The sequence below is a fragment of the Gossypium arboreum genome, chromosome 2, assembly GCF_025698485.1.
Source record: "Gossypium arboreum isolate Shixiya-1 chromosome 2, ASM2569848v2, whole genome shotgun sequence".
Classification (NCBI taxonomy): Eukaryota; Viridiplantae; Streptophyta; class Magnoliopsida; order Malvales; family Malvaceae; genus Gossypium; species Gossypium arboreum.
The window spans coordinates 11661136-11733224 of NC_069071.1; the positions used below are offsets into that span (position 1 = coordinate 11661136).

Sequence of the window (72089 nt, forward strand, 5' to 3'; positions counted from 1 at the left end):
ATTCAAAAATGAGCAAGTCAAAATTTAGGCAAGTTAAAGTGGAGACTTCTTACCAATGAGATGTACCAATGAGTGTATCGGTTCAAGTTAAGAGGTAACAAAAGCTAAAGCAAAGGATCCGAAGGAAGGGACAACCTGATCGCAAGACAAGTTAGAAAGAATCCAAGGCAACGAGAGAGTTCCAAAGTGAATCAAGCTAATGTCATTCGAAAGTCACAACGAGGGTGTAATGAGAATGAGTGGGGGAGGATATCACTGGCCAAAATGCAAAGTCCGTGACCATGGCACAAGATGCGCCCCATAGAGTTCTATCGATAAGATGGGGAACATTTAGCCCATGAAAACTGGCCTGATTCAAAGAATTATTGGAGAATCCTATTAGATTGAAGCCTTGTTGGCCCGATAATGAAGATATGGCAACTTAGGCAATATTGATAAGTACGAGAACTAATCTTTAAAGATTGATAGGGAATCATATCTTGTAAAGATTAGATTCGATTCAATTTGATTTAATATAGTCTTGTAAATCCCTAAAATAAAGGGATAGGCTAATCTCATCTGTCGATGTAACTTAATCTTGTCCGTCAATTTTGGAGGAGCTCAACTATAAATAGAGAGCTTCCCCCTCACTTGTAAACTATCTATTATAACTTGAATTCTTAAAAGTAATAGAATTCTAAGAGTGTTTACTCAAAGACCTCTCTTGTGTTCTTTTCTATGGCTTTCTATTGTTCTTTGTAGCTTCTTTTGGCTTAGTTTGCTTTTGCTATACAAATTGGTGCCTTGGAGGAGTTCTAATGGAATCCTAATGGTTGATTTAGGCAGGTTTGGAATGAACATATCGCCTAAGGTCACACGGATCACGAGACAAAAGATCTAGCCCTGTGACACAAGTACGTTGAAGTGCATTATCCTCCTATTTATGGGTTGGGGAGGGGCTATGGGTAGTTCTAAGCATTGTGTCAAAAAAAAAACAAATATGATCAAAACCTATAATGAATTTATTGGATAAAATACAAAAATAAAAAACTTGTTAATGAGTTTTAGATGAGCTTCTCCCACTATCTAAACAATATTAGAATGTTAAAATAATTAAATTTATAAAGTATCAACAATGATTTATATCTTTATATAAAATTTATGCATGAAATGTTTGCAGTCGGATTTTTTTAGGCGAAAATTTTCAAATCCTAAGATTATTTCATTGCAATGGGACAAGAATATTTTTTTAAAGAAAAAAGACCACAAGGGTCAATTCCATTAAATTGCATCACTGTTAATAAGTTCATGGATTTCCAAGGGATAATTCATGTCAAAAAACCAATTACAAGAATCAAAATTCACTTTTTTACAAATGAAATCTGCCACATCGTTAGCCCAACATAATGCTGCTGATTTCAAATTTTCCAAGGCTTCAATACTTTATTTAACCTGTTCACCAACAATAGTGACATCCGTACTGTGATGCTTCACTATATTAACAAAGCTTGCATTGCCAATCTCAAACACCACAACTGTCTTGATATTAAGAGTACACACCATCTTTATGTTTCCTTCAAAAGCATAAATTTCAGCCCATTCCACTGACATCATCTCGTTTTTAAACCCCCTACCACAACCTATAACGAAACTGTAATAGCTCAATTTTAGGGCTCAATTAGAACGGTGGTTTTGAGACCACCAATTCAAAGTCAGAGAAATTATTTTATTATTATTTTAGAGTTATAGCATGTTTATATTAGTGCATGAAAAATTTGGTGAAGTAATTTTAGCGTTTGTGGGCTTAATTGTAAAAAAGGACTAAATCACATAAAGTGAAAAAGTCTTAATTTGAAAGCTAAGGGGGTTAAATTTCCATGTATCATAAGTTAGAGCTCTTTAAAGGGAAAATAGACCCTTAGATTATAGCTTGGCTGGCCATGAGACAAAGAATTAAGGTAGTCAAATCTAAGGTAAAAATTTGGTGGCTTATTTGACCAAAAAGAAATAAAATAAAAGAAAGATGATATCATCCCTTTTCACCATTTCTTCTCCACTAAAAATTCAGCCATTGTAGGGGTTTGAAAGCTTGAAATTTTAGCAACTTGTAACCCTCTCAAGTAAGTGATTTTGATGGTATTTCTTGATTATTTTTGTATTTTTAGAACCCTTATAGCATGAGCTTTCAAATGAGGGGACTATTTTGCAAAATGGTTGAAAGTATAGGGTTTTACCATGAGTGTGTTCATGTTGTTTTCTGAAATTTTAAGGATGAAAATGAGTTATGGTAGTGTAATAAACAACTTTTGTGAAGTAGTTTCCATGAAAACCCTAACTAAAGACCATTTTGCATAAGTTATAAAATAGGTGATAAATGTTTGAAATAATGAGAATTGTGGGTTTCGTTTAGTATAAAAAGTCATCGGCTAGGCTTGGTTAGTCAGAAAATGTGATAAAAATCAATTTTCTAACCTAGGGGTAAAATGGTCATTTTGTGAAAGTCTAGGGGCAAAACGGTCATTTTGCCCAATTATGAATTTTTGAGTATCTAGAGTAGTTTTGCTAATGAGATAAATGAATTTCTATCATTTTAGATAAAGAATTACAAAATCCGGGCCTAGACTAGGGAAAAGCGAAGCAAATGGACTAAGCTGAGCTAGTCGTCTACATTTGTAATTTGAGGTAAGTTGTATGTTAATAATACAACTATATCTTTAGGATGTGTAATTGAGTTGATATGGCCTAAATTGTCTTGATTTTGAACATGAGAAAACATGTTGAGAAATTTACGTAATAAAGACTTTCGTTGAACATTTGGAATAGACTTGGATATTTGTACCGTGATAATGGGTGTTATGTGTGCTAGTGTAAGACATGTTTGGGACATGCATCAACCATAGCATGAGAGCCAGTGTAAGACATTTTTGGGACGTGCATCAGCCTCGAGATAGTTAAGCTAGTGTAAGACATGCTCGGGACATGCATCAGCCTCGCGCTATACAAGCTAGTGTAAGACCTGTCTGGGACATGGCGTCAGCTTGTGGTGTGTCAGTGTAAGACCTGTCTGGGACATGGCACTGGCCTCGCTATATGAAAGTCAGTGTAAGACCATGTCTGGGACATGGCGTCGGCATCTTAACCCATGTTAGGGCTATTGAGTATCCAGTAGTATTCCAAATGGTTCAACAAAAGGTTTATGATTTATATCGAAATGAGAAAACTTATGATCATGTGATGAGTGATACAGGTACCTAATTGAAATGTATGAGATACAGGCTCAATGTATGCAATATGATTTGTATTGGATGGTGATGAGTAAGTTGTACTTACATTTATTTATGGTACTTATGAATAAACTATGAAAGGTTATGAGCATATTGCTTTATGATAAGTAGTTTTTGTTTATTATCATGCAACTTATTAAGCTTTATGCTTACCCTATTTGCTTTACATTTTCTTGTAGTGTCGCCAAAGTAACTTGAGGATCCTTGCCTACGTCGGAGAAGCCAGTCACATTATCATCCGAAGCACTTAGTACAGTTAGATCTTTCATGAATGAGAAATTGTTGGTACGGTCAAATACATGAATTGTATATAGACTTTAGCTATGGTTGTTGTTCTATTGTGTTTTAGGGTAGAAAAGGGCTTGGTAGATAGCCCTATATTGTCCACACGGGTAGACATATAGGCCAGCCCTACGGGCGTGTTGTCTGGCCGTGTGTCCCCTACATGTAAAAATTTCAAGTCAATATGCATGGTAGTAAACACACAGGCAAAGACACAGCCATGTGTCTCAACTGTGTGGAGGGCATAGCCTTTGGCCATGGGCGTGTGCCTTGGCCATGTGCCCCTTATTGGATGCTGGCATCAGAAACATAATATCAAGGTCTTTAAACATGGGCTAGGACACAAGCGTGTCATGGCTGTGTAAGGGACACAGGCCATAGACACGGGTGTTTGTTAGGCCGTGTGAAAACCCCTGTAGGTTTGAATTTTGAATTAAATTCACACAGGTATGGGACACGAGCGTGTCCCTAAATGCTTGGGTCGTGTGTGTCACACGGGCCATCAGCACGACCATGTCATAAAGACCACACGAGCATGTTACCCTTCCATACGGGCGTGTGACCTGTTTTCAAAGGTTAATTTTCTAAAGTTGGTTAAGGACCTGAACTGGTCCCAAATGGTTTCAAATGGACGTTTGAGGCCTCGTAGGCCATGTTAAGGAATTTAAACAAAGATTGAAAAAGTTTTAAGTTGTATCAAGTCTTAATGATTCGAAAACGTTAGAATGCATGTGTTTAAGTGAGGTAATGCCTCGTATCCCGTCCCAGTGTAGGACTCAGGTGTGGGGTGTTACAGAAACCTTCATCATCCCTAGTAATAACCCCAAAGCCTGTTCTATTGTTACTTATAAAAGCATCAAAGTTTATTTTCATGTGACCCCTCAGAGGTTTCTATCACCTTTTTACAGAAGGGTTAGTAGGTAATAACGGGTCATTAATCAAGTTAAAAATGCGAAAGTCTTGACTGAATGTTCTAGCTCTTTCCCACACAACATGCACCTCTTCTTCCTTCCCACAGGAGATAAAGTTGTTGTTGTTGTTCCTATTGTTCCAGCTATTTGATAAGGTGGTCGTGAGATCGACAGTAGCTCTCTTGTCCAACACCCATATCACTTCTTCCAACCAGTCTATGCAGCAGTGATAGTCTTTCATAATGAGGCTATTTTCAAAGCCACCGATAAAGAGGATTGCCATTGCTATTGGATAGTCTTTCAAGACATGAATAAGGGTTTCTTTCTCAGCATCGCACCTAGGATACTCTTGCCCAAAGCCTTGTCGAATAGAGGAATCTTGAAAATAGTGGAAAGGATCTCATGCCCCACTCACCAAGTGAAGACTTAGATTTTAGGAAGAGTGTCGAGCTTCCAAATAGCTTTCCAAAAGAAATGATGAGTAGGGATGAGCAATATTCGGTGAAAAATTTAAATTTTGAATTAAATAGTTTGAGTTATTTGAGTTGATCGAGTTATTCGAATCAACTCAAATAAAAAATCAATTTTTTTGGTTTAACTCGAATATGAATTACACAATTTGAGTTATCCAAAAATTTGAATAAGAAAATGCAAAACTACATTGTTTTTATAAATGTTTACCTTTTCTAAAGTTTAAAGTCGAAACAATTAAGTTCAAAGGAAAAGCTACGTCGTTTTGATAAATATTTACCCATTAAGTTAAAAGGCAAAATCATTATATTGTTTATGTAGTTAAATAATTTTGTACTTCATCTACTAGTTAAATAATGGTCCATGTAAACGCAACATTGATTATAAATAATAGGATTTGTTAACTTGACTTGACTCGATTTGACTTGTTTCGATTCAAAAAAAAATTAAATTGAGTTCAGCTGCTAAAATAGGATTCGTCAACTCAACTAACTCAAAAATTTTTTACTCGACTAGATCGAATGCTCACTCTAAGTTATAAGTTGGTAATGGACATATCTTTTAGTGTCATCAAACGTAAACAATTTCTTTCATATTTCTTTTTCTCGATCCCAATGGTTTGAGGGGAAGTCCATTTTTCGCGCTTTAGAAAGCAAGTTGGTGGGGTTCGGAGACATGCATTCCTTTTTCTGTTATAAACCTGGCATGAAAGGTTTAATTTTCCAATATAAGGAAGAATTGAAGAGAGTTGTGTAATTATAGTTTATTAAGTGACACCAAAAGAATGAAGTGATGGAAAAAAATAATAAAAAAATATATGATCGCATCTTGAAAATGGATGCAATTGGAGACTTCATGCTTATCAACATAAAAGTCACATGTTGTTTTTTAGATTACTTAATATGATGGTCTATGTTTACTTAAGGTTGAGTCATGATTTCCCACCATTTTTTTTTCTTTTCTGCTATTTTACTTTTCTTCCTCTATTGATCTTGCTACTAATTTGTCAAGGAAATTGTGTTGTTTTTGTGCGATTGAAGAGTTAATAGCATAAGTTTTGTTACAATTTTTTGATAATGTTCTTTTTTATCGTTATTTGTCAAAACTGGGTTTTTTTGCCGTTTAGTTCAATTTCTTTGTTTAAGAGCTCAATTTGTTCTCTTTCTTAGGCGAAGGGATTGTGAATCAAGACCCTCTAGTGTTTTAAGTCTTGTGTTGTTGTTTTTGTGTGAGGGTAAGCATTAGTTTCATTTTGTGTTTTTGAGTCGAAATGTTTCGACGTAATTTCGGTTTCAATTGTTAGTTTAGCAAATTGCTTCGATTAATTCGTCTGATTGGTCAGTGTAACGATATTTTTAGGTTTTAGGATCATCTCTATTGTAACAGTCCGGTTTAGACCCTAGTCAGAATAGTGGTTTTGGGACCACATATCTGAGTTAAAAAATATATAAAACATGTGGACTTGTATATGAAAACTATGAATATTCGGCCAAGCATGAGTATATGAAAATTATGTGTATTTTGTGATTTTGTGAATTAGGGACTAAAATGTTAAAATGTGAAAATGTGAGGGCTAGTTTACAAATTGCGCTAAATATGTGTCTAAGGATTGTTTTGAATGAATGTCTGATTAAAAAAAGTTAAATTTTAATTAATATATATCAAGAATTAAAGAAAATGGAGTTAGATTGGGGAAAGTCGAAAGTCATCGAGTAACCGATTTCATTTATCCGAATCTGTATGAGGTAAGTCAATATACAATAAACGTGTTTGAATTGAATTCTTATTATTCATATGATATTCAATTGTGATAAATGAATGTTCAAGCTAAATATGTGCCATTTGAGAACATATTGACAAAGTTTTGACGTCCGAAAAGTCCTGTACGAACCTTAGGAATAGTTAGGATACATATGTCATGACATAGGATTTTCGATATCTGTTTTGCATGTAAGACCACATCTGAGACATTGGCATTGACTTCTGTTTTGTGTGTAAGACCATGTTTGGGACATTGGCATCGTATCTAATTACGTGTAAGATCCTGTCTGGGACAGTGGCATCGATGTTTGATTACATATGAGACTACGTCTGGGATGTTGGCATTGTATATGCTTTCCGATCTATCTGCGCATCCTTACGATTTTGAATGGTTCAAAGGGGCATTCCGAGAAAATGAATGACTTTGTGAAATTATATCTGATTCAGGTATGTTTGCTTTGTAAAGCCTATTTGAGAATGAAAGGTAAGTATATGAATATGAGATTTGTGTTGGCATCTGTCTACGAAGTATAAATGATTTGATGATGCTTATTTGCTGTGAATGATATGTTTATTTGTATATGGCTTACTAAGCTTTTGAAAGCTTACTTTGTGTGTGTTTGTATTGTTTTATAGATATCGAAGCTACTGTGAGCTCGGGGATCGTCGAGGATCGTCACCACACTATTGAACCTTATTTTGGTACTTTTGAAAATGTATATATTAAAGTATGGCATGTATACGCTAGAAGTGGTTGGATTATGATTTGTGTAACACCCTAAACCTGGCTCAGACGTTATGGCCAGATCCGACATGCCACATCGAAGCGTTCAAAACATTTCATATTGTTGATCAAAAAAACTTACTTAGTGGTTTAAAAGATAATTTCATTGTAGGTTAAAGTGAATAGAAGCTGTGCACCAGGTAGGAAACCGGGAAAGAGGAGGTGAGTCCATCGGACTACTTAAGTACCAAGCTCCCTTTGGATCCAATCCTAGACATGCACACTGCCATTGCCACACCTTAACGTCATGTATATTTCTAGGAAACCAATTTGATTGAGTCCTTTTTAGGAAGAGTGATTAATTTTGGAAAATATTTTCATTACGGAAGCTTTGCTTGTTGTCGTGTTATTTTGAAATCAATTACTATTTTTGAAAACGCGCCTTAAAGCTATCCAATTTCAACAGTTAAATATAAGTAATACCTATCTTAAAAAAACATATTAAACCCATCAAAAAATAATTAAGCGGCCTTATTACATAAAAAAAACCCAAAACCTTAAACGTAAATAAAAAGGATGTCCAGTTCACCAGAAGAAAATCAAACTTGTAGAACGTGTGGCCACTCCGAATCCCTCACAGCTCCAAGCCCACTATGGTTGGGGATTACCTGCGTGGATGAAAATAAAAGGGTGAGTTTGGGGAAACTCAGTGTCTAAATTAACCTAACCATAGCCTATATCGATTCAAACCACAGAAAACAGAATAAGTTGGCCTTAGCCTAGAATAGAATTTAGAAAAAAGCCCATAGGCCCATAACAGAACGGAATAGATATTACATGTTTATGCAAAACCCAGCCTATATCCAACCACATGCACCCCCATACCAACCTTTCACCATGTGGGGAGACTACTCGACCCACCCAACCACTACACGCCACAGAAATATGCAGCATGACTACCAAAACAGATAATGTGACAGAGTCACCAGATACAGATAATCGTGGCAGAGCCACCAGAACAGATATATGTGGCAGAGCCACCAGATCAGATGATTGTGGCGTAGCCACCAGGATGCTTCCTCCATAATATAACTCATGTCCCCATGCAACAGATATGCAATCATGGCATACATCATACAGAATCAGATCATCATGCTTTTTGGTCAAAAGTAACCCTAGGGGTATAATGGTAATTTTACACTTAGGGGTATATCAGTAATTTTCATACATAGGGGTATTCAAGTAATTTCACTATTCTTAAGGTTTTCATGCATAGCATAGCCATTTACATACGACCAGAAACACTTACCGCGTTTTCTTACCGAATTGGGCCCGTTGGCCCACTATCTCGATTTTGGCCCATTAAGCCCAAAAACATCAAAATGCACGGAATCGTGTGCTTTGCAATCTTATCACTTTAATTTACCACATACATCAAACTATTAATCTCACGAGCATTCGTACACTCGCAAGTTCTCAAAATACCAGCTTTTCGGCATTTCGGCTTTCCGGCTTTTGCCGATCTAGTCTATAAGAGGGTGTCAGTTACACACCTATTTGCGACGATATGCTGACGAGATCCACACACAAACTACCTACAATTGGATTACTAACACGGTAATCTAACTATCGAAAACGAACTACCTATTAACCCCTTACCATATTCGTCCAAAAGCACCTTAGGCACTAGCGATCCTACCTTTGCCGAAATTAGCGATTATGTCTAGATCCAGTCGTCCACTTGTCCAAGCCTTCGATCAAAAACCTCTAGATCCCACTATTATCAAAATAAAATAGTTATAACAACCCTTAGAGCTACAAGCCTAAATCGACAGCCTCCCTAACCTTTAGGGTTTCGGCTTTTTCTAAAACTGAAATAAAGATTAAGTTCAAAAACTTACCACCGGTTCCATCAGTCAATGATTCCACTTAATTCCTACTCGATTTTGATGCAGATCTAACCCCTCAAATGATAACAAAAGTCGAGCCTTTAGTGATCTTAAAATTTGGCTATGTCCCTATGGCTATGCGTTTTCGGCTTTTTGTAACAGTGAAGAAAAGATGAGGATTTTGTAGTGGCTTTGTCGACAGAAAGTTAGGGTTTAGAGGACTAGAGAATCGGTCAAGAAGATGAGGGAAAATAATATGGTTTTGACTAGAAGAAAACGACACAAAAGAAATCAGGCTTTTGGGATTTCGACTTTTTGAGGTAATTGACTATAGGCTTAAAAACAACTGATAAAAAAATAAAGATGAGCAGAATGGTAGAGAGATTCGGCAGACAAGAAGAAGAAAAGAAGTTGATAAAGAGAGAAAGAAGAAGAAAAAAGAAAAAGGAAGAATGGTCAGGAAACGGCACAACTTACCCCTAATGCCGAACTTATACTTGGCATTTGACCTAGCCGAAACTTGCCCCCTAAAGAAAACCCTTGGCCGGCCAACTCTTGCTCCTCAATAGTCCACCGTTTGGCCAACACTGCTCTCCCTAATCAGCTTCTAAATCCTCTCCCTTATCCCCTCCTTACTCAATCTCCTGAGCAACTCATACTCCTCCAGACAGTCTTTTACTTGAGTTCCAAAACTTCCCCTTTCTAATCATAAAAATAATTCCCTTAATATGCTGTCATTGTGACTCGAACCTTAGTTCTCCCTAGCATTCACACGCCACTTTTATAGCCTTCCTAGTGGCATCACATGCCACTCTGCCACCTGTTTCCTTGTGTTTTATTTTACCCGATTAATACTTAAAAGCCCAATTAACCAAAACCCCTTTTTTCTTATGGAATTAGAATTAACTAAAATTACCGAGTTTAAACCTAAGCTTGGGCCTTCTAGAGGCCTACTAACATAATTAAACCTACACCAAATAGACAGAACACAGAAATTTTAAATTTTTGCCAACATACACAGAATTCCCAAAAACTGGGGCGTTACAATTTGTGATGTATATATTTAGCCATGTGATATGGCTAGTCTGTGTTTGAAGTTATAGCTGGATAATGGTATATGATATGTGATGCTAATGTGCAATTGTGGTATGTCTTTGGTTAGTCAAAAGAAATGGTAAATGTTGAATAATGGTATGTCTGAACATGAGATTGAATGATGTATTGAACATATGTTTAGGTATGATTTTAGTTTAAGTTTTGGTATGAATTGATTGATGAATTGAGATTGGAATTTGTTGATAATGTTAAGTCATGAATAATGTATGTTTTGGTATTGAAATTGGCTGAAATTGGTATGCAAATGTGGATGTTTCATTAATTGTAGGTTTGACCCAATTGGGGTGGCCAGTTGGCTATTCAAATGGCCTATTTTTGTCCACATGGGCAGAGACACGAGCGTGTGTCTCAGCCTTGTGTGACACACGGTCACGTTACATGGCCGTGTGTCCCTTGGGGTACCCTACGAATTAAAGCTAGTATACCCTCTAGTTTTGACACGTCCTAGACATACGGGTGTATTTATTGGTCGTGTGTAACACACGGGCTGGCTCACGGGTGTGTGGTCGGCCGTGTGGCCAAGTCAGTAACCTCCCAAAATTTCACACAGCCTGGCATACAGGTGATGGTCGTAAAACTAACTAAAAATTCAACTAAGGCAAGCGCACCTATCGAACAGTAGTATAGTTATGGTGAGATTGAAAATATCGTATCCATGAGGACTAAAAATACTAGCAATTACTATCTTTTTATTATCTAGCCTAACAATTATGTGAATTTTTAATCTAAAACTAATTAGCTAATTAACTAAGATTGCGACAGAGATTAAAGTTGGAAAATACTTTTGGAAAACCGATGGAGAAGACAATACCCAAGGAAGAATTCACCTAGACTGCACTTATTAGCTCTGAATTAGACGATTTATTCACTTGACTTAATCTGAAGGAATCCCTGATTTATGTTAATATCTCTTTTGAGACTAAAAACAAATGACTCTAGGTTGATTAATCGAAATCTCTTTCTAATTAAAACCCCTATTGTCGCATTAACTCGATCTATGGATTCCCTTATTAGATTTGACTCTAATCTGGCAGATTTATGTTGTCCTATCTCTAGGATTGCATGCAACTCTGCTTAATTATGAATGATCTACTCTTAAACAGGGAATTTTTATCCACTGAATAAGTACATCAAAAACCTAAATTAATATCCTGGAATATTAAAGCAAGAATTAGAACTCACAATTAAGAATAAGAACAAGTATTTATCATATAATTTAAATAGTAAAAAGATTCATCTTAGGTTTCATCTCCCTTAGGTATTTAGGGAATTTAGTTCATAACAATAGAGGGAAACATCTCAAAATTGGGAAAACAACAAAACATAAAGAAACCCAAAAACTTTGGTAGAAATTGAATGGAGATCTTTAGTCTTGAAGGAGATCCTGCTTCCAGGATGATTTCGATGGCTGACATTGAGTGTTTTCTGTGTTCTACTCTGCGTGTCCCATTCAATCCTCTTCTAGGGTGTTTATATAGACTTTAGAATGCCTCAAAACCCTCAAAATTAGCCTTTTCTAAGTAGAATTAGACTTGGGCTCGACAGGGACACGGCTGTGTGCCACACCCGTGTAAAGGTGCTCAGGCCGTGTGTAATTCTGACTTGGTTTAATGTCGACATGGCCATGACACACGGGCATGTAGTCTACCCTGTGGATCACCCTGTGGATGTGCCTAGGCCATGTGAAACACTAATTTAGGCCCATTTTGTCCGTTTTTGGCACGTTTTGTACTTTTTGCTATCCTAAGCTCTCCTGAGTATAAAACATGAAATTAAAGGATTATGAGCATCAAATTCACTTAAACCAAGGAAAAATCATTCATAAATATGCCAAGCATGGGGTAAAAATATATATATATATTATGGTTTATCAAATATCCCCACACTTAAGCATTTGTTTGTCCTCAAGCAAAATCCTCAACTCACAATTAAAATAAATTCTTTTCAACTTATAATTCTCATCAATAGTGTTCGAAATAATCCACAAGTAATCATACATTAATAGCTTTAACTATAAGAACATTAAAGTTTTAAATAATCTAAATTGAGCATTTCAATCGTAAAATCATAGGTATCCCCCTTTATCTAAGTAATTACCTTTAATTCCAAATCGACAAGGGTTGACATCCTCACTAAAGATTCACTTAAATCACTCGAAGTGTTTAAGTTTCAATAATTAAGCACTCAATAGTCAAACATGAAAAGTTATTACCATAGGCTTGCATGAAAATCAAATCTCCACCACTATAATGATATGATACACAAATCAAAAGGTCTTTAACCGGGTTGTAATGGGGCTTGGGTTAAAGGTGTAAATAAAGGCTGAAAAAGAGGGTTAGAATCGTGATTAATTTAATAAATTACCAAACTTAGAAAAATGAAGCTAATTGCTGAATTACAAAAAAGTGCCAGAATTTGAACTATCCAAAACCAATGATGTGAGCTTTTTCTTAATATAATAACTTTAACTTATCCAAGCTTTTTAGACAAATATGTGATTGAATGAATATAAATATACGTTTAAGAATAAGAACAATAATGGAAAGTACATAATAAGAGATAATTCAACAACTAGAATGAACGATCATAATTAGGTAACTAATCAAATCAAATCTCAATAAATAGGAGTCAATGAAAAGGGAGAAATTGTTAACGAATCAAAAAGGGTTAAATTGTGGGTTAATATTAAGGGGAAAAATCAAGAAATAATAGTTAAGGCTCAAAGGGGTTCACTAGGGGTCAGTTATGTGGGTAGGCTTTTTATGGGGTAAATGGGTTAAAACCTAAGTGCCTTTGTCATTTCAGTATATCAAATCAAAGGTATGGTCTTAACATGTATTATCGATGCAAGCTCTAGATAGCAAATCAATGTTGACATACTTATAAAAAAATCAGTAAGCAAGAAAGATATATGCTCTAAAAGGCTCAAAATCTCACGAATGTTCTGGGTGTTTGATGTCAATCCTGTAAACTCAAAACTTCAAGATAATACCTCAATTTAGGGAAACAACCTAGAAATTTTAAGTCCCAAAAGTCAACTTATAATGCTTAATCCTCTAATGTCTTAAAGTTTTAACAATTAATACACAGTTACCTATGATTTAATTCAACACATACCAATAAAAATCATAAATTAATTAGAATTCACTCTAATAATGATATGAGAAAATTATTTGAGAATAAGAAAAATTCAGGGATTTTCTGATAATCACATAAATAACCTCCCCACACTTAAGATGTACATTGTCCTCAATGTACAAAGATAGATAATAGTAATATAAGCATAATATCATAAGAGAGGGAGAGAAGCGAAGCTGCCCTGAATTTTTGGAAGAAATCCTTGGAATAACGAAAGCTAGAATTGTAGATAGTGCTAATGAAATGCATGATTCTGAGTTACTAGTAAAAAAATTAAACACAACTGTGGAAGAGAATCAAGGGGTTACTCGAGAAAAACCATAAAGATAAATATAGTTCAAAATATAAAACATAAGTCTTCAAAAATAGATAAAAATCAAAATCAAATTTAAATGAAAATAATAATAATTAAATAAAAGAACTCAAAGGTCCTCATCATTGGATGCTCCATGGGTCGACGGTGCCGAAGGAGAGATGTGGAGGTGGTGGCAAATCTGTCGAAGAGTTGCATCTATGCTGTCGAACCACTCAAAACACTGCTACTCAATGTGAGTGAGTCGCTCGGATATATCTGTTAAAGTGGTAGCAGTGAGGCGGTGACCCTGTGATGGTGGTGGAGGTGGGACCTCATGAAAGGGAGGGGCATCATCAGCAATGTCTTTTGGCTTATCCTGGTCATCAGAGTGAACGAGTCTGTACTAAGGGAGGTCGAATCCACACTGTCGCTCAACCATCTTCATGTGGGTCATATTAGAAATTCCTTGAGGAGACATCTGGCCTACTAGTGTAAGTGTCACTGACATCTCTAGAGTGTCGAAGAGGTCGAAGTGTTGAGCGAGGTGAGTCACGTAAGGGCCAAGGCAAATGGGGACCCCCTATGGCAGTCTGTCTGGTGACGAAAAGCGAGGGCTATAAAATATGACAAGTCAAAGACATGACTAGTCGCCATACTCCGTAAGAAGTAAGCATCAGTGGTGCTAATGACGCTGATGCTCTCTCTCCTCCCAGTCAAGGTATGAGCCAAGATAGCATGGATGTAGCGCACTGCTGAAGGAAGAGAAGTCGACTTTAAGCGACTTGCATCATAACAGATCTGACTAGCTATGAGATCTGTCCAACAGCACGAAGGTGAGTGATGTATATGACGGTGGAGGTGAAGAAAGTTATCGAAACCTTTAAACTCGTCAGTGTAGATGCCTAAAGCTGTGCCAAACTCAGGGACACTCATATCTTACACTAAGCTACCAAGTCAGAATGTGATGGTATGTGATGACATCACTCACTGAAGGTGGAACGTCAAGCAAAACTCTAAAGTAAGCTCCATATATGTGGGCTAGACGATATCAAAGAATGGTCCCATGGTGCCGTAGCAATGAAAACACGGACCTCATCAACTAGTCTGACCTGCTCCAATGTAGCCCAGTCAATACATCGGCCCAAACCTAGCGGTCGTACACGCAAGAGCTGGAACAGGTCTTCAGGTGGGCTTGATGAGAATCGAAGCAGAGGATGACAAGTTTTGGTCGAGGCAATCGAGAAGGTTGCGCCGGGACCCTTTTGCTTTTTTGAAGCGAGAACGGCAGTTTTCTTGCCTCATGTATTTGTCTATTCCGATTGTTATGGTGGAGGGGATGGTGGGAGTTGGCCAACGGTCAAGGAGGAGTGGGAGAGGGTTGGTCGGATGGGGGAAGGTGATATGTGTGCGTGAGGCGTGAGGCGTGAGTGTGGGGGAAAATATCTTTAAGGCGAGGGAGGTGAAGAGGGGACGACCGACTGTGGTCGATGGTGGCCGGAGTAGGGTAGAAAAAGGACAATGGTAGAGGTGTAAGAAAGAAGAAGACAAAGAAAAGAAAGGGGAAAAAATTAGGGGTTGGGGGGTTAAAATAGAGGCACGGTCTTGTTAAGGCCCCGTATTAGGCCACACGGTCGTGTCACATGCCTGTGTGGCTCGAGTTTAGCCCGTGTTTATTATGAAAATTTAAGTGCCATTCATCACACGCCCTGGGGACACGCCTGTGTGTCTAGGCCGTGTGGTTCACATGGTTGTGTTCCATGATTTTGTTCTTTGTTGTTCGCTTCTCCCACGCCCGTGTGGTATCCCACACGCCCGTGTGTCCGAACACACGGTCGTGTGCCTTCCCCTGGTAACTCTCTAACTTGTCTGAAAATTGAAAATTTTGGCTCCAATTTTCACATGGTCTAGGACACGCCCGTGTGTCCAAGCTGTGTGGTTCACAAGGCCGTGTTGCACGCCCGTGTGTCTAGGCCGTGTGAGTCACTGTTCCTACATAAAAAACATGAAAAATAGCTAAAATAAACTTGTTAGTGGTGTTAGTGCTCGAGCTGCCTCCCGAGAAGCACTTATTTAGAGTCTAAGCTCGACTTACCTCTCATTCGTATGGTCATGGCGGATCACAGAGTCGAGACTCATTTTTCTTACTATCGATTTTATTATCCACATAAAGTCTAAGTCGAGTATTATTTACCTTAAAAGTGCCGAATTGAGAATGATTTACCTCGACTGTACCGTATGGGAAAAGATTCAGTTCCGTGAAAGGAGTCACTCCGTTTGCATTAAGCTCTGAAGTAGCAATTCAGGGGTATTTTTCATCTAACAATACTTTATCCCCAACCTTAAATTGCTTTGTTTCATCCCTAAGCTCATCATGGTGTCGCTTTAATTCATCGTGTGCTTTTGGTTTCTCCTTGACATGTATTCGCCATTCGTCTAGTTCATTTATCTGAAGGCTTTATTCTTCATGAGTGGCTCCATTTTTGTGGTATGGATTAGGATGGGACTCCGTCACGTTCTTCCTAAGGGACTCCTGCAAAGAAGTTTGAGTTGCAACATTACTTAAATTAACAAAACTTAAACAATCATCTCGATTACTAGATATTTTAACAGAATCACGAGCTTGAAGTTTAATCGTGTCATCACCCACACGAAGTATCAATTCACCTGTGCCAACATCTATGATAGTTCTAGCAGTTGCTAAATAGGGCCTTCCTAAAATTAAAGGAACGTCACTATCCTCATTCATGTCTAGAACAACAAAGTCAACTAGGAATATAAATTTATCAATTTTGACAAGCACGTCTTCAATAATACCCCTAGAAAATCTAATTGTTTTATCTGCCAATTGAATGCTCATCCTAGATTGTTTGGGTTTCCCAAGACCTAATTGTTTAAACATTTTATAGGGCATGACATTAATGCTCGCCCCTAAATTAGCCAAATCATTGTTAACATTTAAGCTACCAATTAAACAGGGAATCGTAAAACTTCCTGGATCTTTCAACTTGTTTGGTAGCTTATTCTGCAAAATGGCTAAGCAAACTGCATTGAGCTCCACGTGCGACAAGTAATCTAGCTTCCGCTTGTTTGCAAAAGCTCTTTTAAAAACTTTATGGAATTGGGCATATGCAAAAGAGCTTTAATAAACGGTAAGTTAATATGTAATTTTTTCAAAAGTTTAAGGAATTTATCGAATTTTTCATTTGTGTGATCTTTCCTTGTTGCATTAGGGTATGAAACACAAAGTTTATATTCCTTATTGACCGAATTAAGCTTATTTTGGCTTACCTCAACTTCACCATTGCTTACCATAGTTTCTCGTCTCGATTCCGCTACAGATTCAGCTAACCCTTCTTCATCTCGAACCGTGATCGCGTGAAGTTAATCTTTTGGGTTAGTTTCTGTGTTACTGGGCATGCTACCTTGTCGTCGCTCAAAAATTAACTTAGCGAGCTGTCTTATTTGAGTTTCGAGCCCTTGAATTGATGCTTGCTGATTCTTAAGCGTTGTTTCAGTATTCTGAAAACGAGTTTCTAACACCAAGATGAATTTTGTGAGCATCTCTTCAAGGTTTGATTTCTTCTCTTATTGGTAAGGTAGTTGTTGAAAACCTGGAGGATGTTGTGGCCTTTGATTTCCTTGACCACCCCACGAGAAATTGGGATGGTTCCTCCAACCTACATTATGAGTGTTACTACATGGGTTATTTTGAGATCTAGAATTATTACCCATATAGTGGACTTGTTTTTCCTCGGTGCTAGAGTTGAAAATGGATACTCTGTGCAATACACTCCTCCTCCATTTGAATCACACCTCATCACTGGATGTACCTTAGTAGAACCACAAAAACCATCAATTTTTTTATTTAAAAGTTCTACCTGGTTAGATAGCATAGTGACCACTTCAAGGTTGAAAACACCAGCTACTTTTGATGACTTCATTCTCATGACTTGCCACTGATAGTTATTCAGTAACATCTCTTCAATAAATTCGTAAGCCTCTTCAGGTGATTTTTTGTTTAAAGTTCCACTGGCAGCTGCATCGATTAGTTGCCTTGTTGAGGGTTTCACACTGTTGTAAAAATCTGAACCTGTAGCCATAGAGGTAATCCATGGTGAGGTCGCCTTCTTAATAAGTCCTTGTATCTCTGCCATGCATCATAAAGAGTTTCTAGATCCATCTGAACAAAAGAAGAGATGTCATTCCTCAATTTAGCCATTTTATCTGGCAAAAAATATTTAACCAAAAATTTTTCGGTCACTTGTTCCCAAGTAGTGATTGACCCTCGTGGTAACGAATTCGACCACTGTTTAGCCCTATTTCTCAATGAAAAGGGAAAGAACCGAAGGCGAATGGGATCGTCAGAAATGCCATTGATCTTAAAGGTGTCACAGAATTCCAAAAAATTTGCTAAATGCGTGTTTGGATCCTCGTCTTGCAAACCATCAAACTGAATAAACTGTTGTATCATTTGAATCGTGCTAGGTTTCAGTTCAAAATTATTTGCAACAACAGTAGGCCTAATGATACTCGATTCAATTCCTGTTAAATTAGGTTTAGCATAATCATACATAGTACGAGGATCGAAATTCTGATCTACTAGATTTGCAGCAACCACAGAAGGTAGCGGATTATTCTGATTTTCAGCCATCTCATTGGTATTAGTGTGAATATTTCCCTCTTGCTCTTCCTCTATGTATTGTAGGCTTCGCCTTATTTCTCATTGGTTTTTGTGAGTTGTGCTCTCGATCTCACTATCAAAAAGCAAAGGTCCTGACAGAATTCTCAATATATGATTCCCTATGTATTAATTTGAGATATTACCAGTAGAAATTATAAGTTGAGAAGAATTTATTTTGATTATGAGTTGAGAATTTTGCTTGAGGACAAGCAAATGCTTAAGTGTGGGGGTATTTCATAAACCGTAACTTATACATATTTTTACCCCATGTTTAACGCATTTTATGGATGATTTCCCATTAGAATTGGTGAATTCGATGCTCCTAATGCTTTAATTTCATGTTTTATACCTAAGAGAGCATAGGAGAGCGAAAGGAATGAGAAACGGGCCAAAAACAGAGAAAATGGGCCAAAGTACGAAATCAACACGGCCTGGACCTCCTCACACGGGCAGACCACACAGTTGTGTCAATTTGGCAGGCTCGAGTACGGCCTGAAGTAATCGCACACGGGCGTGTGCCTGCCGAAGCCAGGTTGAGTCCAATTTGGAAAAGGCTAATTTTGAGGGCTTTTAGGCATTCCAATGCCTATAAATACACCCTATAGGAGGAAGAAACCGACACAAAGAATAGGGGGCAAGGAATTACCCCAAGAAAGCTGATTGATCCATCTCAGAAGTCGGATTCATCATCAAGACTAAAGATCTCTCCTCAATTTCCCTTCAGGAGTTTTGGGTTTTCATTATGTTTTGTATTCTTTATTATTCTGAGATGTTTTCATATTTAGTTATGAACTAAATCCCCTAAATACCTAAGAGGAATGAAACTTAAGACGAATCTTGTTATTATTTTCTGAATCGTATGATAAATATTTAACTTGTTCTTAATTATATGTTCTTAATTCTTGTTTTTATATCCCAGGATACTGATTCAAGATAAGCTCTTATTTAGAGGAGGAATAGACCCTGTTTAAGAGTACATTTATCATAATTAAGCGGAGTTGATTGCGCACCTGACATAGGGTGACAAGATTTTGCCAGATTAGGGTGAAACCTAATAAGGGAATCCATAGATCGAGTTAATGCAACCCTAGTGTAATACCCCTTACCCGTACCCGAGGCCGGGATAAGGTACGAGGCGTTACCGGACAAACATACAAACATTATTTCATTATATTTTTCAAAATGTTCATTCACTTACACATAGTCCCTTTTTTGAGTCTACGAAGCCCAAAACATACTTTAGAAATGGTTCGGGACTAAACCGAGAACTTACAAAAATCTTAGAAATTTCATGCTTTAAGGCTCTACACGCCCGTGTCCCAAAGTCGTGTTCCATACACGGCTGAGACACATGGTCGTGTCTCTGCCTGTGTGGAATATACCTAGACTATTTTCCAAGCTTTGGTCAACCTTAATCTCTTACACACTTATACAAAATCAAAAGCATATAACATGGTATTCATTTAATGATTAAATATTCTCAATTAAACCACAAACATAACATTTGTATGTCATTATACATGTGTATCTCATACTCATTTTACCTTATTTATTATAGTACCACTTATACATTTATATCAAGATTATCATCTTACCAAATATCTTCACTTAATCATCAAGTATTCATATTTAAAACTAAATCATATCTTTATAAAATACCACAATTCAGATCATAAAATAACATGTTTGCTCGAAACATTTCAATTCAACTCCATACCCAACAAGCATTACATTGAGACTAGTCATATATATATATACATGTCATGATACATATCATTCTCTTTCTGCTTTCTTATAAACACATATCATTTATTTCATTATATCAATATTTCATATACCATAGTTTCCATGTATTCCACATATCTTTATTTTCCTCCTCCACCTCTCCATTCCACATCCTTACTGTATATAGCATTCTTGTAAGTATGATTTCACAATTTACTAATAAATGCTCACATCAAACTGTCCACACGAGTCATAGTCACTTACTTATTTATAATTCAAGCTACAGAGCTCCATATTAAGATCCGTAAATTTCTCCTGAAACTAGACTCACATATATTTCCATCATAAAATCTTCATAATTTTTGGTTTAGCCAATTAGTAGAGTTTATTCATTAAAATTTCCCCTGTTTCACATTCTGACAGTTCTAACCTCTCTTCACTAAAAATTAATTATCTCACAGTACAGAACTCGGATAATGTTCTTGTTGATTTATCTTGAAAATATACTCATTATGGATTTTAAAAATATAAGTTTAAGCTTCTAATTATTTTTATCCAAAGTTTTGTGATTTTCCAAAGTCAGAACAGGGGATCACATAATCATTCTGAACCAGTCTCACAAAAACATAAATATCTCAAAATATAGAACTCATTTTCTTGTTATTTTTCTTTTATATAAAAATAGACTCATTAAGCTTTAATTTTATATCTCATTAAGTCTCTGATTCAATTTCTACTATTTTTGGTGATTTTTCAAAATCATGTCACTGCTACTGTCCAAAACAGTTTTATTGCTAATTCACTCTTTCACACTTTCTTTGTATTAACCTCATTTTAACATACATATCACAAATCATTTTCACCACATTTCATACATCACAAGTATAGGCCCATCATCACAAGGTCACCATAAAATCATCCTCATGTATAACTTACTTGTTTATAACCTTACCACATCTTGGTCACTTAATGAACACATCATTCACATAACAAAGTTCCTGCACTTATTCATCACAAAACTCACAAAGCAATACATAGAGAGTCTCCCGTTGAACACTTTGGATCAATCCTCGATACTTGGTGGTTTCAGCACATAGCTCCACCCATCATATAGTTCGGCTCTCTTGTACACATGGTGAACACTCAGTACCACCCATGTGACCTAGCCAATTTATCTCATAGCTCTCTTGTCTACATGGTGTCCTTTACCTGGAACCACGCATGCGACCTAGCTACATATATCCCGTAGCTCTCTTGTCTACATGGTGTACACATAGTATCACCCATGCGACGTAGCTACATCATAATTTCTTGTAGCTCTCTTGTACACATGATGTGCACTCAGCACCATACATGTGACCTAGCTACATACCATCTGTATCATCCAATCTTTTCGAAGGTTTAACCGGGATTTCTTTCTCTTTTCCAACAATTTCACCAATCAAGTAATTATCCACAAACATATTTCCAATATTATTATAAAATATCATAATACAAGTAATATTGATGTATTACTTACATATAAACTTACATCTCATTTAATATCAAGGCAATAACATTAAATTACACATTGCCTTATTAAAAATCATATGAACTTACAATTTACCATAATATCCATAATCATAGAAATCACATTTATGTATAATAATTCAATGCACTTCATGTACCATAGACATATTTTTAAATCAATTCATAAACTTGGCACCATAATCATTTAATTTAACATAATTCAATTAATTCACTAAATTTAACTTTCAAATATAAATTACAAAGATTATTGATGTATTATTATCATACCAACTTACATACTTTCAACACCTCGAAAATTATAATAAATATATCAATTTTACATTGAAACATGCATAAATTAATGCTTATTATACATATGAACTTACCTTGATACTAAAACGGCTATTTTACCAACTTTCCCAACTTTCGATTTTTCTCTCATTCTAGGTTCAAATCTCATTTTCCGGGATCTAAAATATCATATTTTACTTATTTAATTAATGTACTATTCAAAAAAATCCTTAACTCAAACTTTGGAAATATTACAATTTTGCCACTAAAGTTTTGCATATTTACGCTTTTGCCCCTAGGCTCGGGAATTAAACTTCATCCCTTATTCTTATGTTTTATGACATGATGATCACTTTTCCCTCCTATGGAAACATCAAATTCTCACTCTAACATATACTTATGACTATTAGGTATTTTACTGATTAAGCCCTTTTACTCGTTTTCACTCAAAACCGAGTAGCACAAGTTGTCTAACATAATTTAAAACCTCATATTATATCATAAAACAGTAAAATAAACACATTTCACCTATGGGTATTTTTCCAAATATGAACCCTAGCTTAAATTATTGCTAGAATAAGCTTAAACAAATTAAAGGATTCCAAAACGTAAAGAACTTGAAAACGGGTTAGAACAGACTTACTATTGAGCTTGGAAAGCTTGAAAACCCTAGCCATGGCTTCCCCCATGCTAATTTCAGCCTCCATGAGAAAGATGAGTCAATTTTGGCTTTATTTTCCCTTTCTATTTCTTTTAATTACCAAATGACCAAAATACCCTTCCTTACTAAACTTTCAAAAATTCCATCCATGTCCAATTTTTGTCCATCACTTAGAAATTGGTCAAATTTATATTTAAGACCTCCTAATTAATATTTCAAAGAAATTTCATACTAGAAACTTCTAGAATGCAAGTTTTGCAACTTATTCAATTTAGTCCCTGACTTCAAATTGAGCACTTTATGCATAGAATTTCTTCACAAAATTTTCACACAATCATGCAATCATATCATAGACCTCAAAATAATCATAAAATAATTATTTCTATCTTAGATTTTTTGGTCCCGAAACCTCTGTTCCAACTAGACCCAATTTTGGGCTATTACACCTAGAGTGTTAATTAGAGAAAAGTCTCGGCTATTTAATCTAGGGATTAGACATTATTAGTCTTGAATAGGGATAATAACATAACTTAGGGATCTCTAGGGAACAAGTTAAATGAATAAATCATCCGATTCAGAGCCAGAATAACAAGTACAGTCTAGGTGGATTTTTCTTTAGGTATTGCCTTCATTCAATCGAATTTCCCAAAAGCAATTTCCCAATTCTATTCTCTGTGAGTTCTTAGTTTAGATAATTAGTTAGTTAAAACAAAAACCTCTTTATTCTTAGGCTAGGTAATAAAAAGACAGTCATTAGTAGTACTTTTAGTTCCTTTGGGTTCGACAATCCGGTCTTGCTAAAACTATACTACTGTTCGATAGGTACACTTGCCTACATCGCGATAATAGTCAGTTTCAAGAACGAGTAATTATAAACATTAAAAACCTATCACGAAATCGCGCGACCAAGTTTGGCGCCATTTCCGGGGAAGTAAGATATTAGGAACACTCAATTTTTATTACTTTAGCCATTTATTTTTCTTGCAATTTAATTTATTATTATTATTTATTAATTTACTCTTTATTTCACTTGGCAGGCTTTTATAGTTTATGACTAGAAGAAACCCGTCAGGACCACTACTTTTTGACGAAGAAATCGATTGCACAGTACGCAAAAACCAAAGAGAAATAAGGTGAAGCTTAAGATACACAAAGAACGAGCAAGAAGGCGGTACTCAAACCCCAACTGAAGAGATGGCTGAAAACCAAGACAATCAGCTACCTCCTGCAATTGCGGCTAATCAAAATCCTACTCCATGCACTATGTATGATTATGCTAAACCTTCTTTAACAGGAACTGAATCTAGCATTGTTAGACCTGCTGTAGCTGCAAATACTTTTGAACTGAAACCCAACACAATTCAAATGATACAATAGTTTGTTCAGTTTGACGGTTTGCAGGATGAAGATCTCAACGCTCACTTAGCAAACTTTCTAGAATTTTGCGATACATTTAAAATCAATGGTGTTTCTGATGATGCCATACATCTTCGGTTGCTTCCATTTTCATTGAGGAATAAAGCTAAAAAGTGGTTGAACTCATTACCACGAAGGTCAATTACTACTTGGTAACAAATAACCCAAAAATTTTTACTCAAATACTCTCCGCCAGCTAAAATGGCTAAATTACGTAACAATATCTCTTCATTTGTGCAGATGGACTTAGAAACACTTTACGATGCATGGGAGAGATACAAAGACTTACTGAGAAGGTGCCCTCACCATGGGTTACCACTTTGGCTTCAGGTTCAAACATTCTATAATGGCCTGAATCCTTCGACTCGACAAATGGTTGATGCAGCTGCTGGCAGAACCATCAACAATAAAACACCTGAAGATGCCTATGAGTTTATAGAGGAGATGTCACTGAAAAACTATCAGTGGCAAGTCATGAGGACTAAGCCAACTAAAACAGCAGGCGTTTGTAACGTCGATTCGGTTACTATGCTGTTAAACCAGGTAGAACTTCTAAATAAAAAGATTGATGGTTTTCTTAGTTTTTCATAGGTTTACCCAGTAATGCAGTGCGACGCAAGTGGAGGTGGACCAAACCATTTGGAATACCAACCTTTTGGCCACAACATGGATAACGAGCAATTAAATTACATGGGTAATAATCCTTAACCTCAAAACAATCCATATAGTAACAATTACATTGCAGGTTGGAGGAACCACTCCAATTTCTCGTGGGGCGGTCAAGGAAATCAAAGACCACAACATCCTCCGGGTTTTCAACAACCACCCTACCAACAGGAAAAGAAGCTGAACCTTGAAGAGATACTCTCAAAGTTTATATCAATGTCAGAAACCTGTTTTTAGAACATCGAGACAGCACTTAAAAATCAACAAGCATCGATCCAAGGGCTCGAAGCTCAAATAGGCCAGCTTTCCAAACTAATCTCCGAACGACCACAAGGTAGCTTGCCAACTAATACTGAACCCAACCCAAGGGAAAAACTCAACGCAATTAATATTCAAGATGCAGAAGGATTTGTTGAGCCTGAGCCAGAACTGAGGCAAGAAACTATGGTAAGCAAAGGTCAAGGTGAGGTAGATCACAATACAAACAAATCGGTGAACGTCAAATATAAACCTCATGTGCCATACCCCAACGCGGCAAGGAAAGACCGCTCAGATGAACAATTTGGTAAATTCCTTAAACTCTTAAAAAAATTACACATTAACTTACCATTTATTGAAGCCCTGTCGCAGATGCCAAACGTAATGAAATTTTTAATGGAGCTTTCAGTAAATAAGCGAAAGTTGGATGAGTCGTCGCATGTGGAGCTAAACGCAGTATGCTCGGCTATTCTGCAAAATAAGCTACCAAACAAACTAAAACATCCAAGGAGTTTTACGATTCCTTGCTTAATTGGTAGTTTAGATGTTAATAATGCATTAGCTGATTTAGGGGCTAGTATCAACATCATGCCCTACAAAATGTTTAAACAATTAGGTCTCGGGAAACCTAAACAGACTAGGATGAGCATTCAATTAACAGATAAAACTATAATATTTCCTAGGGGTATTATTGAAGATGTGCTAGTTAAAATTGATAAATTTATATTTCCCGTTGACTTCATTGTTTTAGACATAGAGGAGGATAGCAACACTCCTTTAATTCTAGGAAGGCCCTTTTTAGCAACTGCTAAAACAATTATTGATGTTGGAATAGGTGAGCTTACGCTTCGCGTAGGAGACGAAACAATCACCATTCAAGCTCGCAATTCTGGCAACATGTCAGAAATTGAAGGTGATCATCTAAACCATTCTATTAAAACTAACTATATGATACAACCCACTTTGCAGGAGATAAGTCTGAAAGAAGTACATAAGCCATTCTCGAGCAATAGTAGTGGACCTGTTCATGAAGATCAAAGACTACAAATCAAGGAGTTAGATGAATGGCGGATGCATAAATCGAGAACACCCGAAAAATCAAATCTACGACAGAACGAACTCAATATCTCTCCAAATCAACTTAAGGTTAGAGATAGCGTCTTCTTAGATGCCATAGATCCCCACATTGTCACTACCACATCGAATGAAGAAATTCCTCTTACGGTACTCAGTATTTTCCCATTCGGTACGGTCGAGGTGAGTCATCCCAAGTTTGGCACCTTTAAGGTAAACAACACACGTTTAAAACCTTATTTTGATGAGATTGATAACAGGAATAAGGAGTATAAACTCCTCAAACCACCATGATCATTCAACGGAGAGGTAAGTAGAGCTTAGACTATAAATAAGCGCTTCTCGGGAGGCAACCCAAGTACTAACGGTTTGTAATTATTTAAATTTTAAGTTTTAAACATTTAGGTCACTAACAGAGTATTTGAAGCACAGGTTCCCAACTCCACATGGCAGCTCTCACGACTGTGCTTAAGGCCCTGTGACCAACACGAATGGAAACACGACTGTGCGATACAACCGTGTGAAAAAGGGGTAAAATGATTTCCCCAAACACGGGCTGCGATAAAACACCACGGCCGTGCGACATGGCCATGGTCAAATATGCCAAATGAACACGAGCGTTCGACACGCCCGTGTCTAGCACCCGTGGACAACACTATCAAAATAACACGGGCATGTGCAGAGCTATACGACTGTGGGAGAAGCGAATCACATCACACACGGTCGTGTAACATGATCAGATAACCACACGGCCTATACACATGGGTGTGTGCACCGGCTGTGCCATTTGAGAAATTAGAATAATTCTTTTATTTTATTTTTCTTTCATTAAGTTTTTAAGATTTATTTATTTTCCTTTTAAACACGGCTTATCTTTGTGACTACTATCAAGATTATTCCCTTCACTCTCTTTTTATCATTCAGAATCATGCTTGACATCCAGATTTATTTCCAATACTCAATCTCGCCAATACAAGAATATCATCCATTCTTAATACAGGATATTTATTTCATTATCAGAAAAATCACTGAATGACTACCTTATTCTCTTGAAAAGCTCTCATATAATATTTAGGATAAATTTTGATTGATTTATGATTTTTGTTGATATATCTTGAATTAAAACATAGGCATTTATGCATTGATTGTTTAAACTTCAAGACATTAGAGAATCAAGCATGATAAGTTGATTTTTAAGAATTTAAAATCTTTGGTTGTTTCCCCAAATTTTAGGTATTACTTTGAGTTGGAATTCACAAGTTTTAAACATAAAAAGCCATAATTTTTGTGAGATTTTTTAGCCTTTTGAGTATCTATTGATTCTTTCATGCTCAATTTTTTTTATTGCTTGGAGTACGTTAGTATTGAACTGTTATTCTAGAACTTGCTTGATTATCCATGTCGAGACCACACCATTTGATTTGATATGTCAAAATAATTAAGGCACTTAGGATTAACCCACTCATGCCATGAAAAGCCTACCTCCACGATTAACCCTTAGTGAACCCCCTTGAACCTAACAAGCCATTTCTTGTATTTCCCTTGATATTAACCCTTAACCCATTATTGTTGAAATCCCCTAAATTAATCCCTATTTTTGTCGAGATTTGAGTTGAACAAATTGCTTAGCTATGTCTTATTCTTAATAGTTAGTCTATGTTATTTAACTTGTTCTTAAAAAAAAAATTATGTATACACATTAGTAATTCCATATTCTGAAAAGAAGCTCTATTGTACGCAAGTGATGATTAACTTTTTTTCTAGTTGGGCAATTTTTCAATTCAATCTCGATTCTAACCCTTTCTTTTAGCTTATGACCACACCCCCTAACCAAGCCTTATTACAACACTCTAAAGACCTTTTGATTGATGTATCATCTTAAATTATAGTGGTGGAGATTTGATTCTCATGCAAGCCTATGGTAATGACCTTTCATTATTGACTATTGAGTGCTTCATTTATTATCCTTAACCACCTCGAGTGATTTGAGTGATTCTTTAGTAAGGATGTGAAACTCTGTGATATTCTGAATCGAAGATAATTACTTAGATGAGGGGAGACACCTATGTTTTCGGGATAAAATGCTCAACTACGAATGTTTGAAACTTTTATGTTCTTTTAGTTGAATTCTCAATATATGATTCCCTATGGATTAATTTGAGATATTATCGATAGGAATTACAAGTTGAGAAGAATTTATTTTGATTATGAGTTGAGAATTTTGCTTGAGGACAAGCAAATGCTTAAGTGTGGGGGTATTTGATAAACTGTATTTTATACATATTTTTACCCCATGTTTAACGCATTTTATGGATGATTTCCCATTAGAATTGGTAAATTCGATGCTCCTAATGCTTTAATTTCATGTTTTATACCTAGGAGAGCATAGGAGAGCAAAAAGAATGAGAAATGGGCCAAAAACGGAGAAAATGGGCCAAAGTATGAAATCAACATGGCCTAGACCTCTTCATACGGCTGTGTTAATTTGGCAGGCTCAACCACGACCTGAAGTAATCGTACACGGCATGTCACACGGATGTGTCACTGCCGATCCCAAGTTGAGTCCAATTTGAAAATGGCTAATTTTGAGGGCTTTTAGGCATTCCAAAGCCTATAAATACACCCTAGAGGAGGAAGAAATAGACACAAAGAATAAGGGGCATTACCCCAAGAAAGCCGATTAATCCATCTCAGAAGCCGGATTCATCATCAAGACTAAAGATCTCTCCTCAATTTCCCTTCAGGAGTTTTGGGTTTTCTTTATGTTTTGTATTCTTTATTATTCTAAGACGTTTTCTTATTTAGTTATGAACTAAATCCCTAAATACCTAAGGGGAATGAAACCTAAGATGAATCTTGTTATTATTTTTTGAATCGTATGATAAATATTTAACTTGTTCTTAATTATGTGTTCTTAATCCTTATTTTGATATCCCAGGATACTGATTCAAGATAAGCTTTTATTCAGAGGAGGAATAGACCCTGTTTAAGTGTACATTTGTCATAATTAAGCGGAGTTGATTGCGCGCCTAGACATAGGGTGATAAGATTTTGCCAGATTAGGGTGAAACCTAATAAGGGGATCCATAGATCGAGTTAATGTAACCCTAAAGTGTTAATTAGAGAAAAGTCTCAGTTATTCAATCTAGGGATTAGACGTTATTAGTCTTGAATATGGATAATAACATAACTTAGGGATCTCCACGGAACAAGTTAAATGAATAAATCATCCTATTCGGAGCCAAAATAACAAGTATAGTCTAGGTGGATTTTTCCTTAGGTGTTGTCTTCATTCAATCGATTTTCCCAAAAGCAATTTCCTAATTCCATTCTCTGTGAGTTCTTAGTTTAGATAATTAGTTAGTTAAAACAAAAACTCTTTATTCTAAGGCTAGATAATAAAAAGATAGTCATTACTAGTACTTTTAGTTCCTTTGGGTTTGACAATCCGATCTTGCTAAAACTATACTACTGTTCGATAGGTACACTTGCCTACATCGCGATAATAGTTAGTTTCAAGAACGAGTAATTATAAATATTTAAAACCTATCACGAAATCACGCGATCAGCCTTCTATCAAATGATGAATGATTGGTTTAGCCAATATATTAGAACCAATTCGGCTGTTCAACAACCTCCACCCCTGGTAAATCCTTCACAAACTCCTACTATGCCATCAGTGAATCTAATTCAGTTAAGTAAGCTTCTAGTAGATAAGATTAGAAAGTATGGGGTCGAAGAGTTTTGAGCTACAACAAATGATGACACTGAAAGGGTCGAGTTCTGGTTAGAGAACACAATACGAGTATTTGATGAATTGTCATTAAATCTCGAGGAATGCATAAAATATGTTGTTTCACTTATGAGGGACACGACGTACCACTGGTGGAATACTCTAATATATGTGGTTCCGAGTGAGCGAGTCACTTGGGATTTCTTCCTAGCTGAATTTCGAAAGAAATGCATCAGTCAGAGATTTATTGACCAAAAACGTAAAGAGTTTCTCGAGCTTAAACAAGGTCGTATGTCTGTCACAGAATACAAGAAGGAATTTGTAAGATTGAGTTAGTATGCTCGTGAATGTGTATCTACTGAGGCAATAATGTGTAAGAGATTTGAAGATGGTTTGAACGAGGATATCCGTTTGTTAGTTGGGATTCTTGAAATTAAAGAATTTGCTATACTTGTTAAACGAGCATGTAAAGCTGAAGATCTTGGGAAAGAGAAAAGAAAAGCTGGTTCTGAAGCTAGGGAAGTGTGAAAAAGATCATCGGGCAAATCATTTCAGTTTGCATCAAAGAAGTTCAGAGATGATAATAGCCGTACAAAGGCTAATGTGGGACATTCAAATAGAGATCGTGCTAGATCGCAATCGAACTTCAAAGCTCTAGCTACATCTGTTGCCAGTGTTAGAAATCCTAAATCTGATCGCCCTGAGTGCAAGTATTGTGGTAAAAGACATCCCGGTAATTGTAGACTATATGATCGGGCTTATTTTAGATGTGGATCATTGACCATTTTATCCGTGATTGCCATGAATCTGTTGTGCAAGAAATTGTACAAAATTTGAGAACAAGTGGCAATGCATCTCGTGATAGACCTCTCAAAAATACGAGAAATGTGAGTGGTAGTCAGAGGAGAACAAAACAAATAGCTGTTAGATCCGAGGCTCGTGCACCTGCTAGAGCCTATGCTATCCGAGCTCGTAAGGAAGCTTTATCGTCAGACGTGATTACGGGTACATTTACTCTTTATGATACTATTGTTTTGGTAGATCCTGGATCAACACATTCATATTTATGCATGAACTTAGTGAACAGTAAGACTTTGCCTGTAGAGTCTACTGAATTTGTAATTAGAGTTTCGAACCCCCTAGGAAGATGTGTTTTGGTTGATAAAGTCTGCAAGAATTGTTTATTAATGTTTCAAGACACTTGTTTTCCGGCTGATCTGATGCTGTTACCTTTTGATGAATTTGACATAATTCTAGGTTTGGATTGATTAACTTTGCATGATGCTGTTGTGAATTACAAGCAGAAAACTATTGATTCGAGATGCAAGAATGATGAAATAGTCCGAATTGAATCTAGTGATTTGAATGGATTGCCTGCTGTGATATCTTCGATGAAAGCTTTGAGTATTTTGAGAAAGGATTGTCGAGCCTACTTTGCTTATGTAATTGATTCGAAAATGTCAAAAAAGAAAGTTGAATCAATGCATGTTGTATGTGAGTTTCCTAATATGTTTCTTAAAGAACTTTCGGGTCTACCTCCGATTAGAGAAGTTGAATTTGGCATTGAATTGGTACCTGGTACTACTCTAATTTTGATAGCTCCGTATAAAATGGCTCCAACCAAATTAAAAGAATTAAAGTCTCAGTTGCAAGAATTGACCGATAGAGGGTTTGCTAGACCAAGTTTCTCACCTTGGGGTGCTCCAATTTTATTTGTGAAAAAGAAAGATGGTAGATGAGAATGTGTATCGATTATCGTCAATTGAACAAAGTGAAAATAAAGAATAAGTATCATCTGCCCCGAATTGATGACTTGTTTAATCAGTTGAAAGGAGCTATTGTGTTTTTGAAAATAGATTTGAGATCGGGCTATTATCAGTTGTGAGTAAAAGACTTAGAGATTCTGAAAACTACTTTCCAAATGAGGTACAGACACTATGAATTCTTAGTTATACCTTTCGGATTGACTAACGCAGTTGCTGTCTTTATGGATTTGATGAATAGAATTTTCAAACCGTATCTAGATCAATTTGTAGTTGTATTCATTGATGACATATTGATTTATTCACGTGATGAATCCGAACATGCTGAGCATTTGAGATTAGTGCTACATCTTCTGCGAGATAAATAGTTGTATGCGAAGTTTAATAAATGAGAATTCTGGTTATAAGATGTTGGTTTTCTAGGTTATATTATGTCAGCATCTGGTATCCGAGTTGATCCGAGCAAAATTTCAGCTATTTTGGAGTGAAAGCCTCTGAGGAATGTCTTTGAAGTCTACAATTTTCTGGGACTTGCCAGTTATTATAGACGATTTGTAAAAGGCTTTTCGATATTGCGACTCCGTTGACAAAACTACTTCAGAAAGATGTTAAGTTTGAATGGTCTGAAAAGTGTCAGAAAAGCTTTGATCAGTTAAAAACTTTGTTGACTGAAGCTCTGGTATTGGTGCAACCCAAATTGGGTAAAGAATTTGTGATCTATAGTGATTCTTCATTGATCGGTATGGGATGTGTTTTAATGTAAGAAGGCAATGTCATTGCTTATGCTTCAAGACAATTGAAGCCACATGAAAAGAACTACCCGACACACGATCTTGAGTTAGTCGCAATTGTGTTTGCTCTAAAGATATGGCTCCACTCTCTGTTCGGTGAGAAATGTCATGTATATTCTAATCATAAGAGTTTAATATATCTGATGACTCAGAAAGATTTGAATCTGTGGTAGAGAAGATGGTTAGAACTACTAAAAGACTAAGAACTTGTGATAGATTATCATCCGGGTAAGGCAAATGTTGTTGCTGATGCTTTGAGTCAAAAATCATTATTTGCTATGCGTGCAATGAATACTTATGTGACAGCCCAAAATTGACCCTATTCGGGAAGTGGTTTCGAGACTGCTAAACCGAGTCACCGAAATGTTGGAACGTAATATTTATTGTCTAGAATATGTGAATATGAATGTGTGAAAATTTCATGTTTGGATTTTGCTTAATTGTAGATGAATTTTTGTGATTAGGACTTATGTGAGAAAACTTAGAAATGTGCTAGGCAAATGTAAGTGGCCTATTAGTGCATGTAATCAAAGGGGTGGACTTGCATGTCAAATTCCCCTTTGATATTAGCTAATGGCCGGCCATGACAAGAGTGATGGGCAAGGGAAACATGTTTCCAACATGTTAGGCTAGTGATGTATGTAGGAAACAATAAAATAGAAAGCTAGTAGTAAAGAAATAAAAAAAAAAGAAGAGAATGGTGAATGTCCCCCCATTGCCGTGAGTTGAGGAAGAAAAAGAAAAATCCTTGTTGTTCATCCATTCTCATTTTTGTTACAATTACCATGACTTGAGAAGAAGAAGGAGTGTTCATGTTTTCTTTCTTTTGCAATTGTTATAACTAGAAGAAGAAGAGGAAGCAATAATAGAGAAATACAATGGAGCAAATCAAATAGGTGATTTCCATCTTGGAGGAATTTTCGGTCAGTTCTTTGCAAATATTTTATATTTCTTCCTAAGCTGTTCGGTTTTAAGTGTTGCGATGCTTGAGATTGTTGTTGCATGCGACATGCATGTAAGATTTTGATAGTTTTGTTTGGTGAGTGTGGATTAATTTGCTCCTGGAAACCGTGGCTAAATGGTGAAGTAAATGGTGTGGTATGGCTGCTCAAATATGTGTTGACGTGTGCAATTGTGACTATCTTATTATGTCTGCTTTAATTTGCTTTTACATGCTGTCCAATATTGTAAATTTTATGACAAATTCGGTTAAGTTTAATGCATGTCTCATTTGAAAATTCAATGCTGTCCAAAGCTAGACATTTCCATGTTGTTCGGGTGAGTCTTTCAAAGGTAACTTTGCTAAATTCTCACATTTAATTTATGGGTACATATACAAGTAATGTTCGCTATATGGAATGTAAGTATAGGTGTGATCGGTCATGGAAATTTGATATGAAGTTTTGTTAGGTGAGTGGTGAATGGCCGAATGAATTATATACATTGTGAGGATGAAATTTGTATATAAATTGTGTATGTGTGCATTCGGACTTTAAGGGTAATGAGATGAAGTTAAGGTGTGAATTTTAGTTCTGGTGATAGAGATAATTCGGTTGAGTTGATTCATGATGTTGTACATTAGAATAAAAAATTACTACTAAATGTATTTATTCTAGATCAAGACATCAAAGGGGAAAATCAAACAAAGGCAAAGCAAAGATAATCGAGTAGCCGATCGAAATCGTTTCATCCAATATAAGGTAAGTCATTAAGCATATATTTGGTATTGATTTAAATGATCATAATATATATGCAATTGTGTTTAATGAGTTGATGTGTAAATGGAAATGTATGTGTATGGAATGATGCCATTGTTGAATGTATAAAGGTAGTAAAATGCTTAAAGTATTGGTCTCGGCACTAAGTGTGCGAGTATACATGGATACGGTGACGAGATTAGCACTAAGTGTGCAAGCTGGAAATATATGGCACCAAGTGTGCAAGCTCGAAGGGTATGGCACTATGTGTGCGGGCTTAAATCGCATGGCACTAAGTGTGCGAAATCGAGTATTAAGCACTGTGTGCGCATCTATATATATATATATATATCTCCGATCGGACAATTATATGGAGGGTGTGTCTCCATCGAGTTGAGTATGGGCAGCGGATCGGTAAGTACCTTGAGCTCATGACGAATAGGCAATATGTTCATGCTCGGGGTTGAGCTTGGTAAGCTTTAAATCTATGTGATGATTGAAATTGTATGGTTGTGGTGGAAATGAGTTAGTGTGTGAAAATGCCTTAAATATCTTGTTGTGTGGAATATGAAATGTGGATGTATGACTTGGTATGAGATTGAACCGAAAGGTCCGAGGAATTATGGTATAGTTTTGATATGGATGAGTACCTAGCCTCGCTTATTGTTTCATGTTGTGGTAACTTTATTAATGGATGGTTGTTGAATGCTTATGACTTACTGAGTTATAAACTCACTCGGTGTTTTCTTGTCACCCATTTTAGGTCTCTTGGACTCGTATTGTTTATGTGCTTGGAACCGTCGTTGAAGTCATCACACCGGCTGGAAATCTTTTGGTATTGTCTTCGTAGTTGAACTAGGAGAACATTTGGCATGTATAGGCTATTATGTTTTGTTGAATTGTGGGTTGTAAACTTTAAGCCATGTGAAAATGACCTATGTGGTCGTTGAGTGGGATGCTAGAACCTATAGCCACGAGTCTTAGAAAATTTAATTTTGATAAGGTGGCCATAATTTGTGTCATGTATGATGGATGATTAGTAAGGTCAAGGAAAGATTCATGAAATTGGCATAGTTCATCGCAGTAACTGTTGCAGACAGCAGCAGTGATATGAGATTGAAAAATCACTAAAAATAGTATAAGTAGAATTAAATAGTGAATAAATTATGAAATTGAACCTTGATGAATCTATTTTCATATGGATGAAACGAAAAGACCATATGAGCAGTATACTGAGAGATATTAAAGTTCTCGTGAGACAGGGCCAGAACGGTTTCTGGATCCCCTGTCTCGACTTTGAAAATTTACCATAAATTATCCAGAAGGAATTGGAAGTCGTGCCTTATATTTTCAGATTCCCCTTTTAGTCTAGTTTCATTAGAAACAAATGGCATGAGCATTGAAGCTCTGTACGAGAAGATATCCAGGTCGTAATGCGCGAAGGTCAGTGTAGTCGACCCCTGTAACATGGGCGACTTTAACTAATAAACTGTACTAATTGGCCCGACCAAAAATTCTAGAAATAAATCCATGGATAGATATATGAGTCTAAATTCAGGGAAAATTTACAGAATCAGTTTCTGAGTTTTGAAACTCGAGATATGATTTTTAAGGGGACAGTGACGCAGTTAGCTAGCCTGCCTGGAACAGCAATCAAATATTGCAAAGAGAGTAATAAGGGAAGTAAGACCGGTAACACCACGTGGTCAAATCCGGTGACGGTCACGGGTTTGGGGTGTTACATTTTATTGGTATCAGTGCTATGGTTTAGTCGGTTCTAGGACTACCATAGCGCGTGTGAGTCTAGCTATACATGTCAAATTGTTAGTGCTTAATAATGTGATGACTTTTGACGGTTGAAATTTTTGTCTTGGGTAGCAAATGGAACCCGGGGTAGAGAGACCCTTGGCGGATGACTTTGAAAGTGTAGCGGCTGCTCCTGTACAAGGGACACCGCCTGTTGAGCCTCAGTCATCCGCGAATAATCAAAATGAAGGCGAAACAAGCCTTCTTCACCATGATGAATGAGTGGGTCGCGCATATGCCCGAACCAACCCTACTGTCCAACCATTCCCGAATTTAAATACTCCGCCTAAGAGTCCGCAATGCCTCCAGCCATCGATCCCGTGAGGCTAAGCAAACCACCTGTAGACTTGATTAGGAAGCGCGGGCGAGGAGTTCAAGGCCATAGTCATCGATGATGCCGAAAGAGCCGAATTCGCTCGATAACACCATTCGAGTGTTAGATGAACTGCCATGCACACCGATGAATGTCCAAGTGTGCTATATCCTTGTTATGAGACTCACTTACTATTGGTGGAGGACTTTAATTTCCATAGTCCCAAATGAACGCTACATTTGGGATTTCTTTCAATCCAATTTCAAAGAAATACATTAGTCAACGGTTCATTGATCGAAGCGTAAGGAATTCTTGGAACTCAAGTAAGGCCGGATGATCGTATCTGAATACGAACATGAGTTCGTAAGACTTAGTCGGTATGCCCGGGAGTGTGTGGCTGATGAGGTTGCTATGTGCAAAAGATTTGAAGAAGGATTGAATGAAGACTTAAAGCTGCTAGTGGGTATTTTGGAGATAAAGGAGTTCGTAACACTAGTCGAACGAGCCTCGCAAGGCGGAAGAACTTGGAAAGGAAAAGAAAAGGCTGAATTTGAAGCAAGAGATTATCGTAAAAGATCGTGAGTAAAGCTCGTTCTCGGCGGTAAAGAAGTTCGTGGAGGACACTAATAAGACGAGGGCGATCAAGGAATTTCCATCGAGCCCGACCATTGACGGACTCGAGCTACTTGTAGCTAGTGTGGGCAATAATCGTCAAGAGAGACTCAATGCCCCAATGTGGAAGACGACACCTAGGTGAATGTTGGGGTAAGTCTGCTAATAGGGCTGTTATGGATGCGGTTCAAGGACCACTTCATTAGAGATTGCACGAGCTAGATGAGAGGAATAAGACGCAAGGTGCAAGACCTAGTGGAACGACGGCCGGAGGTAGGCCCCGAGAATTTCTCAAGGTAGGGGTGGTAATCGAGAGGAGCCTCTAATACGGCTGTCCGATCCGAGACCCGTGCTCTGCTAGAGCATATGCCATCCGCAAGACGAGAGGAGTGCAAATAATGAGGTAGTCCGAGTCGAGCTCATCGATTTAAAAGGAGTGCCAGTGATAATATCTTCTATGACCGCCGGAGACATATGAAAAAGGGTGTGAAACATACCTTGCGTATGTGCTTGAAAGTAAAGAGACGGAAAGGAAACTCGAATCGGTACTAGTGGTTTGTGAGTATTCAGATGTTTTTCCGAGGAGTTACCGGATTGCCACCGGTTCGAGAAGTGGAATTCGCATCGGTTGTACCGTACTACGCCGATTTCAATAGCCCCGTATCGTATGGCATTAACGGAATTAAAGGAATTGAAGGTTCAATTACAAGAATTGACGGATAGAGGTTTCGCCGACCGAAGTTTTTCTCCATGGGGCACACAAGATTGTTTGTGAAAAAGAGGTACGGTCACTACGAATTCTTGGTGATGCCGCTTTGGGCTCACTAATGCCCTCGGTATTTATGGATTTAATGAATAGAATTTTCAGGCCATACTTGGATCGGTTCGTAGTTGTATTTATTGATGACATTTTGGTCTATTCGAGATGAAACCGAACATGCCGAGCACTGTGGCTAGTGTTGCAAATTTTACGAGATAGGCGCTATACGCAAAGTTCAAGAATGTGAATTTTGGTTGAAAGAGGTTAGCTTTTGGGGCACGTGGTGTCTCGCACGGTGTCGTGGTAGACCAACAAAATTTCGCCATAGTCGATTGGAAACCTCCAAGAATGTTACCGGGTTAGGAGCTTTTTGGGCTTGCTTGGATACTATCGACGATTTGTGAAAGGTTTTTCGTGATAGCTGCACCGATGACAAAACTACTTCAAAAGATGTTAAGTTCGAGTGGTCTAACGCTGTCAAGAAAGTTTCGATCGACAAAAAAAAACTGCTTAACCGAGGCCCCAGACTAGTATAGCCGAGTCCCAGAAAGAGTTTGTCATATACAATGGACGCATCCTTGCTTGGGTTAGGTTGTGTGTTGATGCAAGAAGGTCGAGTTGTGGCTTACGCGTCGAGACAACTACACCGCATGAGAGAAGCTATCCGACCCATGACCTTGAACTAGCACCATAGTGTTCGCCTTGAAGATGTGGCGGCATTACTTGTTTGGAGAAAGGTGTCACATTTATTCGGACCACAAGAGTCTAAAATATTTGATGACTCGTAGAGATTTAAACCTGCGACAAAGACGTTGGCTTGAGTTGTTGAAAGACTATGAACTCATCATTGATTATCACCGGAAAGGCCAACGTGGTGGCCGATGCTTTAAGTCGCAAGGCACCGCTTGCTTTGAGAGCGATGGATGCTCATCTATCCGTTTCACCGATGAGGTGCTAGTAGTCGAATTAGAGACCAAACCGTTATTGATTCATCAAGTACTTGAATCTCAGAAGGTCGACGCCGAATTGGTCGCTAAGCGAGCCGAATGTGTTTCGAATGAGGAATCAGAATTTCAGATTGATGACAATGATTGCTTGACGTTCAAGGGTCGATTATGTATTCCAAGGAATTCGGAACTTGTTTCAATGATTTTGAGCGAGACTTATAGTAGTCGAATGTCAGTCCACCCGGGTAGTACTAAAATGTACAATGACCGAAAACGCCAATTTTGGTAGCCCGGTATGAAACGGGACATTTCAGAATTTGTTTCAAAGTGTTTGATATGTCAACAAGTGAAAGCGGAACATCAAGTGCCATCGGGATTACTTCAGCCAATCATGATACCCGAATGGAAATGGGATCGAGTAACAATGGACTTTGTGTCTGGGTTACCATTGACTCAGAATAAGAAAGACTCGGTTTGGGTCATTGTTGATAGACTGACTAAGACTGCTCATTTTATCCCTGTCCGCACGGATTTTTCGCTGATAAATTGGCGTAATTATACGCCTCCCAAATTGTTCGATTGCATGGGGTACCTATTTCTATCGTGTCGGATAGAGACCCAAGATTTACATCGCGATTTTGGAAGAAATTGCAAGAGGCTTTGGGTACCAAACCGCATTTTAGCACTTTCATCCCCAAACCGATGGTCAATCCGAACGGATAATTCAAATACTCGAGGATATGTTGAGATGTTGCATCCTTGAGTTTAGTGGGTCATGGAACGGTATTTACCTTTGATTGAATTCGCCTACAACAATAGTTTTCAATCAAGTATTAAGATGGCGCCTTACGAGGCTTTATACGGTCGTAAATGCCGTACCCCATTATTCTGGACTGAACTTAGTGAAAGTAAAATCTTCGGGGTTGATTTGATTAAGGATGCCGAGCAGAAAGTTTGAGTAATTCGTGAAAGTTTGAAAGTCGCTTGGATCGCCAAAAGTCGATGCGATTTGAAAAGAAAAGACATTGAATATCAGGTTGGAGACAAAGTATTTCTCAAAGTTTCACCCTGGAAGAAGGTGTTTAGATTTGGCCGTAAGGGCAAATTGAGTCCGAGGTTCATCGGGCCGTATGAAGTATCCGAACGAGTTGGGCCAGTCGCTTACCGATTAATTTTGCCCCCTGAGCTTGAAAAGATTCACAACGTTTTTCATGTCTCGATGCTTCGACGATATAGGTCTGACCCGACACACGTAATTACTCCATCTGAGGTCGAGGTTCAGCCTAATTTGAGCTATGAAGAAGAACCGATTCGTATCCTAGCACGTGAAGTGAAAGAGTTGCGAAACAAAAAGGTTCCACTAGTGAAAGTGTTATGGCTCAAACACGGGATAGAAGAAGCTACTTGGGAGCCCGAGAACTCTATGAAAGAGCGATACCCAAACCTGTTTACCGGTAAGATTTTCGGGGACGAAAATTTCTTAAGTGGGGGAGAGTTGTGACAGCCCAAAATTGACCCTAGTCGGGAAGTGGTTTCGGGAACGCTAAACCGAGTCACCGAAATGTTGGAACGTAATATTTATTGTCTAGAATATGTGAATATGAATGTGTGAAAATTTCATGTTTGGATTTTGCTTAATTGTAGATGAATTTTTGTGATTAGGACTTATGTGAGAAAACTTAGAAATGTGCTAGGCAAATGTAAGTGGCCTATTAGTGCATGTAATCAAAGGGGTGGACTTGCATGTCAAATTCCCCTTTGATATTAGCTAATGGCTGGCCATGACAAGAGTGATGGGCAGGGGAAACATGTTTCCAACATGTTAGGCTAGTGATGTATGTAGGAAACAATAAAATAGAAATCTAGTAGTAAAGAAATAAAAAAAATGAAGAGAATGGTGAATGTCCCCCATTGCCGTGAGTTGAGGAAGAAAAAGAAAAATCCTTGTTGTTCATCCATTCTCATTTTTGTTACAATTACCATGACTTGAGAAGAAGAAGGAGTGTTCATGTTTTCTTTCTTTTGCAATTGTTATAACTAGAAGAAGAAGAGGAAGCAATAATAGAGAAATACAATGGAGCAAATCAAATAGGTGATTTCCATCTTGGAGGAATTTTCGGTCAGTTCTTTGCAAATATTTTATATTTCTTCCTAAGCTGTTCGGTTTTAAGTGTTGCGATGCTTGAGATTGTTGTTGCATGCGACATGCATGTAAGATTTTGATAGTTTTGTTTGGTGAGTGTGGATTAATTTGCTCTCGGAAACCGTGGCAAAATGGTGAAGTAAATGGTGTGGTATGGCTGCTCAAATATGTGTTGACGTGTGCAATTGTGACTATCTTATTATGTCTGCCTTAATTTGCTTTTACATGCTGTCCAATATTGTAAATTTTATGACAAATTCGTTAAGTTTAATGCATGTCTCATTTGAAAATTCAATGCTGTCCAAAGCTGGACATTTCCATATTGTTCGGGTGAGTCTTTCAAAGGTAACTTTGCTAAATTCTCACATTTAATTTATGGGTACATATACAAGTAATGTTCGCTATATGGAATGTAAGTATAGGTGTGATCGGTCATGGAAATTTGAGATGAAGTTTTGTTAGGTGAGTGGTGAATGGCGAATGAATTATATACATTGTGAGGATGAAATTTGTATATAAATTGTGTATGTGTGCATTCGGACTTTAAGGGTAATGAGATGAAGTTAAGGTGCGAATTTTAGTTCGGTGATAGAGATAATTCGGTTGAGTTGATTCATGATGTTGTACATTAGAATAAAAAATTTACTACTAAATGTATTTATTCTAGATCAAGACATCAAAGGGGAAAATCAAACAAAGGCAAAGCAAAGATAATCGAGTAGCCGATCGGAAATCGTTTCATCCAATATAAGGTAAGTCATTAAGCATATATTTGGTATTGATTTAAATGATCATAATATATATGCAATTGTGTTTAATGAGTTGATGTGTAAATGGAAATGTATGTGTATGGAATGATGCCATTGTTGAATGTATAAAGGTAGTAAAATGCTTAAAGTATTGGTCTCGGCACTAAGTGTGCGGGTATAAATGGATACGGTGACGAGATTAGCACTAAGTGTGCATGATGGAAATATATGGCACTAAGTGTGCGAGCTCAAAGGGTATGGCACTATGTGTGCGGGCTTAAATCGCATGGCACTAAGTGTGCGAAATCGAGTATTAAGCACTGTGTGTGCGTACTCTATATATATATATATATATCTCCGATCGGACAATTATATGGAGGGTGTGTCTCCATCGAGTTGAGTATGGGCAGCGGATCGGGTAAGTACCTTGAGCTCATGACGAATAGGCAATACGCTCATGCTCGGGTTGAGCTTGGTAAGCTTTAAATCTATGTGATGATTGAAATTGTATGGTTGTGGTGGAAATGAGTTAGTGTGTGAAAATGCCTTAAATATCTTGTTGTGTGGAATATGAAATGTGGATGTATGACTTGGTATGAGATTGAACCAAAGGTCCGAGGAATTATGGTATAGTTTTGATATGGATGAGTACCTAGGCTCGCTTATTGTTTCATGTTGTGGTAACTTTATTAATGGATGGTTGTTGAATGCTTATGACTTACTGAGTTATAAACTCACTCGGTGTTTTCTTGTCACCCATTTTAGGTCTCTTGGACTCGTATTGTTTGCGTGCTTGGAACCGTCATTGAAGTCATCACACCGGCTGGAAATCTTTTGGTATTGTCTTCGTAGTTGAACTAGGAGAACATTTGGCATGTACAGGCTTATTATGTTTTGTTGAATTGTGGGTTGTAAACTTTAAGCCATGTGAAAATGGCCTATGTGGTCGTTGAGTGGGATGCTAGAACCTATAGCCACGAGTCTTAGAAACTTTAATTTTGATAAGGTGGCCATAATTTGTGTCATGTATGATGGATGATTAAGGCCAAGGAAAGATTCATGAAATTGGCATAGTCTACTGCAGTAACTGTTGCGGGCAGCAGCAGTGAGGTGAGATTGAAAAATCACTAAAAATAGTATAAGTAGAATTAAATAGTTAATAAATTATGAAATTGAACCTTGATGAATCTATTTTCATATGGATGAAACTAAACGACCATATGAGCAGTATACTGAGAGATATTAAAGTTCTCGTGAGACAGGGCCAGAACGGTTTCTGGATCCCCTGTCTCGACTTTGAAAATTTACCATAAATTATCCAGTAGGAATTGGAATTCGTGGCTTATATTTTCAGATTCCCCTTTGAGTCTAGTTTCATTAGAAACAAACGGCATGAGCATTGAAGCTCTGTACGAGAAGATATCCAGGTCGTAATGCGCAAAGGTCAGTGTAGTCGACCCCTGTAACATGGGCGACTTTAACTAATAAACTGTACCAATTGGCCCGACCAAAAATTCTAGAAATAAATCCATGGATATATATATGAGTCTAAATTCAGGAAAAATTTACGGAATCAGTTTCCGAGATTTGAAACTCGAGATATGATTTTTAAGGCAAGAGTGATGCAGTTAGCTAGCCTGCCTGAAACAGCAATCAAATATTGCAAAGAGAGTAATAAGGGAAGTAAGACCGGTAACACCACGTGGTCAAATCCGGTGACGGTCACGGGTTTGGGGTGTTACAACTTATTTGGTTCAATCCGATGATGGTTCAGTTTTAGCTAAATTGAAAGCAAGACCTTTGTTCTTACAACAGATTATCGAATCTTAGAAGATTAATAATGAGATTTTAGCCAAACGAGCTCAATGTGGTTTAGAGTCTGATTCAAAATTTAGAGTTGATAGAGATGATTTTCTGAGATTCCAAGATAAAATTTGTGTCCCGAGAAATCCAGAGTTAATTTAGATGATTTTGAGTGAAGCTCACAATAGTCGGTTATCTGTGCATCCGGGTAGTACGAAAATGTGTAATGATATGAAATAGCATTACTGGTGGTCCATAATGAAAAGAGACATCTGGTTATCTGACTTTGTTTCTAAATTTTTGATCTGTCAGCAAGTTAAAGCTGACCATCAGGTGCCATCTGGTTTGTTACAACTGATTATGGTTCCGGAGTGGAAATGGGATTGAGTGACAATGGACTTTATTTCAAGTTTGCCCCTGTCTCCGAGAAAGAAAGATGCTATCTGGATTGTAGTTGATCAATTGAAAAAATCAACTCATTTTATTCTGATTCGATTCGATTACTCGCTTGATGAATTAGCTGAGTTATACATTTTCGATATTATAAGATTGCACGGTGTGCCATTATCTATAATATCAGACAGAGATCTGAGATTCACATCACGATTCTGGAAGAAATTGCAAGATGTTCTGGGTACTAAATTGCACTTTAGTACTGCTTTTCACAAGCAAATAGATGGTCAATCTGAGCGGATTATTCAGATACTATAGGATATGTTAAGATGTTGCATTCTTGAGTTTGAAGGTACGTTGGAACAGTATTTGCTTTGATTGAATTTGCTTCTTGTAATAGTTTTCAATTGAGCATTAAAATGGCACCATACGAAGCTTTATATGGCCGCAAATACTGTACACCTTTGTATTGGACTGAGCTCAGCAAAAATAAGATTCACGGAGTTGATTTGATAAAAGAAACTGAACAGAAAGTAAAAGTGATCCGAGATAGTTTGAAAATAGCTTCTGATCGTCAGAAATCTTATGCGGATTTGAAAAGAAAAGTCATTGAGTTTGAAATCGGCGGAAAAGGTTTTTTGAAAGTATCTCCGTGGAAGAAATTTCTTCGGTTTGGTAGAAAATGCAAATTGAGTCTGAGGTTCATCGGGCCGTATGAGATTACCGAGCGTATTGGGCTGGTAGCATATAGATTGTTGTTGCCACCAAAGTTAGAAAAAATTCATGATGTGTTTCACATATCGATGCTTCGATGATACAGATTTGATCCTTCGCATGTGACTCCTCCTTCTAAGATTGAAATTCAGTCGATATGACTTACGAAGAAAAGTCGATTCGTATCTTAGCTTAAGAGGTTAAAATGCTGCTATCAAAACCATTTTTAATTTTGGAAAAAAACGGGGATCGACTTTAAAAAGAAAATGGAACCGCTACCAATCCTTTTTGTTTAGGTGTGATCGGATCACCATATAAAACATTTTGTTTTATTTAAAAAAAATAATTTTGGCCTACGATATTCAATAAAACAGGTTCGGGAGTCGGTTATGTATGAGGAAGGATTAGCACCCTCGTAACGCCCAAAATTGGTACTAGATTGATTAACTAATGTCCTAATGTCGAAAATTTGAAAAGTTTTAAAATACACTCCCTTTTAAAGAGTGTTTGAATAACTCGAGTTGAAATTTAAGATTCACTCGCTCCGAAGGAATAAAATACCATATCTAGTACGTTAGGCTATGACATTTTAAGTCCTTCAAAAATAGAGATCCTCTCATGATTTCCAAAACATGCAATTAGAGGATATTTAGTTATTTGGTCAAACGAAAAATCGAAACTCAACACGTTGGGGCACGATTTCTTGAATTTCCAAAAATGAAATATTGCCTTGTTTTTGAAAAGCTTTCAAATAGGAGCGATTATAAAAACGGACTTGAGATACGCTTATTTAGTTTGCTTGAAATAAATCACTAGAATTTGAATCACGATGCAATAATAAGAATCATTAGCACGGTATCGAGTATGAAATAATATGTGAGTTCAACATTATACAAATGAATGTCAATGATAACAATACGAACATACAATTCGAAATACACAATAGCAATAATCTCACAATCCTATTTTAAAACTAACATTAATAATCAAAGACTGATGAATAAAATTAAAATAATAATGTGACAGAAGAAAATTTTGAAATCAACATGATATAAAAACGATTTAAAAAAATGAAATGTATAAAAATTTAAAATAAGCCATACATGAGAGAGTTTGAAATAGGTTATATAAAGAAATAAACATAAACATAATAATACATAAATGATTTTTAAAATAGATATTATGTAAGAAGAAATTTGAACTAAATAATATACAAAATAATTTAAAACAAAACATATCGATTTAAAATCGATACCATACATGAAATGAAAACCTAATATAAATAATGTACATATAAAAATACTAATATATGAAAGTGTTTAAAATAAATGAAATATATAATTTAAAATAAGGTCCTTAAAAGAAACAAATTATATACATAAATAGATTTAAAAGAAAATATATGTATATATATACGTAAATAGATTTAAAAGAAAATATTTACATAAAATAATGTGAAATCAATAAAATATACTTAGAATAAAAATAATTTAATATAAATTATGCATATGTATGTATAATAGTATTAAATTAAATATCATATAAATCTTTAAAACGTAGAAATATATAAAAGAGGATTTTAAAATAAATAAATTGTAAAATAAAACAATTAAAAAATATATAAATGAAAGTATAAAATAAAAAGCTAGAACAATGCAAAGCTCAATTGAAATAAAAATAAAATCAAAAGGACAATTTATAAATAAATAAAGTAATAAAACAGAATTAAAGATTAAAACACAACGCGTACAAACAAAAGGGGATTAAAAGCGGAATTAACCCAAATTCCTGAACGCAGCATTTAAGAATGGACTAAACTGAAATAACGCACAAAGTACAGGGAAATTAAAGTTACAAAAGAAGCATAAATAGGACTCAAGCAAATGGCGGCGAAACAGGGAGGGGCCAAATGCGTAATTCACCCATTCATGATAAAAATGCGCGGACCCTCCCTGCGGGTCAGTTCGACGCGCGGGCCTAGCTCCAACAAAATGGCGTCATTCCTTTGATTTATAAAACCTACTTTTTTAACCCTAAAATCACTTATACCATAACCTAAAAAAACTAAAGAAAGGGGAGTCATCTTCTCTGCAGGTTTCGGCCATGCCCGATTAACCACCATCGCACCACCATTAAATCTGGTGGTCAGCCATACGCAAAGAGAGTCCTTGACTCCACTTAGACCATACTCAGAGGCTTAGCCACTTTTCAGCATCAGAAAATCAAAAGGAGAAAACCCGATCCCCTTTAGATTCGATTTCGGAGGAGTCGAGGCTCTAACGATGAACCCAGGTGAGTCCCCTTCCCCTTTTTGTTATTTTACATGCAAATAGAAAAAAAAATGAAAGATCAAAGAACAGAAACAATCGAAATGGAAAACTGAAAACACCTTCAAAATTTGATTTGTATTTGTATTTTTGCATTTGATTTCGTGTGTATCCGTCCAAAATTCTCAGTGTTTACAATGGCCTTTTTATAGCCAAAATAAGTCAAGAAAAATATACAGGAAAAATACAAAAAATCTTATTTTCTTGCTGTATTGTTGTTATGTGCAGTTATTTGCATGCTAGCATTCTGTTTTGCAAGATGTATAGCGTGGAGAAGTCGTTCGTGGGCAGCGGGGCAAGATCCCCTGCTAGGGTTTTCCGTAGCTAAAGCTGCTCAAGTCGCCTGGGCTCACTTTGGGGCGTTGGGCCATTGGGCCTGTAAAATTTGGGCCAATTTTACGGATTTGGGCCATAATTGTTTGGGCCTCTTTTAGACTAGTCGAAATTTAGGTTAAGATAGGTTTTTGTTGGGTTTAGGCTTAGTGCAATTGGGTCTCGGGTTTGGGCCTATTATTTGTAAATGGACTAGGACAATTTTAATTAATTTGGTTTATAATTTACTTCGATTTTATTTCTTAGATTTATTTTTTTTGTATGGACCCGGGCAAAATAGGCCTTCTATAGCTGCAAAATAAGAAAATTTCATTAGTAAAAGTGATGTCGCATTGAAACGGTATTGAAGAGGCCATGTGGGAGTCTGAAGATGCTATGAAACAGCAATATCCAAATCTGTTCAACGGTAAGATTTTTGGGGACGAAAATCCCTAAGGGAGAGAATTGTAATAATCAGATTTAGACCCTAGTCGAATTAGTGGTTTCGGGACCACATATCTAAGTGAAAAAATATTTAAATATTATTTTTTGTGTCTATGATATGTGAATGAGCATGTGTGAAAGTCTCGTTGAAAATTTAAATGTTTGTGTGCTTAATTTTGAAAAATGACCTAATCGTGTAAAATATAAAAGTTGCATGCTATTTGTTAAAAGTGCTTATTTGATTTGGCTTTATGATTGTGAGGTCCTTATGAGGTTATTTGCTGATTGAATGAATTAAATGACATAAAAGTGCATTAATTGGTGGAATTTTAATGAATTATAATAAGGTTAAATTGGTAAAAAAACATATTAATGTTATATTAGTTAAAACCAAAGTTAAAAATCATCTTATTTCTATCATCCTAGGCCAAAAATACAAGAAAAAGAAAAGAGAAAAGAATATCTAGGGTTCGTCACTTACAATCTTTGATTTAGGTATGTTTTTGCTTCGGCTTTTGATAATTTCTACGTTTTTGTAATCGTTGCTTCGTATACTATCAAGCCCATGTCTCAATTTTTTTATTTTGATGATGATTTTTAAATGTTCCATGGATGAATTCATGAGCTTATTGTTGTTATATGATGAAATATGAAAGTTTGATATTGGGTTTATATGTTTTGTCTTTGGATTTTAATGATTTTGAGTAAAATAGGCTAAATTGTGAAATTTGTAATTTGAGGGACTAAAATGTGAAATAAATGAAATGTGTGGACTTGTATGAGAACTATGAATATTTGACCAAGCCTGAGTATATGCAAATTATGTGTATTTTGTGATTTTGTGAATTAGGACTAAAGTGTCAAAATGTGAAAATATGAGGGCTAGTTTGCAAATTACCCTATGTGTCTAAGGATTGTTTTGAATGAATGTCTGATTGAATAAGTTAAATTTGAATTTATATAGATCAAGAATTAAAGAAAACGGAGTTAAATCCAGGAAAGTCAAAAGTTGTCGAGTAACTGATTTCATTCATCCGAATCCGTACAAGGTAAGTCAATATACAATAAACATGTTTGAATTGAATTCTTATTATTCATATGATATTGAATTGTGATAAATGAATTGTCAAGCTAAATATGTGCCATTTAAGAACATATCGACAAAGTTTTGACATCCAAAAAGTCCCGTACGAACCCTAGAAATTGTTAGGATACATATGTCATGACATAGGATTTTTAATATCTGTTCTGCATGAATGACCACGTCTGAGATGTTGGCATTGACTTCTATTTTGCATGAAAGACTATGTCTGGGACATTGGCATCGTATCTGATTCCGTGTAAGACCCTATCTGGGACAGTGGCATAGATGTTTGATTACATATAAGACCACGTCTGGGACGTTGGCATTGTATATGCTTTCTGATCTATCTGCATATCCTTACATTTTTGAATGGTTCAAATGGGCTTTCCGAGAAAATGAATGACTTTGTGAAATTATATCTGATTCATGTATGTTTACTTTGTAAAGCCTATTTGAGAATGAAAGGTAAGTATACGAATATGAGATTTGTGTTGGCATTTGTCTACAAAGTACAAATGATTTAATGATGCTTATTTGCTTTGAATGATATTTTTTTTGTATATGGCTTACTAAGCTTTTGAAATCTTACTTTGTGTGTGTTTGTATTGTTTTATAGATATCGAAGCTACTGTGAGCTCAGGGATCGTCACCACATTATCGAACCTTATTTTGGTACTTTTGAAAATATATATATATATTAAAGTATGGCATGTATAGGCTAGAAGTGGTTGGATTATATTTTGTGATGTATATATTTAACCATGTGATATGGCTAGTTTGTGTTTGAACTTCTAGTTTGATAATGGTATATGATATGTGATGCTAATGTGCAATTGTGGTATGTCTTTGGTTGGCCAAAAGAAATGGTAAATGATGAGAAGTTTTGGTAAGTCTAAACATGAGATTGAATGATGTATTGAACATATGTATAGGTATAATTTTAGTTTAAGTTTTGGTTTGAATTGATTGATGAATTGAGATTGGAATTTGTTGATAATGTTAAGTCATGAATAATGTATGTTTTGGTATTGAGATTGGCTGAAATTGGTATGCAAATGTGCTTGTTTCATTGATTGTAAGTTTAAGCCAATTGGGGTGATAAGTTGGCTATTAAAATGGCCTATTTTTGTCCACACGAGCAAAGACACGGGCGTGTGTCTCAGCAGTGTGGGACACACGGTCACGTTACACGGCCATGTGTCCCTTGGGGTACCCTACTAATTAAAGTCAATATACCCTCCAATTTTGACACGGCTTAGACATACGATCATGTCTATTGGTCGTGTGTAACACACGGGCTAGCTCACGGGCATATGGTCGGCTGTGTGGCCAAGTCAGTAGCCTCCCAAATTTTCACATGGCCTGGCACACGGGCGTGTTTTGTGGCCATGTGGACAAGTCAGTATGTATGCCCTATTTCATCACGGCCTAGACACACGGCTGTGTCTAATGCCGTGTGAGGCACACGGCCTGTTCACAAGGGCCTGTGACCTTTGAAAAGTTGAAAAATTTTCTAGGTTCTGAAACTTTCATATGTTATCGATTTGATCTGAATGCATGGTTTAGACTTTGTATGCTCGATTTAAATTCATGTTGAATATGAATGATATGTATTTATTGAAATGAGATGATATTTGATATTTGATTGTTCTGATCTGTGATACAAGTCCAGTAATGCCTCTTAACCTATATCTGGCGACGGTTACGGGTTAAAGGTGTTACATCTATTGCTTCTATGTCAAACCTAAATCAAGTGTGTAACAAAAACCTGAGAATTTTGTGAATGGTAAAAGTCAGATTCCATGGCTATCGATACCACACGGCCGTGTGGTAGGCGTGTGGTAGGCCATGTACCAAGCCGTGTGGTAGATCGTGTAAGACACTAACTTTGGTCAATAGACGTGTGTCTAGGCCATGTGAGGGGCTGTTTTGATTTTGAGTAATTATTGCGAATAACAAGGGTGTGTGTCTAGATCATGTAACTCTCTAACTTGAGTCACACGGGCGTGTGTCAGGCCGTATGCCAGATCGTGTAAATCTCTTACTTGGATCACACAACTGTGTGCCAGGTCGTGTGAGGCACTAATATGAGCCACATAGTCATGTGACAGGCTGTATCGGCCACACGGGCTAGCTATATAAGTCATGTGTATCCACACGGGTGTGTGGGCCAAAATTTTGAAATTTTCCACAAGGTCATAAATATCATCCAATTAGAATGTTGGCCTTCCGCAGGGTCCATATGATCTGAAATAAGCTATAAAACCTGATACCTGGTTATATGATGGTGTATAATCTATTATCTTGACATATATTTGATATGATATTTGTTAAGTAGATATGATATGAATCTGTATCACTGCATATATGACTCTGATATCTGTTAACTATGCATTTCCATTGGGATGTGTTGTGTTAAAGGAGGAAGTGTGGGAAGTTTAATTATCTACTGATTTTGGTGGCTAAGCCACACATATATATCTGATTCTGGCAATTATCACACTCTGATTTGGCAACTAGCCTGCAATTATTCTGAAACGTGACATACAATCACCATGCGGTTTGTAAGGATTGAAAGGTACTTTGTAACACCCCTAACTCGTGACCGACGCCGGTGTCGGACACGAGGGGTTAACGAGACAAATCCTCTTAAAGTACCGACCAATTTGGCATTTCTGGACAGGCTGGAAAACTGCGTCACCGTCGCCTTAAAAATCATATCTCGAGTTCCAAAACTCGGAAACTGGTTTCGTAAATTTTCCCTGAATTTAGACTCATATACCCATCCATGGATTTACTTTTAGAATTTTTGGTTGGGCCAATTGGTACAGTTTATTAGTTAAAGTCACCCATGTTACAGGGATCGACTGCTCTGACCTCCGCGCGTTACAACTTGAATATCTTTCTGTACAGGGCTTTAATACTGGTCCCGTTTATTTCTAATGAAACTAGACTCAAAATGGAATCTGTACATATAAGGCATGACTCCTAATTCTTTCTGGATAATTTATGGTAAATTTTCAAAGTCGCGACAGGGGACCCAGAAATCGTTCTGGCCCTGTCTCACGAGAACTTTAATATCTCCCAGTATACTGCTCATATGGTCGTTTCGTTTCGTCCATATAAAATAGATTCATCAAGGATCAGTTCCATAATTTACTCACTATTTAATTCTACTTATACTATTTTTAGTGATTTTTCAATCTCATCTCACTGCTGCTGTCCGCAACAGTTACTGCAGTAGACTATGCCAATTTCATGAATTTTTCCTTGGCCTTAATCATCCATCATACATGACACAAATTATGGCCACCTTAACAAAATTTGAGTTTCTAAGACTCGTGGCTATAGGTTCTAGCATCCCACTCGACGACCACATAGGCCATTTTCACATGGCTTAAAGTTTACAACCCACAATTCGACAAAATATAATAGCCTATACATGCCAAAGGTTCTTCAACAACAAAAAACAATACCACAAGATTTCAGCCGGTGTGATGACTTCAACGACGGTTCCGAGCACGCAACAATACGAGTCCAAGAGACCTAAAATGGGTGACAAGAAAACACCGAGTGAGTTTACAACTCAGTAAGTCATAAGCATTCGTCAATCTCTGATAAAGTTACTACTACATGTACAACAAATGAGGCTAGGTACTCGTCCATATCGAATCTATACCATAATACCTCGGACCTTTTGGTCCAATCTCGCACTAATTCATACATCCACATTTCATATTCTACACAACAAGATAATCAAGCATTTTTACACATTAACTCATTTTCCAGCACAACCATACAATTTCAATCATCACATAGATTTAAGGCTTACCAAATTCAACCCCAAGCATGAACGTATTACCTATTCGTCATGAGCTCAAGGTACTTACCGATCCGCTGTCCATACTCACTCGATGGAGACACACCCTCCATATAATTGTTCGATTGGAGATATTTATATATATATAGAGCACGCACACACGTTGCTTAATACTCGATTTCGCACACTTAGTGCCATGCGATTTAGGCCCTTTTACACAAGTGCCATGCCCTTCGAGCTCGCACACTTAGTGCCATATATTTCCAGCATGCACACTTAGTGCCAATCTCACACCGTACACACGTATTGCCAGACACTTAGTGCCGAAAGCAAACTTTCTACACATTTCACTATTTCTTTTGCATTCAACAATTGTCATCACTCCATACACATACATTTTCATTTATATATATATATCATCCCATTAAACACAATTGCATAAATTTTACAATCATTTAAGCAATATCAAATACGTGCTTAATGACTTACCTCGTGTTGGGTAAAATAGTTCCAAGTCGGCTACTCGATGACCTTCGTCTTTCCCTTGCTTGATTCTCCTTCTTTAACTCCTTGAGCTTAATCAATAAATCACTAGTTTAACCATCTTGCTAAACATTCATAATTCAACTACACATGCATATGTATGCTTGTATATTCGGCAACCATTCTTACTAATCGTCCATTTGGTCGATTATACACCTAACCGAATATGCACCAAAACTTGATTCAACATTACCTACATACTCACTTTAATGGCGAATATATATATATATGTACAATGTCAACTAACATCTTTTAATCACCTAATTTCATCTCATGAACATTTAATCAAATTTTCCCAATCTAGCATATTTTCACATCCATTTGTAACATCATGTACAAACACATATACACATATATCAAAACACAAATTTTACCTATCATGCAACAAGCATAAATCGCACTTATGAGCATGCCATGGCCGAATACATCCCACACCATCCCCTTTCAATTTTTGGTCATGGTTAAACAAAGAAAACTCCATGTCTTACTCAAGAATGCTAAAAGAAATTTCAAGAGTAGTCAATCCATCATTACATGTATCATCAACAAGCTTCACATTTAGCATGCAATGGCTTTAACACAATATCAACCTTGGCCAAATACCATTTCCATGGCATAACAAGGATTTGAACCATGGGTTAACATGAACATCAAGTTAGCAACTAAAACATGCATGAATCTCATGACACAACCTCAAACATACCTTAATCTTGACACAAGTATGACCAAATCTCCTTCTAGTTCTCTTCTAAACCAAGCATGAAGCAAAAATCCTTCCTTTTCCCTTAGTATTTTCAGCCAAGATTTTGAGAATGGATGAACAATTTTTTTCCTTTCTTTTTCCTCTACTCACGGCAACAAAGGGGGGCATCCATGCTCATTTTTTTCATTTCTTTATTTTTCTACATAATCCACTAACTAAACATGTTGGAAACATGTTCCCTTGCCCATATTCTTGTCATGGCCGCCACTCACCTTAGGAAGTGGGTTATTTGACATGCAAGGACAACTATTTTCCCACATGTATTAATAGGCCACCTTACAATTGCCTAGCACATTTCTAAATTTTCTCACATAAGTCCTATTTGATAAAAATTCACTTACTATTAACAAAATCCAAACACGAAATTTTCACACATGCATATATACATATAATGAGCATCAATTATGATGGTTAATTATTATTATGACTCGGTTTGGTGGTCCCGAAACCACTTTCCGACTAGGGTCGATTTAGGGATGTCACAACTCTCCCCACTTAGAAATTTTCGTCCCGAAAATCTTACCGTAAATAGGCTCGGGTATCGCTCTTTCATAGAGTCCTCAAGTTCCCAAGTGGCTTCTTCCATTCCGTGTTTATGCCACAACACCTTCACTAACGGATTTTCCTATTGCGCAACTCTTTTACTTCACGCCTCATAATGCGAACCGGTTCCTCTTCATAGCTCAAATTAGGTGAATCTCAATCTCGATGGAGCAATTACGTGCGATGGATCAGACCTATATCGTCAAGCATCGAGACATGAAAAACGCTTGTGAATCCTTTCGAGCTCAAGGGCAAAATTAATCGATATGCGACTGGCCCAACTCGTTCGGATACTTCATATGGCCCGATAAACCTCGGACTCAATTTGCCCTTACGACCAAATCTAAGCACCTTCTTCCAAGGTGAAACTTTGAGAAAGACCTTGTCTCCAACCTGATATTCAATATCTTTTCTTTTCAAATCCGCATCGACTTTTGGCGATCCGGCGACTTTCAAACTTTCACGAATTACTCGAACTTTTGCTCGGCATCCTTAACCAAATCAACCCCGAAGAATTTACCTTCACTAAGTTCAGTCCAGAATAATGGGGTACGGCATTTACGACCGTATAAAGCCTCGTAAGGCGCCATCTTAATACTTGATTGAAAGCTATTGTTGTAGGCGAATTCAATCAAAGGTAAATACCGTTCCCATGAACCACTAAACTCAAGGATGCAACATCTCAACATATCCTCGAGTATTTGAATTATCCGTTCGGATTGACCATCGGTTTGGGGATGAAAAGCGGTGCTAAAATGCAGCTTGGTACCCAAAGCATCTTGCAATTTCTTCCAAAATCGCGACGTAAATCTTGGGTCTCTATCCGACACGATAGAAATAGGCACCCGTGTAATCTCACAATCGAGAAACGTACAATTCCGCTAATTTGTCCATTGAAAAATCCGTGCGTCACGGGGATAAAGTGAGCCGACTTAGTTAGTCTATCGACAACGACCCAAATCGCATCCTTCTTACTCACGACAATGGCGGTCCGGATACAAAGTCCATTGTGACTCGATCCCATTTCCATTCGGGTATCATGATCGGTCAAGTAATCCCGATGGCACTTGATGTTCCGCTTTCACTTGTTGACATATCGACACCTTGAAACAAATTCGAAATGTCTCGTTTCATACCGGCCACCAAAATTGGCGTTTGTGTCATTGTACATTTTAGTACTACCCGGGTGGATTGACATTCGACTACAATGGGCTTCATTTAGAATTATCGAAATAAGTTCAATTCTTTGGAACACACAGACGACTTCTAAACCTTAAACAATCGTCATCATCAATTTGAAACTCGATTCCTTGCTCGAAACACACTCACCCCGCTTTGCAAGCAACTCCTCATCAACTTTCGAGCTTCCGAATTTGATGAGCCAACAATGGTTTGGCCTTCAATTCGCTACTAACACATTGTCGGGTAGAATAGACAAGTGTACATTCATCGTCAGAAAGCAAACGGTGATTTCGACTTAAGGCATCCGCAACCACATTGGCCTTTCCCGGTGATAATCAATAACGAGTTCATAATCTTTTAACAACTCGAGCCATCGTCTTTGTCGCAGATTTAAGTCTCTTTGAGTCATCAAATATTTGAGACTTTTGTGATCCGAATACACATGGCACTTCTCACCAAATAAGTAATGTCGCCATATCTTTAAGGCGAATACGATGGCGACCAATTCGAGATCATGGGTCGGATAATTTTTCTCATGTGGCTTTAATTGTCTCGACGCATAGGCCACAACTCGCCTTTCTTGCATCAATACGCAACCCAACCCAAGTAGGGATGCGTCACTATAAATGACAAACTCTTTGCCCAATTCGGGTTGCACTAGAATTGGGGCTTCATCAAATAAGCTTTCGATTGATCGAAACTTTTCGACATTTCTCCGTCCATTCAACTTAACATCCTTTTGGAGTAAGCCGTCATTGGCGTGGCTATCGTCGAGAAACCTTTACAAATCGTCGGTAATAACCGCAAGCCCCAAAAAGCTCCTAACTTCGGTAACATTCCTTGGTGGTTTCCAATCGACTATGGTCAAATTTTGTTCGGTCCACCGACACCCGATGCGACATCACGTGCCCCAAAAGCTAACCTCTTTCAACCAAAATTCACATTTATTGAACTTTGCGTATAATCGCTTATCTCGTAAGATTTGCAACACTAGCCTCGGTGTTCAAAGATGTTCGAGTTTCATCTCTCGAATAGACCAAAATGTCATCGATAAATACAACTACGAACCGATCCAAGTATGGCCTGAAAATTCTATTCATTAAATCCATAAACACCGAGGGCATTAGTGAGCCCAAACGGCATCACCAAGAATTCGTAGTGACCGTACCTCGTTCTAAAAGCGGTTTTGGTATGTCCGATTCTCGGACCCTCAACCGATAGTACCCGACCTCAAATCTATCTTTGAAAACACCGAGGCTCCCTTTAATTGATCAAACAAATCGTCAATTCGTGGCAATGGATATTTATTCTTTATCGTCACTTTATTGAGTTGACGATAGTCGATGCACAACCTCATGGTTCCGTCCTTCTTCTTCACAAACAATACAAAGCGCCCATGGAGAAAAACTCGGTCGAGCGAAACCTCTATCCGTCAATTCTTGCAATTGAACCTTCAATTCCTTTAATTCCGTTAATGCCATACGATACGGGCTATTGAAATCGGCGTAGTACCCGGTACAACCGATGTCGAATTCCACTTCTCGAATCGGTGGCAATCCCAAGAACTCCTCGGAAAAACATCCAATACTCACAAACCACTCGGTACCGATTCGAGTTTCCTTTCCGTCTCTTTACTCCCAAACACATACGCAAGGTATGTTTCACACCCTTTTCACATATCTTCGACGGTCATAGAAGATATTATTGCTGCACTCCTTTAAATCAAGAGACTCGACTCGGACTACCTCATTATTTGCACTCCTCAAATTAATGGTTTTCCTTTGCGATCCACCATCGTTGCATCATGTACGATCACCAATCCATACCAAGAATAACATCAATTCATGAAATGGTAGAAGCATCGATCGGCCGGAAAACAGATTCTCGAATTATTAGGGGCATCTCTTGCACACTTTATCAACAAGCACGTATTGACCCAAAGGGTTTGACACTCGAATTACGAACTCGGTAGACTCAACAGTAGAGTCTTCTTCGGATGCTAAGGTTTCACATACATATGAGTGAGTAGAGCCGGGTCAATCAATGCAATCACAATAGTATCAAAGAGAGTAAAAGTACCGGTGATAACGTCGGGGAGGATGCCTCCTCTCGTCTGCGCGGATGGCATATGCTCTAGCAGAGCACGGGTCTCGGATCGGACGGCCGATTAGAGGCTCCTCTCGATTACCACCCCTACCTCCAGAGATTCTCGGGGCCTACCTCCACCGTCGTTCCACTAGGTCTTGCACCTTGCGTCTTATTCCTCTCATCTAGCTCGTGCAATCTCTAATGAAGTGGTCCTTCGAACCGCATCCATAACAGCCCTATTAATGACTTACCCCAACATTCACCTAGGTGTCGTCTTCCACATTGGGGGCATTCAGTCTCTCTTGACGATTATTGCCCACACTAGCTACTCAAGTAGCTCGGAGTCCGTCAATGGTCGGGCTCTAATGGAAATTCCAGATCGTCCTCGACTTCTTGGTGTCCTCCACGAACCTCTTTACAGCCGAGAACGGAGCTTTACTCGTCGATCTTTTACGGTAATCTCTTGCTTCAAATTCAGCCTTCTTCTTCTCCCTCCCAAGTTCTTCCGCTTGCGAGCTCGTTCGACTAGTGTCACGAACTCCTTTATCTCCAAAATTCCCACTAGTAACTTTAACTCTTCATTCAATCCTTCTTCAAATCTTTTGCACATCGCAACCTCATCAGCCACACACTCCGAGCATACCGACTAAGTCTTACGAACTCATGTTCAGATTCGAGATCTGATCATCCGCCTTGCTTGAGTTCCAAGAATTCCTTACGCTTCGATCGATGAACCGTTGACTAATGTATTTCTTTCAAATTGGATTGGAAGAAATCCCAAGTAACTCGTTCATTTGGGACTATGGAAATTAAAGTCCTCCACCAATAGTAAGTCGAGTCTCGCAAACAAGGATATAGCACACTTAAGACATTCGTCGGTGTGCATGATGCTCATCTAACACTCTAATGGTGTTATCGAGCGAAACTCGGCCTTTTCGGCATCATCAAGAACTATGGCCTTGAACTCCTCGCCCCACGCTTCCTAATCAAGTCCACAGTGGTTTACTCAGCCTCACAGATCGAATCGGAGGCATTGCGAGTCTTGGGGTGGAGTATTTAAATTCGGGAATGGTTGGACAGCCGGGTTGGTTCGGGCATATTATGCGACCCACTCATTCATCATAGTGAAGAAGGCTTGTTTCGCCTTCATTTTGATTATTCGCGGATGACCGAGGCTCAACAGGCGGTGTCCCTTGCGCAGGAGCAGCCGCTACACTTTCAACGTCATCCGCCAAGGGTCTCTCTACCCCGGTTCCATCGCTAATCAAAACAAAAATTTCAACCGTCGAAGTCATCACATTATTAAGCACTATCAATTTGGCATGTATAGCTAGACTCACACGCGCTATGGTAGTCCTAGAACCGACTAAACCATAGCTCTGATACCAATAAAATTGTAACACCTAACTCGTGATCGACGCCGTGTCGGACACGAGGGTTAACGAGACAAATCCTCTTAAAGTACCGACCAATTTGGCATTTCTGGACAGGCTGGAAAACTGCGTCACCGTCGCCTTAAAAATCATATCTCGAGTTCCAAAACTCGGAAACTGGTTTCGTAAATTTTCCCTGAATTTAGACTCATATACCCATCCATGGATTTATTTTAGAATTTTGGTTGGGCCAATTGGTACAGTTTATTAGTTAAAGTCACCCATGTTACAGGGATCGACTGCTCTGACCTCCGCGCGTTACAACTTGAATATCTTTCTGTACAGGGCTTTAATACTGGTCCCGTTTGTTTCTAATGAAACTAGACTCAAAATGGAATCTGTACATATAAGGCATGACTCCTAATTCTTTCTGGATAATTTATGGTAAATTTTCAAAGTCGCGACAGGGGACCCAGAAATCGTTCTGGCCCTGTCTCACGAGAACTTTAATATCTCCCAGTATACTGCTCATATGGTCGTTTCGTTTCGTCCATATAAAAATAGATTCATCAAGGATCAGTTCCATAATTTACTCACTATTTAATTCTACTTATACTATTTTTAGTGATTTTCAATCTCATCTCACTGCTGCTGTCCGCAACAGTTACTGCAGTAGACTATGCCAATTTCATGAATTTTTCCTTAGCCTTAATCATCCATCATACATGACACAAATTATGGCCACCTTAACAAAATTTGAGTTTCTAAGACTCGTGGCTATAGGTTCTAGCATCCCACTCGGCGACCACATAGGCCATTTTCACATGGCTTAAAGTTTACAACCCACAATTCGACAAAATATAATAGCCTATACATGCCAAATGTTCTTCAACAACAAAAAACAATACCACAAGATTTCAGCCGGTGTGATGACTTCAACGACGGTTCCGAGCACGCAACAATACGAGTCCAAGAGACCTAAAATGGGTGACAAGAAAACACCGAGTGAGTTTACAACTCAGTAAGTCATAAGCATTCGTCAATCCACTGATAAAGTTACTACTACATGTACAACAAATGAGGCTAGGTACTCGTCCATATCGAATCTATACCATAATACCTCGGACCTTTTGGTCCAATCTCGTACCAATTCATACATCCACATTTCATATTCTACACAACAAGATAATCGAAGCATTTTTACACATTAACTCATTTTCCAGCACAACCATACAATTTCAATCATCACATAGATTTAAGGCTTACCAAATTCAACCCCAAGCATGAACGTATTACCTATTCGTCATGAGCTCAAGGTACTTGTGACAGCCTTAAAACGACCCTAGTCGAAATGTGGTTTCGGGACCACAAAACCAAGGCATAAAAATAATTTAATATTTATTTTATTGCCTATAATGTGTGTTAACTCATGTGTGATATTTTTTATGCTTTGATTTAGAATTATAGATGTGAATTTCACTAGAAAGGACCTAGTAATAAACTTTGAAAGTATGAGGGGAAATGTGTGATGACTAATTAAAGGATGCATGCAAAACAATGGACTTGCATGTCAAATTTCCCCATAGCTAGTGGCCGGCCATGACAAGGATTTATGGGCAAAAATCATGTCATGAAACATGTTTGGTAAATGGGTTATGATGGAAAGAATAAAATAAGGGTATGGAATAAACAATTAATGTTAGTAGATGAGAAACAAAAAAAAAAAGTGTCCATCTTCCTCCATAGCTTGGCCGAATGTCCTAAAGGAAGAAAGAAAAATTTTGTTCATCTCTTTTCACTCTCTTGTTGGCCGAAAATACTAAGGTTAAGGAAGGAGTTTTGCTTCATACTTGGTTTGGAAGAGGATTAGGAAGAGGTTGGCTAAACTTGCATCAAGATTAAGGTATGTTTGAGGTTCATGCATGTTTTAGTTGCTAGCTTAATGTTCTTGTTAGCCCATGGTTCAAATCCTTGTTATGTCATGGGAATGAAATTCGCCAAAGTGAATGTGGTGTTAATGCCATTGCATGTTAAATGACAAGCTTGAAAGTGATACATGTGATGGAGGATTGAAGATTCTTAGATTTTCTTTTAGCATTTTTTTTTGAATGAGATACTAAGTTCTTTGTTTCACCATGACCAAATTGAAATGGTGTGGTGTTGTGGTATTCGGCCATGATATATCCATAAGTATAATTCATGCATGTTGCATGGTAAGTAAGATTTAAGCTTTGGAAATGTGTATATATTTGGATATAAGCCATTTGAGAATTCGCCCTTGCACCTACATGAATATATGTTTGCACATGATGGATTGGTATGACATATATACTAATTCAAAGTGTATATTTGCTTGTGATGATGTGTTGATTATGAAGTAAATAAGAGATGTGCAATGAATTACGATATGTAATGTGTTAGTAGTAAAATGTATGCTGTTTTTTTTTTTGTGTGTGGTATTAAGTGTATATTCGGCCACATGAGGGGTAATTAGTGTGCATGCATTCGGTTTGAGGCAAGCATATTGATGCCTATTCTTGGCTTAGAAAATTCGGCTAAGAGGAATATTAACTAATGTGTTGAGTTCGATTTATGATTTCGTACATATGCAACTTTGATGCCTAATGTATATAAGGGCCAAGTACTTTGAACTTCACGTTGATGTTTGAATGTATTGAATTGCTTGTTGTGATGTAAAAATGTGCATGACCATTGTGTATTTGAGCTAAAGGATGGCCATATGACCATTTACACTCCTTGTCATATTCGGCCATAAGCTATCATGATGAGATTTTAATAAGTTAAATTTGTGTGAATTAGCTCAAGAGCAAAGGGAGCTAAATCCGATAAAGGGAAGGAAAAAGTAGTTGAATAGCCGTCGAAATCGCCGACAACATCCAAGGTAAGTCTTGAGTGATGACCCTACTTGAATTATATCAAAATTATGCTCCTTGTTTGTGTGGCCATTGAGCGAAATAGTAAAGGTTGATAAATATTTTGTGTTAGAGCTTTAGTAACGAAAATGAACTATGGACGTGTCTTGAATATTGATATATGTGTAAGTGAACATTGAAAATATATCCGGCTAAGACCGAAGGCATTCGTATGAGTTGATATATCCGGCTAAGACCGAAGGCATTCGTGCGAGTTGATATATCCGGGCTAAGACCAAGGCATTCGTGCGAAGTTGATATATCCGGCTAAGACCAAGGCATTCGTGCGAGTTGATATATCCGGGCTAAGACCAAGGCCTTTGTGCAAGTCACCAAATCGGGTTATGACCGAAGGCAATCGTCTGAGTCGCTATATCCGGTTAAATCCGAAAGTATGTGATTCGAAGTGAGCAATCTTGCTGTGAAAATTTCAGCTTATACACTTGTGAAAATTCCAGCAATGAGGTATGTTTGTATGTACTTGTACTAATTGAATTCTTACAAGTAAGTATCGCTAAGTTGATAAACGAGCTACCGCCTTGGGCTAAGTTGTTCTTTTGTGTATGAACATAAGGGTCGGTGATGTGAAATAAGTATGAGTATGGGAATGTGAATTAGTAAAGTGGTTTAATTAGCCATGTGAATAAAATACCTTAGTCAAAGCTGATTTCATTGCTTGAGACTTACTAAGCATTAAAATGCTTACCCGTTGCTTTGGCTCTCTGTTTTATAGGTTTCGCTCGTTAGCTATCGGATTCGGGATCAAAGAAGTCAAGTCATCCACACTATCGAAGCCCCATTTTGGTACAAATTTTGGTTGAACTTTGAAATGGCATGTATAGGACCATCCTTTGTTGAAGGTCATGTACCTTCGGTTTGTGTAAACTTGGATAGCCATGCGAAAATGGCTTATATCGTTTTTAGCATAGAACTATAATCGTTTGTATGTTGACCCTTATGAGGTATGGAATTATTTTGAAACGATTAGCCATTGGAATGGTTAATCATGATCACGCTTTGTGCTATGTTTGTAAAAGGGCCAATTGAATCATGGAAAGTATGAAATAGGTAAAGCCTACTAAAGGCAGATGCTGACAGCAGCAGTGACGTGGATGTGAAAAATCACTAAAAATAGTAGGAATGGTATTAAATAGCAAATAAATTATGTAAGTGTACCTTGATGAATCTACCTTCATATGGAAGAAACGAAATGGTCATATGAGTTATAAGTTAACAGATTTTAAAGTTCTTGTGAAATAGGGCCAGAACGGTTTCTGGATCCCTGTTCCAACTTTGGAAAATCATTGTAAATTAACCAGAGATAATTAGGAGTCATTCCATATATGTGTAGATTCCTCTCTGAGTCTAGTTTCTATAGAAACAAACGGCATTAGTATTGAAGCCCTGTACAGGAGATATCCAATTCGTAACGCACAAAGGTCAGTGTAGTCGATCCCTACAACAGGCGAGACTTTAACTAATAAACTGTACTAATTGGCTCGACCAAAATTCTAGAAAAAATATGTAGATGGAAATATGAGTCTAGTTTCAGGAAAAATTTACGGAACTGATTTTCGAGTTGTAAAACTCAAGTTATGAATTTTGGAGCGACTAGTACTCAGATTGGCAGCTTGTCTGAAAATTGTCAATAAGTGGGTTGAAGTCATTAACACCTCGCGTTCGACTCGTGACGGTCTCGGGTTCGGGTGTTACAATTTTATTGGTATCAGAGCTACGGTTTAGTCGATTCTAGGACTACCGTAATGCGTTTGGGTCTAGCTATACATGCCATTTTATGTGATTATATGATAGTGTGGTGATTTACGACGTTTGAACTTGTGTTTATTTATAGTAATGGATCCCGATCCCAACCGAAGCGATAGGCGATGATGTGGAGAGTGTGGCGCTGCTCCGCACAAGGGACAGCGCGGCGGACTCTCAACCTGTTGCTAGTAATCCGAATGACGAGGCTAGACAAGCCTTTTATAGCGTGATGAATGATTGGTTCAACCAATACATTCGAACTAATACTACTGTTCCACAACCTCCATTCCCAACAAACACATTTCCGCACCTACAATGCCTCCGTAATTGACCAAATAAGGTCGAATAAGCCCCAGTTGATAGAATCCGAAAACATGGGGCTACTGAATTTAAAGCTACGGATAGTGATGATGCCGAAACAAGCCGAAGTTTTGGTTGGACAACACGATCCGGTACTCGATGAGCTATCTTGTACACCCGATGAATGCCTAAAGTGTACCATCTCCTTGCTACGTGATTACGCCTACTATTGGTGGAGTACTCGACTTGTTGTGCCCCGCGAACAAGTAACTTGGGAGTTCTTCCAAACCGAGTTTGGAAAAAGTATATCGATCGAGATTTATGGACCAAAAGCGAAAGGAATTTCTCGAACTTAAACAAGGTTCCATGTCGGTTCTCGACTATGAGCGAAAATTCGTGAGGCTTAGCCGATGCACGCGAGAATGCATTTCTTGAAGCTGTGATGTAAACGCTCAAGATGGACTGAATGATGAGATAAAGCTGTATGTTGGCATTTTGGAAATCAGAGTTTGTGACTCTCGTCGAGCGGCGATGCAAAGCCGAGGAGTTTAGTATGGAGAAAAGGAAAGCGAAGCGGGAGCAAGGGAGTTTCAGTAAGAGGTATTGGGGAAGCCCTTCCAACATCATCAAAGAAACTTAGAGATGGCTTAGGCCGATCTAGAGACACTTGGGCTTTTCTAGACGAGATCGCGATCGACCCCTGTGACCACACGAATCACTTGATCGCCAGATGTGGGAATGATCGACGAGAGAGGACGAGTGCGATGTGTGGCAAATGGCATTTTGGAAGTCTGTAGATTCCGTGACCGCTCTGTTACAAGTGTGGATCAGTTGACCACTTCATTAAAGATTGCCCGAGGTTGTGCGAGCAGAATGTAGATCGGAGTGGGAAGCGGGTACTACCACCGCTCGAGGTAGACCATCCGGAAATACGGGCAAGGCTAGTGGTGGTCGAGAGGATCTAGAGATCTTTGCGACCAGATCCGAGGCTCGCGCTCCAGCTAGGACTTATGCTATCTGCGCAGCGCGAGGATGCCTCCTCGCCGGATGTTATTACTGGTACTTTCACTCTCTTTGATACTAATGTGATTGCTTTGATTGACCCCGGTTCTACTCATTCTTATATATGCGAAACCTTAGCATCCAAAGAAGACTTTGCCTATTGAGTCTCTTGAGTTCGTAATTCGGTGTCAAATCCTTTGGGTCGTTATGTGCTGGTCGACAAAGTGTGTAAGAAATGCCCCTAGTAATTGAGGTACATGCTTTTCCTATGGACTTGATGCTTTTGCCGTTCGATGAATTTGATGTTATTCTTGGGTTGGATTGGTTGACCGTGCATGATGCGGTTGTGAATTGCAAAAGCAAGACTATTGATTTGAGATGCTAAACAACGAGATGATCCGAGTTGAGTCTCTGAACTTGAAGGGTTGCCACCGTAATATCATCAATGTTGGCCCGAAATATGTAAGAAAAGGGTGTGAAGCATACCTTGCGTATGTACTTGATGATAAGGAGTTAGAATAGAACCCAAATCATGCGGTGGTTTGTGAATACCCGGACGTTTTCCCAAGAATTGCGGGTTTGCCACACTGTTCGGAGATAGAGTTTGGCATTGAGCTTGTACACAGGACCACACCGATTTCGATAGCTCCATATCGTATGGCACCAACGGAATTAAAGGAGTTGAAAGCTCGGTTGCAAGAGTTGATGGATAGAGGTTTTGCTCGCCGAGTTTTTCACCTTGGGGTGCACCGGTGTTGTTTGTGAAAAGAAGGACGGAACCATGAGGTTGTGCATCGACTATCGTCGACTTAATAAAGTGACAATAAAGAACAAGTATCCGTTACCACGTATCGATGATTTGTTCGATCAACTGAAGGAGCCTCGGTGTTCTCAAAAATAGATTTGAGATCGGGCTATTATCGATTCTGAATCCGAGATTCGGACATACCCAAAACCGCCTTGAGCGAGATATGGTCACTACGAGTTCTTAGTGATGCCGTTTGGGCTCACTAATGCCCCATGCGGTATTTATGGATTTGATGAATCGGATCTTGGATCATATTTGGATCGGTTCGTAGTTGTGTTCATCGGCGACATCTTGGTCTATTCAAGAGATGAGACCGAACATGCGAGCACCGAGATTAGTGTTGCAAATTTTACGGGATAGCGGTTATATGCTAAGTTTAGCAAGTGTGAGTTACGGTTAAGAGAGGTTAGCTTCTTGGGTCACGTGGTATCCATCGGGTATTCGAGTCGACCCAAGCAAAATTTCAGCCATACTTAACTGGAAACCTCCAAGAAATATTACTTGAGGTTCGAGCTTTTGGGACTTGCTTACTTACCGACGGTTTGTAAAAGGATTCTCGATGATAGCCACACCCATGACGTAAACCGCTTGTAAAGATGTCAAGTTTGAATGGACGGAAAAGTGTCGAAAAGTTTTGACCAATTGAAAACTCATTTGACGGAAGCTCGAAGACTAGTACGTACCGAATCGGCAAAGAGTTTGTCATCTATAGTGGCGCCTCCCTACTTGGGTTAGGTTGCGTATTGATGCAAGAGGGTCGAGTTGTGGCCTATCGCGCGAGACAATTAAAGCCACATGAGAAAAATTATCCGACCCATGATCTCGAATTGGTCGCCATCGTATTCGCCTTAAAGATATGGCGACATTACTTATTTGGTGAGAAGTGCCATGTGTATTCGGATCACAAAAGTCTCAAATATTTGATGACTCAAAGAGACTTAAATCTGCGACAAAGACGTTGGCTCGAGTATTAAAGGATTATGAGCTGGTCATTGACTATCACCCGGAAAGGCTAATGTGGTTGCGGATGCCTTAAGCCGAAATCCTTTGTTTGCTTTACTGACGATGAATGTACACTTGTCTATCCTACCCGACAATGTGTTAGTAGCGAATTAAAGGCCAAACCATTGTTGACTCATCAAATTCGTGAAGCTCGAAAAGTTGATGAGGAGTTGCGTGCAAAACGGGCCGAGTGTGTTACGAACAAGGAATCGGAGTTTCAAATTGATGATGACGATTGTTTGAGGTTCGAAGTCGTTTGTGTGTTCAAAAGAATTGAACTTATTTCGATAATTTGAACGAAGCTCATTGTAGCCGAATGGCAATCCACCCGGGAGTACGAAGATGTACAATGAGTTGAAACGTCGGTTTTGGTGGCATGGTATGAAACGAGACATCTCCGACTTTGTTGCAAGATGTTTAATATGTCAACAAGTGAAAGCGGAGCATCAAGTGCCTTGAGGTTACTTGACCGATCACGATACCCGAGTGGAAATGGGATCGAGTCACAATGGACTTTGTGTCCGGACCGCCGTTGTCGACAAGTAAGAAGGATGCAATTTGGGTTATTATTGATAGACTAACTAAGTCGGCTCACTTTATCCCCGTATGTATGGATTTTCATTGGATAAACTAGCTGAATTGTACGTTTCTCGGTTGTGAGATTACACGGGTACCGATTTACATTGTGTCGGATAGAGATCCGAGGTTCACCTCGCGATTTTGGAAGAAATTACAAGAAGCATTGGGCACCAAGTTGCATTTCAGCACCGCCTTTCACCCCAAACCGATGGTCAATCCGAGCGTATAATTCAGATACTTGAGGATATGTTGAGATGTTGCATCCTCGAGTTCGATGGTTCGTGGGACGGTACCTACCTTTGATTGAATTCGCTTACAACAATAGTTTTCAATCAAGTATTAAGATGGCGCTTACGAGGCTTTGTACGGGCGTAAATGCCGTACACCATTGTTTTGGACCGAGCTCGGTGAGAACAAAATTTTTGGAGTGGATTTGATTAAAGATGCTGAATGAAAGTAAAAGTAATCCGTGAAAATCAAGATAGCCTCCGATCGTCGAAAATCGTATGCGGTTTGAAACGAAAGGACATTGAGTATCGGTGGGAGATAAAGTGTTTCTTAAAGTTTCGCCGTGGAAAAGATACTCAGATTCGGTAGTAAGGGCAAGTTGAGCCGAGATTCATTGGGCACTGAAATCTCCGAACGAGTTGGCCCGATTAACGTATCGTTTGATCTTGCCCCCGAACTTGAAAAGATTCTAACGTCTTCCATGTTTCAATGCTTCGACGCTATAGATCTGATCCGTCGCACGTAATTAGTCCATCGAGGTTGAAATTCAAGCCGATATGAGTTATGAAGAAGAACCGATTCGTATCCTAGCTCGTGAAATGAAAGAGTTGCGAAACAAAAGGGTTCCGCTAGTGAAAGTGTTATGGCTCAAACACGGGATAGAAGAAGCTACTTGGGAACCGAGAACTCTATGAAAGAGCAATATCCAAACCTATTTACGGTAAGATTTTGGGGACGAAAATTTCTAAAGTGGGGAGAGTTGTGACGACCTTAAAACGACCCTAGTCGAAATGTGGTTTCGGGACCACAAAACCAAGGCATAAAAATAATTTAATATTTATTTTATTGCCTATAATGTGTGTTAACTCATGTGTGATATTTTTATGCTTTGATTTAGAATTATAGATGTGAATTTCACTAGAAAGGACCTAGTAATAAACTTTGAAAGTATGAGGGAAATGTGTGATGACTAATTAAAGGATGCATGCAAAACAATGGACTTGCATGTCAAATTTCCCCCATAGCTAGTGGCCGCCATGACAAGGATTTATGGGCAAAAATCATGTCATGAAACATGTTTAGTAAATGGGTTATGATGGAAAGAATAAAATAAGGGTATGGAATAAACAATTAATGTTAGTAGATGAGAAACAAAAAAAAAAAGTGTCCATCTTCCTCCATAGCTTGGCGAATGTCCTAAAGGAAGAAAGAAAAATTTTGTTCATCTCTTTTCACTCTCTTGTTGGCCGAAAATACTAAGGTTAAGGAAGGAGTTTTGCTTCATACTTGGTTTGGAAGAGGATTAGGAAGAGGTTGGCTAAACTTGCATCAAGATTAAGGTATGTTTGAGGTTCATGCATGTTTTTAGTTGCTAGCTTAATGTTCTTGTTAGCCCATGGTTCAAATCCTTGTTATGTCATGGGAATGAAATTCGCCAAAGTGAATGTGGTGTTAATGCCATTGCATGTTAAATGACAAGCTTGAAAGTGATACATGTGATGGAGGATTGAAGATTCTTAGATTTTCTTTTAGCATTTTTTTTTGAATGAGATACTAAGTTCTTTGTTTCACCATGACCAAATTGAAATGGTGTGGTGTTGTGGTATTCGCCATGATATATCCATAAGTATAATTCATGCATGTTGCATGGTAAGTAAGATTTAAGCTTTGGAAATGTGTATATATTTGGATATAAGCCATTTGAGAATTCGCCCTTGCACCTACATGAATATATGTTTGCACATGATGGATTGGTATGACATATATACTAATTCAAAGTGTATATTTGCTTGTGATGATGTGTTGATTATGAAGTAAATAAGAGATGTGCAATGAATTACGATATGTAATGTGTTAGTAGTAAAATGTATGCTGTTTTTTTTTTTTTGTGTGTGGTATTAAGTGTATATTCGCCACATGAGGGTAATTAGTGTGCATGCATTCGGTTTGAGGCAAGCATATTGATGCCTATTCTTGGCTTAGAAAATTGCTAAGAGGAATATTAACTAATGTGTTGAGTTCGATTTATGATTTCGTACATATGCAACTTTGATGCCTAATGTATATAAGGGCCAAGTACTTTGAACTTCACGTTGATGTTTGAATGTATTGAATTGCTTGTTGTGATGTAAAATGTGCATGACCATTGTGTATTTGAGCTAAAGGATGGCCATATGACCATTTACACTCCTTGTCATATTCGCCATAAGCTATCATGATGAGATTTTAATAAGTTAAATTTGTGTGAATTAGCTCAAGAGCAAAGGGAGCTAAATCCGATAAAGGGAAGGAAAAAGTAGTTGAATAGCCGTCGAAATCGCTCGACAACATCCAAGGTAAGTCTTGAGTGATGACCCTACTTGAATTATATCAAAATTATGCTCCTTGTTTGTGTGGCCATTGAGCGAAATAGTAAAGGTTGATAAATATTTTGTGTTAGAGCTTTAATAACGAAAATGAACTATGGACGTGTCTTGAATATTGATATATGTGTAAGTGAACATTGAAAATATATCCGGCTAAGACCAAGGCATTCGTGCGAGTTGATATATCCGGGCTAAGACCGAAGGCATTCGTGCGAGTTGATATATCCGGGCTAAGACCGAAGGCATTCGTGCGAGTTGATATATCCGGCTAAGACCGAAGGCATTCGTGCGAGTTGATATATCCGGGCTAAGACCAAAGGCCTTTGTGCAAGTCACCAAATCCGGGTTATGACCGAAGGCAATCGTCTGATCGCTATATCCGGTTAAATCCGAAAGTATGTGATTCGAAGTGAGCAATCTTGCTGTGAAAATTTCAGCTTATACACTTGTGAAAATTCCAGCAATGAGGTATGTTTGTATGTACTTGTACTAATTGAATTCTTACAAGTAAGTATCGCTAAGTTGATAAACGAGCTACCGCCTTGGGCTAAGTTGTTCTTTTGTGTATGAACATAAGGGTCGGTGATGTGAAATAAGTATGAGTATGGGAATGTGAATTAGTAAAGTGGTTTAATTAGCCATGTGAATAAAATACCTTAGTCAAAGCTGATTTCATTGCTTGAGACTTACTAAGCATTAAAATGCTTACCCGTTGCTTTGGCTCTCTGTTTTATAGGTTTCGCTCGTTAGCTATCGGATTCGGGATCAAAGAAGTCAAGTCATCCACACTATCGAAGCCCCATTTTGGTACAAATTTTGGTTGAACTTTGAAATGGCATGTATAGGACCATCCTTTGTTGAAGGTCATGTACCTTCCGGTTTGTGTAAACTTGGATAGCCATGCGAAAATGGCTTATATACGTTTTAGCATAGAACTATAATCGTTTGTATGTTGACCCTTATGAGGTATGGAATTATTTTGAAACGATTAGCCATTGGAATGGTTAATCATGATCACGCTTTGTGCTATGTTTGTAAAAGGGCCAATTGAATCATGGAAAGTATGAAATAGGTAAAGCCTACTAAAGGCAGATGCTGACAGCAGCAGTGACGTGGATGTGAAAAATCACTAAAAATAGTAGGAATGGTATTAAATAGCAAATAAATTATGTAAGTGTACCTTGATGAATCTACCTTCATATGGAAGAAACGAAATGGTCATATGAGTTATAAGTTAACAGATTTTAAAGTTCTTGTGAAATAGGGCCAGAACGGTTTCTGGATCCCTGTTCCAACTTTGGAAAATCATTGTAAATTAACCAGAGATAATTAGGAGTCATTCCATATATGTGTAGATTCCTCTCTGAGTCTAGTTTCTATAGAAACAAACGGCATTAGTATTGAAGCCCTGTACAGGAGATATCAATTCGTAACGCACAAAGGTCAGTGTAGTCGATCCCTACAACAGGCGAGACTTTAACTAATAAACTGTACTAATTGGCTCGACCAAAATTCTAGAAAAAATATGTAGATGGACATATGAGTCTAGTTTCAGGAAAAATTTACGGAACTGATTTTCGAGTTGTAAAACTCAAGTTATGAATTTTGGAGCGACTAGTACTCAGATTGGCAGCTTGTCTGAAAATTGTCAATAAGTGGGTTGAAGTCTGTTAACACCTCGCGTTCGACTCCGGCGACGGTCTCGGGTTCGGGGTGTTACAGTACTTACCCGATCCGCTGTCCATACTCACTCGATGGAGACACACCCTCCATATAATTGTTCTATTGGAGATATTTATATATATATAGAGTACGCACACACGATGCTTAATACTCGATTTCGCACACTTAGTGCCATGCGATTTAGGCCCTTTTACACAAAGCCATGCCCTTGAGCTCGCACACTTAGTGCCATATATTTCCAGCATGCACACTTAGTGCCAATCTAGTCACCGTACACACGTATTGCCCGCACACTTAGTGCCGAAAGCAAACTTTCTACACATTTCACTATTTCTTTTACATTCAACAATTGTCATCACTCCATACACATACATTTTCATTTATATATATATATCATCCCATTAAACACAATTGCATAAATTTTACAATCATTTAAGCAATATCAAATACGTGCTTAATGACTTACCTCGTGTTGGGTAAAATAGTTCCAAGTCGGCTACTCGATGACCTTCGTCTTTCCCTTGCTTGATTCTCCTTCTTTAACTCCTTGAGCTTAATCAATAAATCACTAGTTTAACCATCTTGCTAAA

At 37.8% G+C, this 72089-nt stretch overlaps 2 non-coding genes across 2 annotated transcripts; one reads left to right on the top strand and one right to left on the bottom strand.

The window, feature by feature from the left end:
• The first annotated feature begins 17956 nt into the window (after window positions 1–17956).
• LOC128289716 (small nucleolar RNA R71) lies at window positions 17957–18063 on the top strand. The gene has a single exon (XR_008279360.1). It is a non-coding gene; the product is annotated as a small nucleolar RNA R71 (small nucleolar RNA).
• Window positions 18064–24340: 6277 nt separating this feature from the next.
• Window positions 24341–24447, bottom strand: LOC128289503 (small nucleolar RNA R71). Its single transcript, XR_008279151.1, has one exon. It is a non-coding gene; the product is annotated as a small nucleolar RNA R71 (small nucleolar RNA).
• Between the last annotated feature and the right edge of the window lie 47642 nt (window positions 24448–72089).